At 41.4% G+C, this 66,309-nt stretch overlaps 1 long non-coding RNA gene across 1 annotated transcript; it reads left to right on the top strand.

Moving 5' to 3' along the window:
* Window positions 1–31,284: 31,284 nt before the first annotated feature.
* On the top strand, window positions 31,285–60,572 carry LOC117519712. Its single transcript, XR_004563393.1, has 3 exons — window positions 31,285–31,402; window positions 59,992–60,001; window positions 60,562–60,572. It is a non-coding gene; the product is annotated as an uncharacterized LOC117519712 (long non-coding RNA).
* Window positions 60,573–66,309: the final 5,737 nt, after the last annotated feature.

Raw genomic sequence — 66,309 nt, forward strand, 5'->3', positions numbered from 1 at the left:
AAACAGTTAAATGTGGTCTATTAAACATTAGGTCTCTCTCTTCTAAGTCCCTGTTGGTAAATGATATAATAATTGATCAACATATTGATTTATTCTGCCTTACAGAAACCTGGTTACAGCAGGATGAATATGTTAGTTTAAATGAGTCAACACCCCCGAGTCACACTAGCTGTCAGAATGCTCGTAGCACGGGCCGGGGCGGAGGATTAGCAGCAATCTTCCATTCCAGCTTATTAATTAATCAAAAACCCAGACAGAGCTTTAATTCATTTGAAAGCTTGACTCTTAGTCTTGTCCATCCAAATTGGAAGTCCCAAAAACCAGTTTTATTTGTTATTATCTATCGTCCACCTGGTCGTTACTGTGAGTTTCTCTGTGAATTTTCAGACCTTTTGTCTGACTTAGTGCTTAGCTCAGATAAGATAATTATAGTGGGCGATTTTAACATCCACACAGATGCTGAGAATGACAGCCTCAACACTGCATTTAATCTATTATTAGACTCTATTGGCTTTGCTCAAAAAGTAAATGAGTCCACCCACCACTTTAATCATATCTTAGATCTTGTTCTGACTTATGGTATGGAAATAGAAGACTTAACAGTATTCCCTGAAAACTCCCTTCTGTCTGATCATTTCTTAATAACATTTACATTTACTCTGATGGACTACCCAGCAGTGGGGAATAAGTTTCATTACACTAGAAGTCTTTCAGAAAGCGCTGTAACTAGGTTTAAGGATATGATTCCTTCTTTATGTTCTCTAATGCCATATACCAACACAGTGCAGAGTAGCTACCTAAACTCTGTAAGTGAGATAGAGTATCTCGTTTTACATCCTCATTGAAGACAACTTTGGATGCTGTAGCTCCTCTAAAAAAGAGAGCTTTAAATCAGAAGTGCCTGACTCCGTGGTATAACTCACAAACTCGTAGCTTAAAGCAGATAACCCGTAAGTTGGAGAGGAAATGGCGTCTCACTAATTTAGAAGATCTTCACTTAGCCTGGAAAAAGAGTCTGTTGCTCTATAAAAAAGCCCTCCGTAAAGCTAGGACATCTTTCTACTCATCACTAATTGAAGAAAATAAGAACAACCCCAGGTTTCTTTTCAGCACTGTAGCCAGGCTGACAAAGAGTCAGAGCTCTATTGAGCTGAGTATTCCATTAACTTTAACTAGTAATGACTTCATGACTTTCTTTGCTAACAAAATTTGAACTATTAGAGAAAAAATTACTCATAACCATCCCAAAGACGTATCGTTATCTTTGGCTGCTTTCAGTGATGCCGGTATTTGGTTAGACTCTTTCTCTCCGATTGTTCTGTCTGAGTTATTTTCATTAGTTACTTCATCCAAACCATCAACATGTTTATTAGACCCCATTCCTACCAGGCTGCTCAAGGAAGCCCTACCATTATTTAATGCTTCGATCTTAAATATGATCAATCTATCTTTGTTAGTTGGCTATGTACCACAGGCTTTTAAGGTGGCAGTAATTAAACCATTACTTAAAAAGCCATCACTTGACCCAGCTATCTTAGCTAATTATAGGCCAATCTCCAACCTTCCTTTTCTCTCAAAAATTCTTGAAAGGGTAGTTGTAAAACAGCTAACTGATCATCTGCAGAGGAATGGTCTATTTGAAGAGTTTCAGTCAGGTTTTAGAATTCATCATAGTACAGAAACAGCATTAGTGAAGGTTACAAATGATCTTCTTATGGCCTCGGACAGTGGACTCATCTCTGTGCTTGTTCTGTTAGACCTCAGTGCTGCTTTTGATACTGTTGACCATAAAATTTTATTACAGAGATTAGAGCATGCCATAGGTATTAAAGGCACTGCGCTGCGGTGGTTTGAATCATATTTGTCTAATAGATTACAATTTGTTCATGTAAATGGGGAATCTTCTTCACAGACTAAAGTTAATTATGGAGTTCCACAAGGTTCTGTGCTAGGACCAATTTTATTCACTTTATACATGCTTCCCTTAGGCAGTATTATTAGATGGTATTGCTTAAATTTTCATTGTTACGCAGATGATACCCAGCTTTATCTATCCATGAAGCCAGAGGACACACACCAATTAGTTAAACTGCAGGATTGTCTTACAGACATAAAGACATGGATGACCTCTAATTTCCTGCTTTTAAACTCAGATAAAACTGAAGTTATTGTACTTGGCCCCACAAATCTTAGAAACATGGTGTCTAACCAGATCCTTACTCTGGATGGCATTACCCTGACCTCTAGTAATACTGTGAGAAATCTTGGAGTCATTTTTGATCAGGATATGTCATTCAAAGCGCATATTAAACAAATATGTAGGACTGCTTTTTTGCATTTATGCAATATCTCTAAAATCAGAAAGGTCTTGTCTCAGAGTGATGCTGAAAAACTAATTCATGCATTTATTTCCTCTAGGCTGGACTATTGTAATTCATTATTATCAGGTTGTCCTAAAAGGTCCCTAAAAAGCCTTCAGTTAATTCAAAATGCTGCAGCTAGAGTACTGACGGGGACTAGAAGGAGAGAGCATATCTCACCCATATTGGCCTCTCTTCATTGGCTTCCTGTTAATTCTAGAATAGTATTTAAAATTCTTCTTCTTACTTATAAGGTTTTGAATAATCAGGTCCCATCTTATCTTAGGGACCTCATAGTACCATATAACCCCAATAGAGCGCTTCACTCTCAGACTGCAGGCTTACTTGTAGTTCCTAGGGTTTGTAAGAGTAGAATGGGAGGCAGAGCCTTCAGCTTTCAGGCTCCTCTCCTGTGGAACCAGCTCCCAATTCAGATCAGGGAGACAGACACCCTCTCTACTTTTAAGATTAGGCTTAAAACTTTCCTTTTTGCTAAAGCTTATAGTTAGGGCTGGATCAGGTGACCCTGAACCATCCCTTAGTTATGCTGCTATAGACGTAGACTGCTGGGGGGTTCCCATGATGCACTGTTTCTTTCTCTTTTTGCTCTGTATGCACCACTCTGCATTTAATCATTAGTGATCGATCTCTGCTCCCCTCCACAGCATGTCTTTTTCCTGGTTCTCTCCCTCAGCCCCACCAGTCCCAGCAGAAGACTGCCCCTCCCTGAGCCTGGTTCTGCTGGAGGTTTCTTCCTGTTAAAAGGGAGTTTTTCCTTCCCACTGTAGCCAAGTGCTTGCTCACAGGGGGTCGTTTTGACCGTTGGGGTTTTACATAATTATTGTATGGCCTTGCCTTACAATATAAAGCGCCTTGGGGCAACTGTTTGTTGTGATTTGGCGCTATATAAAAAAATTGATTGATTGATGTTCAATTGCAAGGAATTTAGGGATCCCATCATCTATAGTCCATAATATAATCAAAAGATTCAGAGAAGCTGGAGAACTTTCTACACGTAAGCAGCAAGGCTGAAAATCAACATTGAATGCCCGTGACCTTCGATCCCTCAGGTGGCACTGCATTAAAAACTGACATCATTGTGTAAAGGATCTTTCCGCATGGGCTCAGGAACACTTCAGAAAACCATTGTCAGTTAACACAGTTCGTCACTACATCTACAAGTGCAAGTTAAAACTCTACCATGCAAAGCGAAAGCCATACATCAACAACATCCAGAAACGCTGTCGCCTTCTCTGGGCCCAAGCTCATTTGAAATGGACAGACGCAAAGTGGAAAAGTGTGTTGTCTTCTGATAAGTCCACATTTCAAATTGTTTTTGGAAATCATGGACATCATGTCCTCTGGACAAAAGAGGAAAAAGACCATCCAGATTGTTACCAGTGCAAAATTCAAAAGCCTGTGATGTGTGTTAGTGCCCATGGCATGGACAACTTACACCTCTGTAATGCACCATCAATGCTGAAAGACACATCCAGGTTTTGGAGCAACGCATGTTGCCATCCAAACAACGTCTTTTTCAGGGACATTCCTGCTTATTTCACCAAGACAATGCCAAGCCACATTCTGCACGTGTTACAACAGCGTGGCTTCATAGTAAAAGAGTACGGATACTAGAGTGACCTGCCTGCAGTCCAGACCTGTCGCCCATTGAAAATGTGTGGTGCATTATGAAGCGCACAACATGACAATGGACTGTTGAACAACTGAAGTCGTACATTAAGCAAGAATGGCAAAGAATTCCACCTACAAAGCTTCAACAATTACTTTCCTCAGTTCCCAAATGCTTATTGAGTGTTGTTACAAGGAAAGGTGATGTAACACAGATTTGCAAATCGTTGTATTCTGTTTTTATTTACATTTTATACAAGGTCCCAACTTCACTGGAATTGGGGTTGTATTAAACATATTAATATTAAAGATTGCTCTTAACCCACCTGCAGCACTGCTTTTACTTAGCGCTTATCCACGAAAATTTCAAATAAAACAAATCAAACGAAACAGCCACACCAGTCAGGGTAAGATTATTCAATAATTAAAGGACCAACTTGAAAGAAATCTAACAACACTACACTGTTTACACGGAGTATATCACAGAGAAATTCATCTCATTCATGTATATTCTTATATTAGTAGAATATATGACTGTCATGTGAGCCACCAAATTGAGAGAAAAATCATTTTTATTCTATTACAGAATATCTCAGGATAGAAAACCTGATGTGACCCAAGGCTACTTAAAAAGGTATAAATTGAGACTTATGAAAGTGAGACTTCTAACTGAATCGCTAAACGAGTGGTGCGATATTTATCACGACAAAGCATTCAGGCAGTAAAACTGAAGTCACTATTTTACAGAATACAGATAAAAAATAAATCATTTTCTAATACCCCCGTCACACATAGCCAGAATGACACCGAATGGTGTCAGAATGATGAATTCGCCCACATCCAAAAACGTCGGGTTTCAGTTCCAAAACATTCTGACAGCAGTCTGCGAAAGTCCACACAGTTGGTTCCAGTCAGCCGGCTGTCCTGAGTGTGTTGCACATGTTCAAAACACTTCGGGCGCCATCGAGGTGGGACACCTATCCGATGGCGGTCTGAGTACCATCTGACCTCAATTGACATATTCTGAAGGCAGCATAAACAGGATTCAAAACGATTTGATCACGTATGAGGGAACCTCGAGATGGATTGGGCATGGCAAAGCCTGCTGGCATGACTTGCACATCCCACTTATGACCCTGTACTGTTCCACAAGTTAGCATATGTTCGCAGAAAGAATGGGACAAAACAACACCTCAGACACTTCACCTCTTGGGGTCCTCTATGCCAAAACATTTTTTCAGTTTTGTCAGAAGGAATGACACCATTACAAAGGTGTAAATGCTTTAGTATCCCAACTTTTATTACATCCGCCAAGGCATTTGTTTATTTGTTTGTCTGTCTGTCTGTCTGTCTTTTAGCAAGATAACGTCAAAACTACTGCATGAATTTTGATGACATTTTCACCGCAGATACATATTAGGCCAAGGAAGACTCCAATAAATTTTGGAGGTGATCTGGATCTGGATTCTGGATCAAGTTTTACTTTACATATAGACTTTGAAGGATTACTGTAAGCAGGAGTAAGTCAAAACTACTACATGTACTCTCACCAAATTTGCACCACAGATACATATTAGGCCATGAAAGACTCCATTAAAATTTTGGAGGTGATATGGATCCAGATTTTGGATCAAGTTTCAGTTTATATAGACTTTAAAGGATTGCGTCAAAACTACTTCATGAAATTTCACCAAATTTACATTACAGATACATATTAGGCCATGGAAGACTCCATTTAATTTTGGAGGTGAGCTGGATGTGGATTCTGAATCAAGTTTCTCTTTATAGGCTTTTAAGGATCATGTCAAAGCTACTTCCTCAAGCAGACCAGGCTCAAAGGGGTGACCCTCTGCTTGGGCCATGCTACAGACATAAATTACAGAACAATTCACAAAATGAACATACAAGAAATGTTGCCTATGCACAGGATGGTTTCCGGAACAGATTCCACACCCATCTCTGGATGGAGCTGCACCTCAAACAGAGAGAAAAAACAGAATCAAGCATCAGAAAGACAAGAAATACAGTATAATTTGTCAGCATTAAACAACAAGAAAAACAGGAAATACTAAGGTGATTGCCGGCCACTAGCCCTGAGCTTCACTAAAAGACCCAGAATTTAGGTAAAGTTGAGGGTGCAGCACGCTCTGTTTCCTAATAAAATGAATCAAAAGTTGTTGTGTGGGCCGCTGAAGAGGAGGTACTGCTGGCCCACCACCACAAGATGGCGCCCTGCTTGAAGTGCGGGCTTCAAGCATGAGAGGGCATCGGCTTTGCTGGAGGTGACAGCTGTCATCAATCAACACAAGCTGTCACCCATCACCACCACTACAAAGACCGGACTGCAACTCCACCTCCTCGCCGAGAAATCAACTACCATTCAGGTAATTTCTCTGCTGACTGACACTTTGTGTGTAATAACCTGAACTTCTGTTGCAGCCATTTTCCTGGAGTGTGTCCTTATCTGAGGGATTGGCGTTTGGTGTGACAGCGACGGCTTCGCCTCACACCCCAACCCAGATAAGTGGTTGACCAGGAGCTGCACGAGTGTGTGTGATTGGAGGTGGAGGTTTTCCCTCCTTTACTTAATACAGACTGTGGGATTACTGAGTGTGTGAGAACTGTCTCTGTTCTCTGCCAGCAGTACCGGGTCTGACTGCTGAAGACAGCGGCCACCTGGGGCGCAGGGCTTGGCGGCTCCGGTGTTCTTCAGCTCCGTTAGTGTTGGAAGCTGTGTGGGGATCCAGCTCTTCTCTCTCCAGGCGTCTTCTATCGTCGAGCCTGCCCACACGTCACCTGGTGTATGATTGACAGTCCACCATATTGTTATTGTCTGCACGTTGTTGTGTGATTCACAACATTAAATTGTTACTTTTTGGCTTATCCAGTGTCCGTTCATTAACGCCCCCTGTTGTGGGTCCGTGTCACGACACTTTCACAACAAAAGTGTTGCCACTGTGTCGAACAAGAACTTTGAGTTATGCTTGTTTTTGTTGATGTACCGGCCCGGGCTTTGCGTTCTCAAGGTGCAGGACTACTTTGTGTCCCTAGGGTGAATAAAAAGTCTGCGGGTCACAGAGCTTTCTCTTATCGTGTCCCTGTTCTGTGGAATGATCTCCCTGCATCAATAAAACAGTTAGATTAAGTTAAGTTTGTTAAGTCTGGACTTTCAAGTCCAGACTTAAGATGCACTTATTTTCCCTTTCGTATGGCTAGCATACTGACATGTTTCTATGCTTTTTGCTCTTTTAATTAATTTTATTAATAACAGAGCGGGCAGTGGCCTCAACTTTATCTAAATTCTGGGTCTTTAAGTGAAGCTTAGGGCTAGTGGCTGGCAATCACCTTCGTATTTCTTGCTTTTCTTGTTGCTTAATGCTGACAAATCACACTGTATTTGTTGTCTTTCTGATGCTTGATTGTTTTTCTTTTCTTTTCTCTCTGTTTGAGGTGCAGCTCCATCCAGAGATGGGTGTGGAATCTGTTCCGGAAACCATCCTGTGCATAGTCAACATTTCCTGTATGTTCATTTTGTGAATTGTTCTGTAATTTATGTTTTTATGTAGAGGGTCACCCCTTTGAGTCTGGTCTGCTTGAGGTTTCTTCCTCAGTGGGAGTTTTTCCTTACCACTGTTGCTCTGGGGGTTGGTAAGGTTAGACCTTGTGTGAAGCGCCTTGAGGCAACCTTGTTGTGATTTGGCGCTATATACACACACACACAAACACACACTCATCTTCAACCGCTTAGTCCAATTAAGGGTCACGGAGAGCTGGAGCCTATCCCAGCAGTCATAGAGCGCGAGGCGGGGTACACCTATGCACATCTACGGACAATTTAAAGATTCCAATCCACCTAACCCGCATGTCTTTGGATGTGGAAGGAAACCGGAGCACCCGGAGGAAACCCACGCAAACACGTTGAGAACATGCAAACCACACAGAAAGGCCATATGCGGAATCGAACCCATGACCTTCTCGCTGTGAGGCAACAGTGCTAGCCACTAAGCCATCATCCTGCCCTGGTGCTATATAAATGAAAATAAATTAAAATTGAATTCAAATGGCAAAATAAATAACATTTGCCATTTAAGAGATTAACCTCCATTTACCTCCACTTAAAGGACCGAGACTTTAAAAAAATACCTGACCTAGCTAACTAGAAGATTTTCAACTGAGCCAGTAGCTAACATCATGAAGCAACATGCAACTAGTCATCCCCATGGCATGTAGCCCTGCTGGTTGAGGCATCAGAATAAGAATTCAGCCCAGAAACAGGATTTATGTAAAAGCTCAGTCAGAGTGTGCACACATGTAAGTCCTTTCAATCTGCCCTGATAGTATTAACAAATGACCCACCTCTAATTAGAAAGCATTAGAGTAAAAATTCCAGTACGGCAAACAGCTAATTAGTATGTGTTGGCTGACTCTCCGCCAAAACAGTGACAATGGAGTGGAATTAGGACTGCCATGGGAATGAGTGAATATCTCGTGAGGATTAATGTAAACAAGTGAGAAATTGTTAATGATGAGGTTTCTGGCTGCAGCGGGATCATTCTCTGACAGCTAGTGCAATGAATTAAGCCGCGAGAAACTACATTGTTCCTTTGTAAATTGGGTCACTGAGAAGACATCCGGGAGCTGAGGTTTCTGTTGAATGTTGAAATGAATTCAGAGAGGGACAACCTGACAGGCAAAGCAAGGTCACCCTTTCTGAACCTTCCTGGTAATTATTCTTGATACAAGGATTAATATCTAATTCAACACGTCGTTCTGGACCACTCTTTTGTTATTAACTCTGTGACAGCGGGGAAACCTTTCAGCATTATTTCAATTCAGTGATTACTTTAGGCCTAGGAGATGATTGCGAACTGTGCTGGTAGGTTTACTCTCCGCATTGATTTCCTTGCCAATATTGAGGGAAGAGCTCCCAAGACATATCACTGCTATACTCTGTGAATCTTACTGGGGTGGAAGCTCTTTCCCCTCATGATAATGACAAGAACACAAGGATAAAAGAAGGGCGAGGTTTGCTTGAGGGTGATAGAATGTGCTCAGCAATGTATCTGTGCAATAAAGTGCAGCTACACTTATGCAGGCTGAGTCTAAATAAGCATTTTCATAAAATTTTAAACATTCATTCAAGTCTAAATCCTACCGCATATAGGATTTAAGGCTGATTTATGCTTCTTCAACTCAGTAACTCTGCGGCCACACAATAAACTTTTTGAAGTTCACCATCACGTTGGTGTCATAATGCACTTTACTATCAGAATAGTAGAACAAAGCAGGGACTTTCTTTCCATCTGCACCACTGTGGTTCCTGGTCTTTTTTTTTTTTTATGTTTCATTTTCTGGACCAATTTGTCCTTTAAGCAGCTCCGCTTCTTTATTTAATCATCAACCTCCAAACCAATGTTGCGTGCAATTTCCCTCCATGAATTGTGGGTCATTTGAGTATCTTTGTCGTTTTTCGACTCAGTGTTGTGAAACTGGTCATGTTAAAGGCCTTTTCTGAGAAACAATCCTGTTTGATCCGTGATTGAAATGCAATCCGCATGCGCACTGCAAAAACTTTTAATTATGGGACAGGAAGGAGTGAAACCGGAAAAGTGTCCAATCACAGCTCTTGTGGTCTCTGTCATTTTGACGTATAGTGACACAGAGGGCTCTGCTTCACTATGGAGCTGCGGAGATGGAGAAGCATAAATCAGGCTTTTGGGTGTTAAATTAGAAATGCAATACAGCATTCATAACCCTCATTAGTGTATAATTACATGTGACAACAAATCAATGCGTTTTCATAAGCTTTGAGTATGTCCTTTATACCTATGTGGGAGCGGGCTCCCTCATGCAGGCTGCCGTGTTGCAGCGCCATGTTGATATGGTCGCCCAAAAGGACATACTTACGCCACCTTTTACATTTTGCAGCACGACTGGAAAACTGAAGAAAAAGATCAGGAATCTGATTACACGCCTACACACTGTCTACTGGTTGCTACTGCAGGCTAACAAATTTGCAAATCCTCACTTTTGAGGAAAAAGGAGAATAATAAATGTTACCTATCACATGATAAGGCAAGGAAGCATGAAGCCGTCCAAATGTGTGATAGGAAACAAAAGTATGACCGGCGATGGAATAATGCAGTGTGCAACCTGACCGCTAGATGTCACTAAATCATGCACACTGTAGCTTTAAGTCAGTTGTATTTGTAACATGATGTTATGATTCGGGCGTGCGTGGAAGACAAACCCAGAAGCAGAGATCAGAATGTGAGCAGTAACAAAGGATTTATTGAACAGAATAAATGTGAATGGCTGCCTAGCCGAGTGGAGACCATCCCGCTGAGCGGTGGAACCACGGAGTCCGCAGTCCAGAATGGTTTCAGTCCCAGCAGATGGATCCAGAGCCAGGTGGCCGCTACAAGCTGTTGACGAGGCTGGAGAAAGAGAGAGAGACACAGATAGTGAGTGCTGAGCCAGACACTTCCAGAAGCGGTTCACACAGTCAGTGACAACTGATCACAGCTGGTCCAGATAAGCAGGCAGTTATAGGTAGAATGATTCTGTTCAGTTTCTTCAAATCGTTCTTAATCAGGAAAAGTTCTTAGTTCAGTCTCAGTGATAATTGATCACAGCTGGTCCTGGTAAGCAGGCAATTAGACAAAAATGATTCAGTGCTGTTTCTTCCAGTTGCTCCTCTTCACGAAAAGTTCACAGTTCAACTTGTATTACGTTTTTAAGCAGAGTTCAGTATGCAGCAGCTTGTAAATGCAAAAGGAGAGCAAACACTTAACTTGGCTGATGTGGAGCGTGGGAGCTCTGTCACAGGCTGCAGGAAAGTCTTGGTTTGCTTCAGCGACAAGCTGCGTCTTTTCAGGCTGGTATGTGGAAACACCGAGAGAAAAATATTAGACCAAAAAATGACTAGTCTTACCGTGGAAGGTTTTCAGAGTTTCTGGTGAGGACGCAGTGAAGAGCCAGGGTTCATATACTGCAGTGATGAGATGTGGAACAGGTGTGTCAATCAGCTTGCGGCATGCCACCTGTGCAGAAAAGAGAAAGAGCAGCAGCAGACAGAGCAGGCAGCCCACAACACATGAAGTTCTATAAAATTATTTATTTTCCAAGAATTTGTACCAGCAAAGACTAATTTCTTTCTTTTTGTTTGTGAATAGAAAACAAAATGTTCATTATAATGTGACCTGAATGCACCCTGAAATTAATTTTCCTTTTTTATATATGTTGTTGTCCATTCGGCTGCTCCCGTTCGTGTTCGGGGTCACCACAGTGGATACAACCAGATCTATAATGATATTTGGCATAAGTTTTACACCGGATGTCCTTCCTGACGCAACTCCAGTGTTACCTGGAGAAACACACACAGCTGTTGGTGTTCCAAAGAGGTCTCCCATCCAAGTACTAACCAGGTCCCGCACTGCTTAGCTTCTGAGATCTGACGGGATCAGGCTGACACAGAGCAGATCGGCTATATATATTTTTAAATACAGCACAGAACATTGAAAGAAAGGCTGTCTCAGATTTTTGTTTGTTTGTTTTTGTTTTATGGTTAGTGATAGGTACAGCTTAAAAATTCTTGCATTCTAATATTGTAAAGGGTTGGTTGTCATTTGGTTGTGTTATATATTTTATTCACCCACTTCTGAAGCCTGCTACTGTTCTCAAGGTTTTCAACATTTTCCCCTTTATTATCACATCAAAAAATTATACACAGCCAGCATGGTGACTTTGTACTTAGTACTGTTGCCTCACAGCAAGAAGGTCCTGGAATCGCTTCCCACCTGGTCCGTTTTGTGTGGAGTTTGCATGTTCTCCCTATGTGTTTATGTGGGTTCCCTCTGGGTGCTCCAGCTTCCTCCCACTTCTAACTGCATGCATGTTAGGTAAACTGGTGAGTCTCATTTGACTGTAGGTGTGTGTGCGAGTGTGAATGTGTTTGTCTATATGTGGCCCTGCAACAGACTGGCATCCTGTCCAGGATGTACCCTGCCTCATTCCCCATGACTGCTGGGATAGGCTTCAGCTCCCAGTGACCCTTGACTGGAGTATACAAAATAGGTATAGAAAATGAATGAATAAAAAATACGCAAATACCACTTTTTTAGGTCCACAATTCAATTAAAGTGTAGGTGACATGTAATGCCATGTGTTCATGAATATTTAAGACTAAAATTAAACAACAGTTTGAAATTTATCCTTTCCTGGTGCGCAGTTCTTGAAGAGATAAATATTCGTATTTTGAACTGCGCACCACTAAAAACCAGGAACTACCCAGCGAGTGCCAACATTGGACAAGAAGGAGGAGGAAGTGGTGTCAGCTCTGGAACCATTATCTTAATTGTCCCATTAATTTATGGATTTTTTTTACAGGCTACTTACAGCACCAGTTCCACCGAGTGGTTTGGGTCAGAGCTACAGCGTGTTTTTGGTGTCAGAACAGTTTTCACCGGCAGAATGGCAGGTGGAACACTTACATTGACGAGCATGCAGTTGCATTGTGTCTGTGGCTTCTCCACTCATCACGGAGACAAATCTGAGTATTTTCAGATTATTTTAATGTTTTCTGGATCATGGGATAATTTCGTTGCATGCAGACTGAGACGTTCCGAACAGATGAGGCACTGCGAGTCTTTTAACTTGCAGCACAAATCGGCTTGTTAACAACCAAGACTCGATCCATCAGCCACAATAACGGATTACAGCCGGCGCTGCTGGCACTAATCTCCCCTGTGACAAATGTACTTTTCTTCAGCCAAGACAGAAGGAATTAAATTATTTTCAGATGTCGTTTTGTAAACGTGGATAAGTTTAAAGATGATCTCACGGAAACGAGGTAAGACTATATTATTTACTTCTTGTGTAAATGATTTTAATATTTAATAATAACATATTATGCTAGTAACATACAGTACATTAACTGTATTCAAGAATGAAACAATATTTATTTTAAAAATAACTGATATTTTCAGTTCCTCATGACATTTTTCAGATTTGAAATTGTTTCTAAGGAAAAAACATAAAAAAATTCTACACTTCCTCCTGACTTTTTTCTGATGTCACAGACAGTAAAAATTTTTTTTTAATCAGTTGACTACGAACAAAGAGCTGGCAAAAAACAGTTTATTACCTCCATCCACATGTCGAAATCACCTGCATTATTTATTTATTTGTTTTTTATATTCACCATGCTGTGTTCTGAACTCTGTCAATATCATCACTGTTGTCAGACTGAAGGTTTTCCTCCAAAGTTTATTGTCATCTAAATAAGGCTCTAAACCATAAATGCTGTCCCCCACAGCTGCTTCAGAAAAACCTTCAGACTGACTTAAAAAAAGCTCCACACTACAAAAAAAAAAAAAAAAAATCATCCGAAAACAGCTCGACCTCATTTAATTTATACAGCGCCAAATACCTCAAGGCACTTCACACAAGTAAGGTCTAACCTTACCAACCATTAGAGCAAGCCCATAGGCAACAGTGGTAAGGAAAAACTCCCTCTGATGATTTGAGGAAGAAACCTCAAGAAGACCAGACTCAAAGGGCTGCTTGGGCCATGCTACTGACACAATTGGCAATATGAATATACAGGAAATATACACTTTTGTAGTTTTTGGCTAGACTGGAGAGACAGCTTATCCCTCTGGGATCCAAGGGCATTTTTTGGACAGTTCACTCATCTGGCATAAATGTTTTATTATTGCTGTTAACAGCTCTTCCTGCATCCCACAATCAAGTTTTATGTCTCTTTTTTAGGACAACCTGTGCTTTCAGAATATATATGTTTTTGTTGTGATTTATACGATCAGAAAAAAGAAAGAAAAAATAAAGCGAAAAATAATTTTCCACACACATTTATTCAAAACACACAGCAAACTATAATAAACAACTGTTTTGACACTTTATAAAGGTAATTTAAGGTCTTGTGTGAAAGACTGTACAACAAAAAGGTTCAAACAATAAACACAAATGCACATTTTAAACAATATATACAAAATGATCTATGCGTTTTGTTATTTTGATACGGTAAACAGTGCTTTATGCCGAGAAAGCAACAGAGTTATCCAGTAACATTCACATGCAAACTAGTGGAGCAATCCTAATAGTTACACACTCTTTGTTTGAGCATGTGAGATTGTCATCAGAGTCTCTCCGTCTGCTTTCAGTGATTGCTGTGCGTAATGGCACAGGGTGCATTTGAAGCCCAATAGTATGTACTCATTGGAGCACCCAGGGGGCTAGTCAAATTAACCAACTAGTAACATATCACTCCTGAAAATTATCTTTGGCTTTTCACGTGAGGTAAATCTGCCCTACGATTGGATTTTGGAAAACCATGTGACGGTGAACCAATTCGGATTGGACACTCACATTGCACGCGTCATCACACAGCTTCTATGAGGAGTACAAAGATGGCTGATGGCTGGCTCAAAAGTCTGCGGAGTTAACTTTTCAGCAAAAAAAAGTAAGTTTCTATCTCATATCATTAAAAAGTTATTTACAATTTAGTAAAGCTTGGTTTTAGCCATCGTATACGACAGTGTTGGCCCCAGAGTGTTAAGTTAGATTCAACACGGTGATGACCTACAAGACATTGCCATGTGAATGTCACAGCAGAAGTCAAGACTCATCAGACCAAACAATGTTTTTTTCAGTCTTCCATCGTCCAATTTTGGTGTACCTGTGCCCGCTATAGTCTCATGGTCCTTTTCTTATCTGACTGAAGTGGCATCCAGTGTGATAGTTCTGCTGCTGTAGTCCATGTGCTTCAGGTTTTGATGTGTTGTGTGTTCAGAGATAATCTTCTGCCTGCCTCAGTTTTAATGAGTGGTTGTCCGAGTTACTGTTGCCTTTCTCTGAGTTCTAACCATTCTGGACATCAACAAGGCATTTCCTTTGCCCAGATAACTCTCCCTTCTCTGCGTGTTTCTTTTTTTAGCTATTTATCTGTGGATCCTAGAGATTTGAAAAACTAGAGAGATCTACAAAATTTGCTTGGGGTGTTCATTCAGACAACAGATTTTTAAGGGGTATTTGTGAGGGCCTTATGCGCAAATATCCATAATCTATAAAGTGTCTGTGCAATGCCTCTAACTGATTTCTCTGTTTTCTCAGCCTCAAAATGGCTTTTCTTCCATGAACTCCGATTTGGTTTCATGTCAGTTTATTCCATTTAACAGTACCTAAAGTTTTCACAGTTGAAATCCAGCGCTAAAACCAAGAGTAGACTTTTGAACAGCTGGATCCAAGAAACACCTGTCAGTCCTGTGTTCCAGTATTTCTGCTCAACTGAAAAACTGGGTGATCTGATGGAAGGAGCTTTATTTAATGTATGCTGTTTATCGCGTCTATGTGTAAAATACAAGGAAATAAAAGATGACATTCAAAACTGTCTTCTCATGATAATTTTCTTATAATTTTATATTTTATTTTATTATATATGCAAATTTCTGCAGTGTCCAGCAAAAAAAAAAACAACAAACAATTAAATGAGTGTTTTTGTTGTAGAGACATTCCAGAATTAGAGGACATTTGCTGTCCCCCACCTGATATTTAAAATACTTTAGTTCAAAATAACAAAATATATCACATAACCTGCCAATTAAACTGTCATAAAGCAAAATATAATAATTTGCTGGAAAGAAATTGTGCCTTTACATAATTAAATATACTGAATAGGCGTAAAATACCCCTAAAAATGATGTTTTTCTCTTGTCCCCGACTCCTGGTGACAAGCTTTTACATCATTTTTAATATCTAAAATAAGTCTTGAATTAATTGTCTTCTGTTGTATGTTCATTACATGAATCTATTGTATTGTTTTTGAATACTATTTATTGTGCTATGAAGTTGTGTTCCTGAATGTGCACGCAACCCTGTTACCCATACCATTTTTTGCCTGGCTGATGAAGGGTTAAAATATTATGTCATATTACAAACAGGAAATGACATCATCCAAACATTTTCAAAGTCCATGGGTAGACCAAAGGTGAGTGCCCTCTTGCATCTTTGATATATTTTCAAACTTTTCTGGGTTAACTGAGTGCTAAACCACTCGACCCTGTTACTCTTAGTTTAAGAATAATGTTGACTAATTTCAATTTTTATTTTCTCTATTTGTAAAACTACACTGGTCCTTGACCTTGCTAAGATAGCTAAATTAAGCAGCTAGCTTTTGTTAATTAGGTAGATGCTGTATTAGCATTGATTTGCAACCCTGTTACTAAAATTATAGAACATGGTTATTATCATAGTTAACAGGGTGTTTATGGTTAAAGATGTTTAGTTAAATGATAAAAATTAATTTATTTGTGTACTTTAATGTATTTACATATGAATATCTGTTATATTATTCAAATATTTACATATTTTACATATTTAAAATAAATAACTCAGCCACATGGGGTGTGCAGCCAGTACATTCTGAGTGCCGGTCCCAAGCCCGGATAAATGAGGAGGGTTGCGTCAGGAAGGGCATCCGGCGTAAAACAAGCCAACCCAACTATGCAGACTCAGAATCGGTCCGCCACCGGTGCTATTGCCCAACAGGGTGCCGGTGGAAATTGGGCTACTGCTGGGCGAAGACGACGAAGAAGAGGAGGAAAACATTGCCACGAACAGCGGGAGAAGAAGAAAACTAGAAGGGTGGAAATGAGAGTGGGGACTTTGAATGTTGAGAGAGCTGGCTGATATGATGGAGAGGAGAAAGGTAGACATATTGTGTGTGCAAGAGACCAAGTGGAAGGGAAGTAAGAGCAGGAGCATTGGCGGTGGGTACAAGTTGTTGTACCATGGTGAGGACAGGAAGAGAAATGGTGTTGGGGTCATTTTAAAGGAAGAGTGGGTTAAAAGTGTGTTGGAGGTTAAGCGAGTGTCTGACAGGGTGATGAGTGTGAAGTTGGAAATTGAAGGGGTGATGATGAATAGTATCAGTGCATATGCCCCACAGGTGGTGAGATGAAGGTGAAAGAAGATTTCTGGAGTGTGTTAGATGAGGTGGTGGAGAGTGTGCCCAAGCATGAAAGAGTGGTGATAGGAGCAGACTTTAATGGGCATGTTGGTGAAGGGAACAGAGGTGATGAGGAAGTAATGGGTAGATATGGTATCAAGGATAAGAATGGGGAAGGACAGATGGTAGTTGATTTTGCAAAAAGGATGGAAATGGCTGTGGTGAATACCTACTTTAAGAAAAGGGAGGAGCACAGGGTAACATATAAGAGTGGAGGAAGGTGCACACAGGTGGACTACATTCTTTATAGGAGATGCAAGCTAAAAGAAATCACAGACTGTAAGGTGGTAGCAGGAGAGCGTGTCACTAGACAGCATAGGATGGTTGTTTGTAGGATGACTTTAGAGGTAAAGAAGAAGAAGAAGAGAGTGAGAGCTCAACAAAGGATCAGATGGTGGAAGCTGAAGGAGGAAGATTGTTGTGTGAAATTTAGCGAGCAGGTGAGAGAAGCACTAGTTGGAGGGGAAGCAATTTTGGACAACTGGAAAAGTACTGCAGATGTGGTGAGGGAGACAGCTAGGGCAGTACTGGGTATGACATCTGGACAGTGGAAGGAAGACAAGGAGACTTGGTGGTGGAATGAAGAGGTCCAGGAAAGCATAAGGAGAAAGAGGTTGGCAAAAAAGTTTTGGGATAGTTGGAGAGACAAAGAAAGTAGACTGGAGTACAAGCAGATGCGGCGTAAGGCGAGAAGATAAGTGGCAAAAACAAAGGAAAAGGCATATTGCGAGCTGTAAAAGAAGTTGAATAGTAAGGAAGGAGAAAAGGACTTGTACCGATTGGCCAGACAATGGGACAGAGCTGGAAAGGATGTGCAGGCAGGTTAGGGTGGTAAAAGATGCACATGGTAATGTGCTGACAAGTGAGGAGTGTGTGCTGAGAAGGTGGAGGGAATATTTTGAAGAGTTGATGAATAAAGAAAATGAGCGAGAGAAAAGGCTGGATGATGTGGTGAGAGTAAATCAGGAAGTAAAAGAGATTAGCAAGGAAGAAGTGAGGGCTGCTATGAAGAGGATGAAGAGTGGAAAGGCAGTTGGTCCAGATGACATTCTAATGGAGGCATGGAAATGTCTAGGAGAGATGGCAGTAGAGTTTCTAACCAGATTGTTTAATAAAATCTTGGAAAGTAAGAGGATGCCTGAGGAGTGGAGACGAAGTGTGCTGGTTCCTATTTTCAAGAACAAGGGTGATGTGCAGAGCTGCAGTAACTACAGAGGCATAAAGCTGATCAGCCACAGCATGAAGTTATGGGAAAGAGTAGTAGAAGCTAGGCTTAGAAAACAGGTGAAGATCTGTGAGCAGCAACATGGTTTCATGCCGAGAAAGAGCACTACAGATGCAATGTTTGCTCTGAGAATACTGTTGGAAAAGTACAGAGGACAGAAAGAGTTACATTGTGTGTTTGTGGACTTAGAAAAAGCTTATGATAGGGTGCCAAGAGAAGAGTTGTGGCATTGTATGAGGAAGTCTGGAGTGGCAGAGAAGTATGTTAGGGTAGTGCAGGACATGTACAAGAATAGTGTGACAGCGGTGAGATGCGCAGTTGGAATGACACACTCATTCAAGGTGGAGGTGGGATTACACCAAGGATCAGCTCTGAGTCCTTTCTTGTTTGCAGTGGTGATGGACAGGTTGACAGATGAGATCAGACAGGAGTCCCCGTGGACTATGATGTTTGCAGATGACATTGTGATCTGTAGTGAGAGTAGAGAGCAAGTTGAGTCTAGTCTGGAGAAGTGGAGATATGCTTTGGAGAGAAGGGGAATGAAAGTCAGTAGAAGCAAGACTGAGTACATGTGTGTGAATGAGAGGGAGCCCAGTGGAATAGTGCAGTTACAAGGAGTAGAAGTGGCGAAAGTAGATGAGTTTAAATATTTGGGGTCAACTGTTCAAAGTAATGGAGAGTGTGGTAGAGAGGTGAAGAAGAGAGTGCAGGCAGGGTGGAGTGGGTGGAGAAAGGTGGCAGGAGTGATTTGTGACCGAAGAATATCAGCAAGACTGAAGGGGAAAGTTTACAAAACAGTAGTGAGACCAGCTATGTTGTATGGTTTAGAGACAGTGGCACTAACAAAAAGACAGGAGGCAGAGCTGGAGGTGGCAGAGCTGAAGATGTTGAGATTCTCTTTGGGAGTGACAAGAATGGACAAGATCAGGAATGAACATATCAGAGGGACAGCTCAGGTGGGACGGTTTGGAGACAAAGTCAGAGAGGCGAGATTGAGATGGTTTGGACATGTGCAGAGGAGGGACCCAGGGTATATAGGGAGAAGGATGCTGAAGATGGAGCCACCAGGCAGGAGGAGAAGAGGGAGACCAAAGAGGAGGTTCATGGATGTGCTGAGAGAGGACATGCAGGTGGTTGGTGTGACAGAGGAAGATACAGAGGACAGGGTGAGATGGAAACGATTGATCTGCTGTGGCGACTCCTAACGGGAACAGCCGAAAGACAAAGAAGAAGAAGACATATTTAAAATAAATAGCCAGAATTTACACGTTTCTTCAGTTAGAACAGCATCATTACTGCAATAGTGTGCCACAATACATGTTGAGATCCAATAATTTTGGTTATAAATTTGGTATTTAGGGTTGTGCGGATACATACACATAGCAAGTGAAACATACGAGGTCTGTCCATAAAGATTCGTACCTTTTTATTTTTTTCAAAAACTATATGGATTTCATTCATATGTTTTTACGTCAGACATGCTTGAACCCTCGTGTGCATGCATGAGTTTTTCCACGCCTGTCGGTGACGTCATTCTCCTGTGAGCACGCCTTGTGGAAGGAGTGGTCCCGCCCCCTTGTCAGATTTTCATTGTCTGGAAATGGCGGAATGAAAAGGACTTTTTTACAATCAGAATTTTTTCAGAAGCTGTTAGAGACTGGCACCTAGAAACCATTCGAAAAAATGTATCTGGCTTTCAGTGAAAATTTTACGGGCTTCACAGAGAATAAGGACTTTAACTACAGCTTTAAGGACCCCTTAAAGGACGGTCGGTGCGCCACGCTGCGAGCTGCGACGATGCGGCACAAACCACTGGATCATTTCTAAGCTGATGGCTCTGTGGATACGAGACCGTCGTGTGCTCTTTCTCTGGTTATCACAAGACCTGGACATCAGCCATTTTCCGGCAGATTTCACTTTTAACAAGAGATTTTGTCATGGAAAGCCGTGCGGAGGCTTCGCGCGTCACGGCCGATTCGCTGATGAAGCGAGACAAAGGAACACCTCCGTTTCGGAGTGTTAGAGGACAAGTTGGGACATGTCCAGCTCTCCACAAGTTCTTTTATACTCACTCGACTGGTAAGCACTGAAAGCCGAGATAGACGCGCAGCTCGCAGCGCGGCGCACCGACTGTCCTTAAAGGGGTCCTTAAAGCTGTAGTTAAAGTCCTTATTCTCTGTGAAGCCCGTAAAATTTTCACTGAAAGCCAGATAAATTTTTCGAATGGTTTCTAGGTGCCAGTCTCTAACAGCTTCTGAAAAAATTCTGATGGGAAAAAAGTCCTTTTCATTCCGCCATTTCCAGACAATGAAAATCCGACGAGTGGGCGGGACCACTCCTTCCACAAGGTGTGCTCACAGGTGAATGACGTCACCGACAGGCGTGGAAAAACTCACGCATGCGCACGAGGGTTCAAGCATGTCTGACGTAAAAACATATGAATGAAATCCATATAGTTTTTGAAAAAAATAAAAAGGTACAATGCTTTATGGACAGACCTTGTATGCGGTGGAAAAAGTACTGTTGATGGCTGCGCTTGACAAATGTAGTAACGTAGTTTATGATCTATAGTTCTTAAATATACAACATAAGATGCTAAAACTGAAGATTTATGTTTAAAAAGTGTATATGCCAAAATGTCCTCTAATTATGGAATGTCCCTCTAATGCTTTACGAGGGGTCTCTATGAGACAACAGTATATGCTGATATGTATGTTATTTCTGCCCCCTTGTGGCAAGAAGGAATTAGTTAAAGCAGCTCAAAGCATTGGCAACTCTCACCAATTGTAGTTGGTATAATTATTAACATTTTTTTTATTTTAGTCCCTACCTTGTAACAACAATTGGCAAAACAAGCTGAGGACAGAGAACAAAATATGGAACACACACACGCTCACACAGCATTTGCTGAGTCAGCTCCCTGCAGGATGGTAGCTAATGATACCACTTCCTGGTAGATGGATAGTCAGGTGGCGTCTCACTTCAAAGGCGAAGGCCAGCTCGGCTAAATTAAAAGCACAACGGTGTCGCCATCATGCTGTTTGGCATGCTGCTCAGCCTGCGTGCGTTAGTCACACAGAGCCACTGGGGGAATACTTTCTACCTCTACTGATCACTGGCCTGCACCTCCTGACCCTGAGAAATCAACAGCCAGGATTTATAGATTTACCTTAGATTGGCTGTCCAGCATTTGTACCCCCATAAATACTTTTACAGCATTGCTAATGCCACTCTTGGGGATAAACAAGGTTATGGCGGACAAGATGGGGCTGAGATTTAGTTGGGAGCTTGGACAGCACCGGATAGAGCAATGAGAAAAGTGGAATAACGGCAGAACAGCGAGGACGTAAGTCACGTTGATGACGAGGGCTTTTTAGGAATGCCGAATACCTTTACATACGGTTGCAGCCTGTAAAGTGAGTGACAAATGTCTCAGGCTGTAGATTTAGTCTGACGTGCTCCAGATGATTTTGTACGTCACAATTACTCGATAAGGTTTAGCATGTTAAATATGCAATTAAGATAAATAAATAAACCTCCTTTACCTCGGTAAAAATGATGACCTTGGTCTTATTTCTCATCAAAGACATTATAGATTAATTATTCAAGCACATTACTTCACTTTTAAATGCTACGCATTCAGACAACTTCATGAAAGTTGCAAGAATTAAGAGCATGAATTATGCATGGACAAGCCATCAGTCGCTTCATAATGAAAAACCTACCTCAGAATTGACACGTTTGCACTCAGACCAGCAACCGTAAAGTCTCATGTTGACTAAGCAGTGCTTGTCCTCCAGCAATCTGCTCCTTCAAAGTCAGCATAAGTTTATTAAGGGCAAGAAAATACTGTGAGATACTGGTTGAAGTTCAAAAACAGGCCAACCAGAAGTGGAAATGATTGCTCTCTGAAAGACCTCATGTACAGTTGTGGATGTAAGTTTACATAAATTTTAGACTTTCAAATTCAGTTTTTCCCAAATGCAGATATTATGTCAAACAGTGTGTGTGTGTGTGTGTGTGTGTGTGTGTGTGTGTGTGTGTGTGTGTGTGTGTGTGTGTGTGTGTGTGTGTGTGTGTGTGTGTGTAAATGGTAAATGGACTGCATTTATATAGCACTTTTCCATCTGCATCAGACACTCAAAGCGCTTTACAATAATGCCTCATATTCACCCCGATGTCAGGGTGCTGCCATACAAGGTGCTGACTACACAACGGGAGCAACTACGGGATTAAGGACCTTGCCCAAGGGCCCTTAGTGATTTTCTGGTCAGGCAGGGATTTGAACTGAGGATCCTCTGGTCTCAAGCCCAATGCTTAACCACTAGACCATCAACTTCCCTGTATGTGTGTGTGTGTGGTGTGTGTGTGTGTGTGTGTGTGTGTGTGTGTGGTGTGTGTGTGTGTGTGTGTGTGTGTGTGTGTGTGTGTGTGTGTGTGTGAGAGAGAGAGAGAGAGAGAGAGAGAAATCAGAATGTGTATTTTATTTCTACATAAAATTAATAGTGGCAATTAGGTTATCAGGTTATTTTTATCACTATGTGCAGGTAGTTCCTTGGGATAAGGAGTTAAACTACCACCACTTTATCTGCAGTGTACAGATGAAGTGGTGGCAGTCCACCAAGCTATATAGCTAGTTTTCCTCCCACTGTGACAACTGTACAGTGAGTGATATTTCTTCTAATTTCTTAGTTTAAGACATTTTAAGCCATAACATTATGTATAACAAGAGCAATCAGAGATTTCTGACATTCGCCAATAGTGCAGCAAATAACTGAAACAATACTTCACATGGTGATACAAGCACCAAATCCAGCAAAATTCTCCTTAGACATTGTTCTTTTGAAAAAACCGACGGGCCACTTGAATTTCCAATAGGCGGCCACGTAGGGGTCAGTTGAAGAATTACACAGGGGTTAAAATATAAAAATGCTCCAATCATATTGAAAACTATATTTGTCTGATCATAAAGATTCCAAAAACGTATAGTTTGGACTATCTATGACTAAATGTTATGGAGTTATGGGGTAAAACCTTAAGAATGGTGACAAAGGTCAATTTCAGTTTGTACAGGGGTCAAAAGTTAAGCTGCTCCAATTTTAAATAAAAAAAAAGGTGCAATTGTTGATTGAGCCACTTGGATTAATAAATGGAATAGTTTTGACTGTGTTGAATGCTTGGTCTCTAAAGTAAAGGTCAAATAATGTTGACATCCATTGACTTCTATGACATGTGACATATGTTACCCCGTAACGTGATAATTAAGCATGATACATGGTGCAAAATATTCCTTTTTGAAACCCTATTAACTCAACCAATAATTTGCATCACCTTTGAACAATATCGGAGCAACTCTAACTTTTGACCCCTGTACAAACTGAAACTGACCTTTGTCACCATTCTTGTTGTTTGTTTGTTTGGTTTTTTTTTTTTTTTTTTTGGAATCTTTGCAATCAGACAAATAATGTCGGATAATTTTCAATGTGACTGGAGCATTTTTATATGACCCTTATGTAATTCTTCAATTGACCCCTACGTGGCCTCCTATTGAAAATTCAAGTGGCCCATCATTTTTTTTGTTTGTTTGTTTTTTTTTTCAAAAGAGTAATATCTAAGGTGTACTTTTGCCAAATTTGCTCTTGTATCACCATTTGAAGGATTCCTCTGTAAATATTCTGTTATCTGCTGCACTACAAGGGTTGATGAGGACTCTAAATAAAGCTATGGGTTGGTTGTGACATGAACAGAGTAAGTGCTGTCAACACGGCAACACCCAGCGCAGCAATTTCTCAGCTTCAAAAAGGCTCTTCCATGTCTCTATAGAAAACCTATAAGAAGAAGGAAGAAGTGTCTTTGTCATTGTACATACACCAGATTTTGACCTCTACATTTAACCCATCTGAATTACAGTTAGACAGTCCAACCACTAGAAGCAGTGGGCAGCCACAGTTTGGTGCCTGGGGACCAGCTCCAGATGTAGAAACGCTGACTTGGTCAGGGGCAGAGAAGGAGCAGACCCTAAATAAGCATGTTTTTGATTGTGGGAGGAAACCAGAGTGCCCAGAGGAAACCCACACACACACAGGGAGAACATGCAAACATCACACAGAAAGGACAAGGCAGGAAGTGACTGACCCCACAGTCCTTCTTGCATCAGTGCTAACCATTCATCCACCATGGCACCCTAAAAGAAAATGTCACACAGGTTTGTCCAGTATATATACAGTCACTGGTCATGGTGTTGCCTGGGAAGTAACTTGCATCAGTCTAATGTCCCATCAAGGGGGAGTCACAGACTCCCATGTGCTTCACGCTGCAGTATCCCGTGATAAGCAGTGGCACCAATAGGCCCCAGAGCCTATATAGTAGTTATTCTTCTTCACTATGTCAGATTTGCAGTGGGTCAACAGTGAGTAGTTGAACAGTGCAACACTTTTTGTAATTTTGGCTCTGTACATCATCACAATGGAGTTCAGTAGTCAAAATGGGCTTGTAATGTGGACGTTCAGCTTGAACTCAAGGGATTTAACAGAAATATGGCATTAACCATTTGGGAATCACAGGCATTTCTCCACATAGTCCACTCATTTTCAGAGTCCTTTAACAACTGGACAAACTACAGCAATGATGTCCAATCACCTATGGACCTGTATGTACATCAAGGCTGTGAAATGAAAATTGTGAAATCTGAGGAAAATTTGCAGGGGGTCTGGGGGGGTACAGCTCCCCAGGAGCCGGGGTCTAGGGCCCTGTAGGGCCCCAGAATTAAATTTTTATCTAATAATACTTTTTCAGCATGTCCTGAAAGAATAAGTCTCAAAATTAGTGGATATTTAAATGATCCTATATTCAACCTTTTACTTGACTTGTTAATGATGATGTTGAAATAACAGAATATGACATGGAAGTAGGACCTGGAATGATTTTCCTTTTAATTGTAAACCAAATTATGCATTAACTCAGAACAATTAAACTACATGAAATTTATGAAGACTGAAAAGACTGTTACAGCATTTCAAAAACCACAGCTAAAGCTTGTAGAATATTTGGAAAATCATGGTAAAATATCAATAACATACCTTATAGCAAAACGTCACTTATATTCTTGTGTAAATTCATGCAGCCTAAATCCATTCAAAGCCACAATGTCTTTTTTACAATCAGTCTAGATTAGTGAAAAAAAAAAGTGACATAATTTTGTCTAAAATCCTGTTGAACAGCAGAATGTTTATTTCCAGGGAGAGAAAAATTCTTACCGTGTTTTCCTGAGAGGGCACAGTTCACTTTTCCCGTTTCTTTTATCTTTCAGGTGTGTTGATGAAGCCAGCGACGATTCCACGGATTCTTGTCCTTTTCAAGACTTTTCAAACAGTCTTTCTCACCAGTCTTTCTGACACAGACATGCTGCACAAATCTTCTTTTAAAACTCGAAAGCTCTAAACGTTTGGGATATGCACATGCTAAGTTTAGCTTAAGTGTCGCACAGGAGCAACACAGCGTCGCCGCAGCAACCAACCAGTCCTGCTTTATGACAACTGTCATAACAGCTATGCTTTGAGTGCCATTTTTCCTCCGCAAAACTCAGCGGATCCAAGGAAAATGATTTGTATCTGTAACACACAGATCAGTGTCCGCAGACTTATAAAGCTTACACGATGTCATAAAAAAGATAACGCTTTGCGATAAGCATTTTAAAAACTCAGTGATGTTCGCGATTAAAGAGTACATCACTAACACCCCACCCCACTACCCATGATGAAATCCGCGAATCCCGCGGATCTGCGGAGTTTTCACAGCCCTGGTACATACACCAAGCATTAAATGCCATAGGAGTGTCCAGAAGATTCCAGAAAAATGGAATTACTTGTAAAATCTTCCGAATGACTAAATGGCATTATTGGGGTTAAGTGTAGAACCTTTGGCTGATTTAAAGGCCAACAAGTAGAGTGCCATCTCCAATTAAGATGCGGGGAAAAAATTTAAACCAAGGTCTCTGACAGTTTGATCTCCACAAGCCCTCCTAAGGTGACATCTCAAACACACTGATAAGCTCACTCTTATGGTAGACAAAGCACAAACCAGAAATGGCACAAAACAATCTGGAAATGACACAAAAAAATAACACTCTGGAAATGGCACAAAAAATTGCCCATAGGGGGAAAAGTCATAACATTGTAAAAAGCCACAAACAACGATTGTAGACAAGCCACAAAACCAGAAATGGCACAAAAATCTCTGCCCATAGGAGGAAAAGTCACAACATTGTCGTAAAAAGCCATAAAAAGCCCACAAACCGATGGTAGACCAAGCCACAAACCAAAATGGCACAAAACTCTTGCCCATGCTAGACAAAGCCACAAACCGGACAACTGTATCCTAACCTGATGATGAGTGCAAAATGAGTGTGGTATGCTCATGCTCCACCGAAGCATATTACTTTAAAAAGTCTGAAGGTCTTAAATACATGGTGAGATGCTGAAGAGCTTCCCTTGTCATGTCCGGACTATACATATTAGTTGCCCAAGCACTGTACAAAATATTGTGAAAATATACGAAGCTTGAGGCTACACAGATTTGAATCACTGCCCAAACTAACAGGAATTAATGGAAATCCATCAAGATTCCGTTTATTATCACACAAAACAGGTGACTCATTGGATGAACTCAATTAAAGTTATGGACAGGATTTCCATATAATAAATATAATAGTCCACAACTAAATTAAATTAATTATCTTGCATGGATGTGCTTTATTTGAGTTGGAGCTACATATATTTATTAGATGGAAATCCTGCACTAATTGAATTGCGTTCATCAATGCATCAGTTTTTAAAGCAGTTGCTGGACAGAGGTGTTTGGTGATGCTGATACCTACGCAGAACAGAGCTTCAGTTCTTTTGTGTACTGGATGATATGAGCCTTGGACTCATATGTCTTTTCAAAGGATCCCACTGCTGGAATGGTTTTGTGTCAAATGAAGACTTACTTAAGGAGGCTTGGATGAGGAGCATTTTGAAAAAAGTCAGCTACGATTTTTTTCGATGTGGCTACTTTCTTGGTATCATCCAGCATGCCTGGCATCTGGAGGAGGCCAAGGGGCTGCCCATGCTTCACCTGGCTATGGAAGATAAATAGCTACTTTGGAGAGGTGGAGACGGTTCGGCATGCTGCCTTGGTGGTTGCACGGCAGACCCCAAGGTGGTTCTGCAGTGTGCTGATGAAATGTTTTCAACTTTTCTCTGAATAGGTAAATCAATAATTTGCTGTTGCTTGATTTAGGAAATTCATACGCATATGGTGTTAGTGTTGGTACTGACTTCATTGTGAACACCATTTAATCAGTGGCATTCAAATATCATTAGGACAACAAATTGTAACTTTTACTTGGTGTGTACCACAGCTGTCTCAGTGCAACACACAACAACGTCATAAACATGCAAATATGGTCAACAAAGCATAATTCCAGTTTGTCTGTCTATCACAGACAGGTCAAATTATTACATTCTTCCAAATATTGCAAGGGTGAATGTCCCGTTTGAATGGCTTTCTACTGCTGACCTTGTAAAACCTTGATTTTTTGTGTGAGGTGAGGTGTTGTACGGTGTTCGATATCACACCTGCAGCCACAAATATGCTCAGTTACAAATCGGTATTGTTGGCAGGATGTGACAATTGACCAAATAATGGCGGTGGAAGGTTCTTAATGTGCCTGTGACCTTAGGACTAGGTCCAAATTGTCGGGAAGATATGTAGTAAGGTGAAATCCAGGTTGAAATATGTTCCTACTGGCTTGGCGGGCAGGGGCTTCCCCTTTGGTTGACCTGGTAGAGCATCTGCCTCGTGACAGAGGAAGGACGCTGGTGTTCCCACCTGGAGCCACAAAGGTAAGTCACTCAGTTACACAATGCTGCAACCAGTGCTGACTCTCATTACAATCACATTCTTCATGCTCAATACGAAGAGAAATAAAAGCAAATTTTAAAAGGCTTATTGCTTGTGACAGAATTAAACACGTTAATGGAAACGGTTAAATGATAAGTGTTAATTGCACAAGTTCTGAATGTCAGGATATAAATGCCCGTGAAAGTTGCTGGAAGCCCATCTGGATGTGCTGGAGGACATTAAATCTAAACTCACACTTCTAAGACCTAACGGCACTCAGTAAATAAATGTGAGTGACTTAATTCACAGTGCCTGGTTAAAGACTGGCTCTGTTGGGTGCACAAATCTCATGTGGGCCAAAGCTGGATTTGCATACATTTGTCAATGAATAGAGGGGAGTTGTGACTTTCTTCAGTTTACTTTGAGAATAAAATAGCTTTTTTTCACAGTGTTGTGTAAAGGAAGGTCACCGTTGATCATAGAAAACAACACATACTATGACCAGTGCAGGACTTGTTACCAAAGCCAGCAAGCGGGACTTTGAAAGTACTCTGCACCATGCAACTTTTGTGTGTTCTATCACTAGTTACAGCTTCATGGTGGAGTGGAACAGAGAAAGATTTTCATCAAAAGATGTGAAACGTTGGCTACAGTGTGCCATAAGTCATATGGGAGAGCAGATCCTCAATTTGATCAGTTTTAAACAGTGATGAGCACAGTTCTATATGTAAGCAACTTAAAAGTCAGTATTTTTATTTATTTTTCTTGCATTTGTTTCGTGTTTGTGAATGGGTGAACCGTAGCTCTGTTAATGGTTTATAAATATATAATATAGAGATAAACTGTGATTTCTAATACTGCAGTTTACTGCATTTGATAAAAATGATGACAGTGTTTGGGGTTTTATTTTTTATTTATTTTTCTTGCATTCATTTTGTGTTTGTGATCGCCTTTGAATTTACCCAGCAGCCTCTGCGGTACTTAAACTCGAAACCAGCTTATCAGTAGCCAAAAGTGTAATCCGATGTGCCCGCAACCAAATCAGTACTAAAAGTTAGCGGTAACTTCCACTAAATTTTTAGTGGTTTATCGGTTTAGTGTTATAAAAGTTAATTTTTTCAGTTAGCGGTTTAATGGTTATCAAACCTAACCTTTCAGTTAGCTGGGCCCACCACTGGTTTTAAATGTCCCAGTCTTACACACTCCACAAAGGAGCACAAAGTGCAAGATGCAGTTGTACATTTCATGCCCAATCCCAGTTAACTGAAAAATGAACTTTTATAATGCTAAATGATAAACCCCTAAAAAATTAGCAGAAGTTACAGCTTACCGCTAACCTTTACTATTGACTCAGCGCACTGTCGGTGACAGATATATCAGTTTCAAGCTTAAGTACCACAGACATCTGAGCAAATTCAATGCAATGCGATCACAAACCTAAAACAACAATAAACCAGCGCTTTTGCCATTAAGCATCCTGTCAGCTGCTGCAAAGATGTCACACTTACTTTACATACACAATACTACAGACGGTGGCAGTGTAGATGAAACACAAGGCACTTTCACTCATGGTTTATCTGTATTTGTACTCATGGTTATATTTGTAGATCACCCTCTGTGCATTGGCAGGTATTAATGAGACAAATTTAATTCCACACATAAGTGTCTTTTCACTTAAAAAATAATGGTTTGCATGTACATGCTGTCTTTAAAGCAGACACACTGTCTAGCATAATGCATTGTAGCAATGCATTATGGGAGTTCAGGGTTTGTCTGTTTTTTATTATTGTTATTGCAGTACATGTTAATTTAGCAGTGTTGTTAGTGTTATAGATTTGTTGTGTTTTTATAGTTCAAGGAATCTAGTTAGTTTGGTGAAGAGTTATATTGTGGCCATGAGTGAAAAGGACGTTGCAATTTACCTTTTCTGCCACTGTCTGGGCTGATGTATGCTAAAACTAAATGGGGTTTGTTGTTTGTTTGTTTTTGTTCCTAGCAACAGTCGTAGTCGGCAGCTGGGGGGGCTGAGTTCTTGCAGCAGCATGGCTATTGCAAAAGATGCAACAAGAAAGGAATTAATGTTTGACTTCAGGGTTTACAAACATTTTTGACCGTTCAGCCTTAACTATGCCAGCACAGAAATGTTAGTGAACTGAAAACTAGCGGAACTAAATTTAGCAGAAGCTAATTAATCCGTGGAAGGTTTTCAAAGTCAGCTGAAAAGCTAATATGCTAACAAAAACGTTAGTTTCTCCAATTAGGGATTAGTGGAACTGTGCTCACCACTGCCCAGTCCCCATGTTTTTTAATAGCAAATGTCCTTATGCTCATGCGTGTTCTAATTGGTTTGATAGACTTAAAATGAGGTCTGCTGTGGCTCGGTGTTAGAACATTCCTATTATGTGACACAAGAAAACAACACTTCATTTCAGTGTTTTCATTTCACTGAATTTCATTTTGGATGAAAGTAAAGCCAGACACCAGTCATATGAAAGCCTAAGGAAGGTCATAAACTTTTCATAATCATGTGACCTGTGGCTAAGTTTTAATCTGAACATCAAACATTCCCTCAGAAATGCAACGCTGGGTCTCAGACAAACTGGCATTGCTTTTCTTTTGTATCCCAACTCATTTTTTTTTGGACATGGAGAAGTTCAACTTACAGGTTCAAAGCAAAGATCAGGGTGGAACACTGAAAGCACACATCAAATTTTGAATAGAAATATAGAATAGAAAGGTTTCACTGGCTGAATCCAAAATAAGAAGCTTACTACGATACAGAGTTACTGATTGATAATGTCAGATATCAAGCTCAGATATCACATAATTTGAAGCAAAGATAACAAGACGCTATGATTAACAGCCAACTAACTTCATCAAACTTCAACAGCAACTGGTGAGTTTTAAAGCATTTCAATGGTTCAAAGACATTAGACATGCTCCTATAGACAAACAGAGTAACAATACTGTGTGTTGGGCCACCTGAACAGTTTATAGCTATTTTACACCATTATTGTAAATACAGCAATTGCAGCCGGTCTGCTCTATGTCAGCCTGATCCCGGGAGATCACAGAAGCTACACAGTGCAGCATCTGGTTTGTACTTGGATGGGAGACCTCTTTGGAACACCAGCAGCTGTGTGTGTTTCTGCAGGTTACACTGGAGTTGCTTCAGGAAGGGCATCCGGCATAAAACTTGTGCCAAATACCAATGCTGATCTGGCTGTATCCGCTGTGGTGCCCCTGAACATTATCGGGAACAGCTGAACTGACAACAACATTGTTAAATACAGTCATTACAACCACAATTCCAATGAAGTTGAGACGTTGTGTAAAATGTAATGAGGACACTCATGATTGGGTATAAAAGGAGTATCCCCAAAAGTCTCAGCCATTCACAAGCAAAGATGGGGCGAGGATCACCACTTTGTGAACAACTGCATTAAAAAAGTCCAACAGCTTAAGAACAATGTTTCTCAATGTTCAATTGCAAGGAATTTAGGGATTCCATCATCTACAGTCCACAATGTAATCAGAAAATTCAGAGAATATGAAGAACTTTCTACATGTAAGCGGCAAGGCCAAAACCCAACATTGAATGCCTGTGACCTTTGATCCCTCAGGCGGCACTGCATAAAAAAAAATGCAGGTACCAGACTGGCCTGCCTGCCGTCCAGACCTGTCGCCCATTGAAAATGTGTGGTACATTATAAAGCGCAAAGTATGACAACGGAGACCCCGGACTGTTGAACAACTGAAGTCGTACATCAAGCAAGAATGGGAAAGAATTCCATCTACAAAGTTTCAACAATTAGTGTCCTTAGTTCCCAAACGCTTTCTCCAGGTTACACTGGAGTTGCATCAGGAAGGGCATCTGGTGTAAAACGTGTGCCAAATACCAGTGCGGATCTGGCTGGATCTGCTGTGGTGCCCCCGAACATTATTGGGAGCAGCTGAACTGACAACAACAACACTGTTAAATGCAGTCATGCCAACCACAATTCCAGTGAAGTTGGGACATTGTGTAAAATGTCAATAAAAACAGAATACAATGATTTGCAAATCCTGCTCAACCTACAGTATACAGTGGTCCCTCGTTTATTGCGGGAGTTACGTTCTAAAAATAACCTGCGATAAGCAAAATCTGCGAAGTAGTCAGCACTATTATTTGTAATTATTATAGATGTTTTAAGTCTGTAAAACCCCTCACTACACACTTTATACACTTTTCTCAAACAGGCATTAACATTTTCTCACTTTTCTCTCCTGTGTAAACACTCTCTTTTTTCTTCTGGGCGAGAAGATTATAAACAGACACACGCAGAACACAATGCGTGTGCTCTGCCTTCGCTCACTGCCTCTGGAGGTACGGATGCGGGACCTGCAAAGAATCCAAGGCCTCTCTCAGTGGCCACGGAGCTCTGCGGCTGCGGTCAACATCTGCATCAAAACAGCGAGCGTAGTCTCTGGACCTGTTGCCAGATTTGGTGCAGCTCCGCACAGCAGACGGGGGGGGGGGGGCAGTGTGAGTGGCTTGCTGCTGTGTTTACCGAGCCCGCAGACTCAGTAAGCGCATCGGAGGCAGTGAGAACAATCGCGGTGATACCAACCAGTGCCGTGACTGGCCCGCCCGATAAGGACGCAGAACACAATGCGCTGTTAAAAAAAAAAAAAAAGCATGCAAAATTGCACAAAAAAAAAATCTGTGAAACTGCGAGGCCGCGAAAGGTGAACCGTGTTATAGCAAGGACCACTGTATTCAGGTGAATACACCACAAAGACAAGATATTTAATGTTCAAACTGATAAACTTTATTGTTTTTGTGCAAATATTTGCTCATTTTGAAATGGATGCCTGCAACACATTTCAAAAAGGTTGGGACGGGGAAACAAAAGACTGGGAATTTTAATGAATGCTCAAAGAACACCTGTATGGAAACAGGTGAGTGTCATGATTGGGTATAAAAGGAGCATCCCACTGTGTTACATCACCTTTCCTTCTAACAACACTCAATAAGCGTTTGGAAACTGAGGACACTAATTGTTAAAGATTTGTAGGTGGAATTCCTTCCCATTCTTGCTTGATGTACGACTTCAGTTGTTCAACAGTCTGGGGTCTCCGTTGTCGTATTTTGCGCTTCATAAATGCACCACACATTTTCAATGGGTGACAGGTCTGGACTGCAGGTAGGCTAGTCTAGTACCTGTACTCTTTTACTATGAAGCCATGCTGTTGTAACATGTGCAGAATGTGGCTTGGCATTGTCTTGCTGAAATAAGCAGGGACGTCCCTGAAAAAGACATTGCTTGGATGGCAGCATGTGTTGCTCCAAAACCTGGATGTACCTTTCAGCACTGATGGTGCCATCACAGATGTGTAAGTTGCCCATGTCATGGGCAATAACAAATATCTTGTCTTTGTGGTGTATTCAGTTGAATATAGGTTGAAGAGGATTTTCAGTTCATTGTATTCTGTTTTTATTTACATTTTACACAACGTCCTAACTTCATTGGAATTGGGGTTGTGTAACGTGTTCAGTAAACTAAGAAGAGTTGCATGTAGCTGTGCACCTGGTAATGCAACAGACAAAAATTGGTATTCACATGTTATTGAAGGGAGTTTTCCTCACCACTGTTATCTGTGTGCTTGCTCAAGGGGTTGGTAAGGTTAGACCTGACTTGTGTGAAGCACCTTGAGGCAGCTTTGTTGTGATTTGGCCCTATATAAATGAAATAAATTAAGTAAATTGATATCTTTTGCAGATAACACAGCCGCTTAAAAAGCTTTTTTGTCTCTATCACCTAAAAGATTTATGATCTCAAAACAACTTATTCTATCTCCCTGAAACTTTACTTGTGATTTTGTCTTATATTAATTCTAATCTGATATTTTGACGAGAAATAAGACAAATGTCCTTGGTAAGATTTTGCATTTTTCACTGGAGTTTGGTATTTTTTCATTTGTGCTTCCTGCAAGCAGAATTTGTGCACATTGTGAACCTGACTATGTGAAATACATCACAGCAAACAGTATAAATACTTGAAATACACTGCATATTACTTCAGACCAGGTTTTTGTTGGTTTACGGTGCAATCAGCTTAGAAAAGAAAAAAAACAACCTAGCAATTGTGGCTGACCACATCTCATTTTCAGAACATACCCATGGGCCCATGTATGTTGGGGACAACAATAACAACAGCGCCAACTGGAAACGAGGAATGACACGGCACTGCATATCCCTTTGTGCTCCATTGAAAATTGGGCCCTCCATCATCTGAAAAGGATGGAATGACATTGTACATCATTCGTTTAAATTTAACTTTTCACAGTCAAAGGAAAAAAGTGATAAGCCTTCCTGTCTTGGTAGTGGTGCTGATGATACTCTTTGACTTTGGAAAAGACATGTGTCCTCTAAAATGCAGTAAGTGAATAGATAAATGAGTCTGTTCTCTCCCTTTTTTAACACAAAAAAACAATAAATGCTACCATCTTGTAACTCACCAAATTATAAGATCATATAATGAGGGTGCTGGAAAGGAGGGTTCGGCCGATAGTCGAACCTCTGACTGAAGAGGAACAATGCGGGTTCTGTCCTCATCGTGGAACAACCGACCAGCTCTTTACTCTCACAAGGATCCTGGAGGCTGCCTGGGAGTATGCCCACCCAGTCTACATGTGTTTTGTGGACTTGGAGAAGGAGTATGATCGGGTACCCCGGGAGATACTGTGGGAGGTGCTGCGGGAGTATGGAGTGAGGGGGTCCCTTCTCAGGGCCATCCAATCTCTGTACTTGCAAAGCGAGAGTTGTGTTCGGGTGCTCGGCAGTAAGTTGGACTTGTTTCTGGTGGAAGTTGGCCTCTGCCAGGGCTGCGCCTTGTCACCAATCCTGTTTGTGATATTCATGGACAGGATATCGAGGTGTAGTCGGGGGGAGGAGGGTTTCCAGTTTGGTGGGCTCAGTGTCTCATCACTGCCTCCTGGGCACCTCCCAAGGGAGGTTTTCCAGGCATGTCCATCTGGGAGGAGACTCCGGGGAAGACCCAGGACTAGGCGTAGAGATTATATCTCCACACTGGCCTGGGAACACCTTGGGATCCCCCAGTCAGAGGTGGTCAATGTGGCCTGGGAAAGGGAACTCTGGGGTCCCCTGCTGGAGCTGTTGCCCCCGCGACCCAAACCCGGAAAAGCGGTTGAAGATGAGTGAGTGAGTGATAATGAGGGTGTCCTATCATAGACTGGCATCCTGTCCAGGGTGCATCATACCTCACATCATATTGCCACATTTAGACTGGGTTTGGCAACCAACTTGAACTGGATTCAGTCCAGATTGTTTTATAGCTGATAGTGTTCAGACCTGTTTTTCAAATCCAGCTTATTCTACACAGGCATCCAAACTCAATCTTGCTCGAGCTGAATTCAAACTGTGTGTGTATATGTGTAGCAAATATGGCCAAAGACATCTTTACATAATAAAGTTGGCGTCACTGTTCACTTTTAACAAAGAACTGGACTGCCCAGACATTACTAAGGCTGGAATGTCTTAAGCTGAATGACTGTGTTATCACTTGGCTTGGTATCAGGCACCAAAATGCTCCTAAATTCCCCTCTTGCAAAGTGTTTGAAGATAGCCATTTATTTCCTGACACCTCAGGAAAACATCAACAGACAATTCCTATGGATCAAAAGACTCTTGTTCCACACTGCACCAGTTCCAAACAGAATTTATTAGACAGTTTAATGAAGCCTGTCTAATTCAGAGAACATCCAGACACCAACAGGATACTTTCTGCTGATAACATCTCAATGAACATAGTACCTCCTTTCGTCTATGAGTGGCCTACCCAAAAATGTATGACAGCGATCCTAGGGTGGTAGTCAGGTTGGGGTCAATGAAGGGTTACTCAGAGGTCAAAATTTAAAAATGCTCCAATCATGCTGAAAAATATATCACATTATTTGCCTGATCATTACGATTCCCACAAATATAGTTTGAACTAACAATGACTAAAATAATGTTAAATTACTCTGTTTTGCCTCTGTGTGGAGAATATACACCGCGCAACAGCATACACAGTTGATGATGTGCTCATTAACATTTAAGTGTTCCACCTGCCAAACAGGCCCGGCGCCAGAAAAAAAATATTAAGGGGGCAATGAGTTTATCACAGGGGGGCGGGGTCCCCCCCCAAAAAAAAAAGTGCTCACCGGAGGGTACCTGCCTCTGAGCGTGCGTAATGAATTGGGTGCGCTCCTAGAAAGCTCGTGTATTTAGGCTACACCGTTGTAAGAGACTGACTAAGAGTAAAGAGTGATGACAGTATTTTTTAAATTATTATTTGAACGTATAGACCCTCGGTCAAGTGATCTCCTGCATACCACAAAACCAAACCAACAACTGATCTGACAAACAACATGAGACAGTAGATTAACCCCACATACAGCTCTCCATCACAAGCGCAAACACAGCGCAATTGGGCATGACAGTCACACTGTTGTGTGTTGGGGGGTGTGGCTGGATATTTTGGTGTTCTTTTCTTTTCTTTGCTCTCCAGGTGGCATGCGAACTGATTTGTCTGTGGAGAAGGTGCTGGCTGAAGAATCCTTCACCCTCATCAACATCATGTGCAGCACCTGTGAATGGTGCTCACATGCAACCTTAAAGACTTTCAGCTGAAGCAGATAATTGGATGGCGTTCTGCATTTAAGTCATGTGTGATTCAAGCAGAACTGCCGGGAACTCGACCTTGTGATGTTGAGACTGAGGACCGCGCCTGGGTTTGACACATTGAGCCCGTGAAGCAAGGAAGGGTGAGGGACACATGCTGTCAGCACACATCAAAGGTGATTAAGTGTTTGACTAATTGTTGATAGTAACTTGGTATTTTGTTACGCAGTATACTTGAATTGTGATGAGGATTGTGCAGCTTGCTTCTCACTGCTGTGGCATGCGGACAAGTGGTCCTCCACCTGTTGTGAGAAGCTGCTCATTTGCATAAAGCTTAAAATTCAGACCTGCATGTGTTGCTGATAGTGTGTGTCTTTTGAAGGATATTAGTTGTAACTGCTGACTTACCTCACCTCTTCTATGCTTCGCAGGGGGTCGGTTTGTCGTGTCCACCTGGGGGGTGTTTGGCGGTGGTAGTGGGTCCAGGAGGGCCGGGCTTCGATCCTTTTGGGCGCTGGAGAGCGTGCCAGCCTTCACTCCACCAGAGGGACGCTTTTTCAGTTCTTGCACTTTATTATGCACCAGTGGGTGTAATAAAATATTGTTTTTGGAACCGCTTTTCTGGTTATTTTTTAGCGCTGGGTTCTGTCTGACGCAGGTCCGCTCCTCAACCCGCGTCGACACATAACAGTAGTTCCCGGCCATTCCATAATGGACCCAGCGGTAGAGGCGGTTCCTTTTGCCGAAAAAGTTCAAGAACACTTGGAGAAAATATGGGAGCAATTACAGCATCTCGTAAACCAAATTAAACAAACAGACGCCCGTGTTACGGAGCTTGCAGCGCAAGCCGTTTCGCTTCCTGCTGCTCCAGCTGCGGCACCATCGATACTAGTGCAGATAACTCCGTCACCCAGAGATTCGGCGTCCGAACCGATTGTTTGTCGTCCGGAGCCTTGTGCGGTGATGCAATGTTCTCTGGTTTCTGCTCAGTCAGGTTGGAGCGCCGCAGCTTTACGAGGAATGTTTGTAGATGGGTTAAATGAGTCATTAAAATGAGCCGGCAGTCCATGACGAGCCAAACGATTTAGATGAGCTAATATCATTGGTGATTCGTCTAGTTGATCGGATGAAGGAGCGTGGACGCGAGAGAGGGCGGCCATCAGAGCGGGTTTTTTCGTCTCGGGGCTTTCCCCGACACAGATCTGGGCCGCCTCTTCTTCGCTCCACTGAGGCTCCTCCGACGGGACCTCTGGCTCCTCCTGTTGACGAGCCCATGCAGCTCGGACGAGCAGAGATTACAGTATTGCCCCGACATATAACCGTCAAGAAAAATAATGGTGACGTATCTCCAGGTGTTCTGGGACAGGCAAAATAACACATATATAAAAAAAATTATAATCTAGTACGGGTTAATGTTTTGTTTTCTTCAAATAGGGGTTATAATTTGTTTGGGGAGTTAGAGGCGTGTCTGGTGGAGTGAATTGTTAGGCGGACAGAAGCCCGTCTGGGCTCACTTAATCGTTAATTTTTTATGTGTTTTTAGGTATTTTCTGTTTGGGTTGTTGGGTCGTTTTATTTTGTTGTTTTTTTTTCCCTACATCCCTAACCCCAACCTCACTTGCCCCAAGACCGTTTGTCTTGTGGGTTGTGGGGCGGTGCAGGTTGGTCACGCTGAGTGTTCTCAGAAGACCTCTGCACCTGGGGGGGGGGGGGGGGTTTGGGGCCTTTTTCTTGGTTTGGTTAGGGCCCGGTTCCACTCCAGCCTCGGTGAGCCTTTGTACCATTCGTCATTGGTGTTGCCGGGGTGTGGTGCAGCGGAGACATACCTCAGTCGGAGGGTGGGCCGATCTGTTGCCGTTCGCCATTTCGGTAGTTCCACCCCTCCCAGAGGCTGGGGTATGGTCGAGTTGGGGCACCGGACGTATTTCCGGTTCGTGTGTGTGTTTGTGTGTGTGTGTGTGGTGTGTGTGTGTGTGTGTGTGTGTGTGTGTGTGTGTGTGTTTGTGTGTGTTGTGGTGTGGTGTGTGTGTGTGTGTGTGGCCTTAACTCACTTCAGCCTGTTGCATCAACCCCTGTCAATCCTCCAAACAATGGGTCTCCATCCATGCCCTGGACCGCTTTCACCTTCAGGGATGACAGTTGTGTTATTCAGCTTGAACAGTAATGCCACGGGGACATCAAATCTCTCCCTAATTGAATGCTGACAGTTTAAGATTCCTAACGCTAAGAAATGTGTGGAAACTGATTATTTGACTGAATAGGACTAATACGGGGGAAAGATTCCATCAAAAAGTCGTTTTGGAAGGCTGAGAGTTCAGAGCTGACACTACTTCTATCTGACAAGGAGGCAACTTTGACGTAGCTAACAGCCATAAAGGCATTGACTTCACAGCAAGAGGTACTTCTTCAATTTGTCTGGACTTTAGGAGCTGCGTTACGCAGTTTCACTTTTGTTTTTCTTTTTTTTTGAGTCCCATGTGGGAGAGACGATACGAGGTGTGTTTTGGGGAACTTGAAAAGGTGTGATCAACTAGGAACTATGTAATGTCACATAAGTAACTGTACACTGCTGGACCATAGAGCCTAAGGCCTCATTCATGGATACAAGAGAAAAGATGATACATTAATAATTTTGGCTATTTGTCTTTTCTAGTTGTTGTTCTGCTCTATTTTTATACCATTTGTATACATTTGAATCATATATATACAGACTCCAATCCAGTCCCACATGGCACACTTTTGAGGCCTTCAATGTACCTACAGTACATCTTTTGTTAAAAACAAATAATTTAATTTTCCCTAACTCCACACATTTCATGTCATTAAACAGTTAACATGCTAAATTAAACAGGATCTCAAGACATAAGAGTTCATTCATTCAATTTCTAAACCTGCTTGTTCCAATTAAAGGTCACGGGGGGCTGGAACATATCTCAGCAATCACTGGTCCAGAGGCGGGCTACACCCTGGACAGGCCACTAGTCTCATGAAGCAGCAGGACCTTCGTGGCTGGGACGACGGTGGGGGATCGAACCCACGCGGCTCGCACCAGAAGACCGTTCCTCTACCAGGTCAGCCAAAGGGGAACTCCCCGTTAGCCAAGCTAGCGGGAACGTCTTTCAATTGGGACCCGGGACTTTCATCCCGCTACACATCTCCCCACCATTTTTGACTTTGTCCCGAAGTCACAGGTGCATGTTAGCATACTCTGTGACCCACATCCTGTTCATGACACCAGATTGAAGCAGCAGGACCTTCATGGCCGGGACGACGGTGGGGGATCGAACTCATGCGGTTCGCACCAAAAGACCGTTCCTCTACCAGGTCAGCCAAAGGGGAAATCCCCATTAGCCAAGCTAGCGGGAATGTCTTTTCAATTGGGACCCGGGACTTTCATCCCGCTACACTCATATAGACAGACAAACTCAGTCATTCCTTCACTCATTCAATTTAAAGTTTCCCTGTTCACCAAACCTGCATGTCTTTGGCAGTGGGAGGAAGCCGGAACACCCAGAGGGAACCCACACAAACACGAGGAGAACATGCAAACTCCACAGAGAAAGGACCAGTAGTAGAGGACCTAGCTGAGACGTGTGCATATCATTAGGAACTGTTCTAGACTAATATGACCCCAATGAACAACTTGGGATATGTGACAAAATCTCATCCAAGATGAACCGGCCAAAAATGACCACACCCGTTTTCTTCCCAAGTGTGACTACAAATACAGCTGTATTTTCTAAACTGCAGCAGCTATAGAATTTCCAAGGTATTTAAAATGTTCAGAATGACCCATACGTGTTGGGGGGGAGTCATATAAAAGTGGAAAATTTCTATTTCGATACAAATAGTTGAGCATAAATTAAAATTCTGTAAACATTTATTGGCAAATAAATACAACTGTTTGTACTTAATCTGTATTTTAAAATATAATTACAGAAACTGCAGTATGTTGAAAACTGTCAGTCTTTCCTGTTAGGATATTTTTTAATGTTTGTTGTATTTATAGTGTCCACCACATCAAAATTATTCATCCATCCAGAGGGACAAAGTGAAATGATAAGTTTATAATATAGAAACATCTGTATAGTTTGTTCATATTAAAGGTGTTTCGTGCAATAGCATGAAGTTAGACTCCATCTGTGTGTTTGACTGATCCACACCAAGTAAACTCTGGCTTTTGGACTTTGTGATTGTGTGCAGTTTATGCAGAAGCTGACAAAATATTTTATATTTGTAGCGAAAGTTTATTCAACATTGAGAAAATATATGTGAATAAACGCATTTAGACCAGTTTTCCACGGGGTTGACACTGCCAGCTTTGAAATGATAAATATGGATGTGTATTGCTAGTTAGGCTCCAAAATTAGGATTTGCTACAATTTACTCATTGTACAGGTTCAAAAATTCCATGACAGAAAATACCAGTTGAAAAAGGTCTAAACCTGAATGTTTATTCAACATCTACAAACAGATGGTGAAAAAAAAAACTTTCCCTTGGCACCATTTTTGATTGCCTTTTCAACAATGGACATAGTTGTTTTTTAAAACTTCTTTTCAATGGAAAGGTACTCACTGGGAACTCATCAAGTAAGCCCAAAGTGACTGATCAAAAACACACGTCAGTTGTTACTCTCAAAGATGTAAGATAGAAATGCACTTTTGAACCAGTGTAACATTAAATTTTCATTGTTACTCCAATCTAATATAACTAAACTAGCGATATGTAGTTTCGTGCCTGATCTGATTTTGATTTAATTTTGGCAATAAAAGTCCACATACATAAAATACTTAAAACAGAGAGAGAGAAAAATCTAGAGCCCGTGGATCCCCACAGGTAATGTGCTAGTAATTATTTAACTGCAGAACCTTTTACAACAACAAAACATCTTCAAGGCAAGTGGGGGTTGGAGTCAAATCCTCTTAGATTTCATCTAGTTAGATCATATCTGTGGATGTTTCCCATTTTCAGAAACCTGCATTTTTGACAGATCATTATTGTGCATCAGACTGAGGCCTACCGCAGTGATCCTCGCACAGTGAGCCCTGTTATTCCCAGCTCTGCACACCAGCATCCATGTTCAAACACATATTAGACATGCCTAATGTGGTTAAGAACAGTTTGTTAATCTGATGGACATGATAGACCACCCAGTGCCAGCCTTCCATGATCATTACTTCTGCTGCACTCACACTCACAAGGTAAAGGTTATATTTTATTGCCCCCTGTTGGTTAATCTGTTCTGAACTCTGTGTTGCTGCAGAATACACACAAACAAGGAAATCCAGTAGCACTTCCACATCCATGAACCAACATATTATTGAACTGTGTACAGAAACCAGAGTACCCAGAAGAAGTCTGCACTGACTTGGGAAGAACTCAAATTCCATATAGAAAGGCCATAGAATGGAACCTACATATAGGGCCTTCTGTCGCCCACAAGGACCCCAGTGTTTGACACATGGGTTCAAAGCCTGCATTTACCTCAGTCCTTGCAAAATGCCTCTGTCTTACAAACACAAATATTGTCTGCGCCAGATCATCAAGTGTTTCCTTCTCCTGATGTTTCTTGAGAGGAATTCACTAGCTTTTTGGTTCTTTAGGTCAGCACTTTGGTACACACACACATACACTATGATGCATTCACTGTAAGTCAAATTTCTCTCATCTTTTTTCTGCCACCAATTGCTCACACACTGCAACAAGCATGTGCGCAGGAGGGAAGAAAAACATAGTATGTGCACAATAAAGAAGAGGGTGCATTCTGCACTGTATGATAAATGTTCTGCCAGTACCACATTATAATACAATCAGTTTGGCAAAGAAACTGTGTATGTGAAGGAAAAAGTGTGTGTGTGTGTGTGTGTGTGTGGGGGGGGGGGGGGGGGGGGGGGTGATGCACAGGTCAGGTTAAGTTTGGGTTGTAGGAGGCTTCAGGCAGACAGAAACAATGTCAGATGTGTTTTTTGGTTGTTCTGTGTGAATGTGATTTTCATATATTTTTATTAATATTGAGAGTCTGTCCACAGATTACCACAGCTACGGGTGTGACGGGCTATCAAATACTCTTTCACCAGATGTCAGTAACCCCAAGTAATCCACATAAAGGAATCAAACACTAGATGCGTATAAATTATGCATAGTCATGTGAAATGACACAGGAAAAAAAGTATTGAACACCTGAAAAAAGAGGTGCAAAAAGACATGGAAAGCCAAGACACCAGCTGAAATCCATCAGTAATTAGAAAGCAGTCCTGCCCCTTAACAGCGCAAATCCATTTCAGCTGGTTCAGTCCCAACTGATGGCCAATAAAAAGGTGTCTCATTACAAAGGTGTCAACCAAAAACATCTCATAATGGGTCAAAGGCAAAGAGCTCTCTCAAGCTCTTCACAACCTTATTGTTTCAAAACATATTGATGACATTGGTTACGGAAAGATTTCTAAATTTCTGAATGTCCAAGTGAGCATTGTGAGGCTGTAATCCAGAAGTGGGAAGAATCTTTTTACCATAAACCAGCCACAACCAGTGCACCTTGCAAGATTGCTGAGAGATGAGTGAAAAGAATTATCAGAAGAGTTGTCCAAGAGCCCAGGACCACTTGTGGAGAGCTTCAGACATACTTGGAATTAGCAGGTACAATTGTTTCAAAGAAAATAATGGGAGGAGAAATTAAACAAACAAATGTGCTCCACGCTCCTAGTCATGACTGGACAGTGAAAGCAACTGATCATATAACTTGAACTGCATTAAGACAAGTAATCGTGAGGATAACTTAATGTTATGATGATGAAACTCAGCAAAATTAAATGAATTGTTACACAGCTTGAAAATGTTTGAATAAACGTCATTCACATGTTGAGTATCTATATATTAAAACCATGCCTGCATGCATGAGTTTATTTAGTTTCACTGTAAGTACATAATACGTGTAATTTTAAATATGTTAAAAATACATGCATGACACAATAAAGTGAAAACACTTATTTCCATTGTGGTCCGAGTCAAATGACAAAATAGATGTAATAATAAAATAACAGTAATACACTCAACAAAAATATTCCATAATCCATCCCACCTTACAGGTGTGCCATATCAAGATGCTGATTAGACACCATGATTAGTGCACAGGTGTGCCTTAGACTGCACACAATAAAAGGCCACTCTGAAAGTTGCAGGTTTGTTTTATTGGGGGGATACCAGTCAGTATCTGGTGTGACCACCATTTGCCATGCAGTGCAACACATCTCCTTCACATAGAGTTGATCAGGTTGTCAATTGTGGCCTGTGGAATGTTGGTCCACTCCTCTTCAATGGCTGTGCAAAGTTGCTGGATATTGGCAGAACTGGTACACGCTGTCGTATACGCTGGTCCAGAGCATCCCAAACATGCTCAATGGGTGACATGTCTGGTGAGTATGCCGGCCATGCAAGAACTGGGACATTTTCAGCTTCCAAGAATTGTGTACAGATCCGCAACATGGGGCCGTGCATTATCCTGCTGCAACATGAGGTGATGTTCTTGGATGTATGGCACAACAATGGGCCTCAGGATCTTGTCACAGTATCTCTGTGCATTCAAAATGCCATCAATAAAATGCACCTGTGTTCTTCGTCCATAACAGACGCCTGCCCATACCATAACCCCACCGCCACCATGGGCCAATCGATCCACAACATTGACATCAGAAAACCGCTCACCCCACGACGCCACACACGCTGTCTGCCATCTGCCCTGAACATTGTGAAGCGGGATTCATCCGTGAAGAGAACACCTCTCCAAAGTGCCAAACGCCAGCGAATGTGAGCATTTGCCCACTCAAGTCGGTTACGACGACGAACTGGAGTCAGGTCAAGACCCCGATGAGGACGACGAGCATGCAGATGAGCTTCCCTGAGACGGTTTCTGACAGTTTGTGCAGAAATTCTTTGGTTATGCAAACCGATTGTTTCAGCAGCTGTCCGAGTGGCTGGTCTCAGACGATCTTGGAGGTGAACATGCTGGATGTGGAGGTCCTGGGCTGGTGTGGTTACACATGGTCTGCGGTTGTGAGGCTGGTTGGATGTACTGCCAAATTCTCTGAAATGCCTTTGGAGACGGCTTATGGTAGAGAAATGAACATTCAATACACGAGCAACAGCTCTGGTTGACATTCCTGCTGTCAGCATGCCAATTGCACGCTCCCTCAAATCTTGCGACATCTGTGGCATTGTGCTGTGTGATAAAACTGCACCTTTCAGAGTGGCCTTTTATTGTGGGCAGTCTAAGGCACACCTGTGCACTAATCATGGTGTCTAATCAGCATCTTGATATGGCACACCTGTGAGGTGGGATGGATTATCTCAGCAAAGGAGAAGTGCTCACTATCACAGATTTAGACTGGTTTGTGAACAATATTTGAGGGAAATGGTGATATTGTGTATGTGGAAAAAGTTTTAGATCTTTGAGTTCATCTCATACAAAATGGGAGCAAAACCAAAAGTGTTGCGTTTATATTTTTGTTGAGTGTAATAAGACTGATAATAATAAAAAAAAAAGATAATATTAATAGTGTGTATATGACAAAAAAACCTAGACAATTTATAAATACATTAAGACAATAAATTAAAATAAAATTTCATAGATCAAGCCGGTAGCGTGTTACTGACTCACTGTCATCCTGCATACAAAGAATATCTCCTGCTTAAGACACTTTTCAGCTTCTTAAAAGTCCTCCTCCCCCCTTGTACCAGTTTGGCACCGAAGGAGCTCTCGTCGGGCCTAAGGTGCTTTGCGGACCACTTTCATCTTGCCAAGGTAAAATTCTAAAGGCCCCTTCAGACATAGTGCGAATATGTACAACTCCAAGGGCAACACCCATCGGAGCAGCTGATATGTGCGCACCACAAAACATTGCACTGACGGGCAGGCGTGCACGATGCTGGTGCGACTGTTCATGCACGTGGGAACACAGTGCCACCAACGGCATGGTGTGGTTACACACTTGGTGTGAAGAAAAAAATAAATAACAAATAAAAAAAATACATGCTGCGATGCTTCCGTGCATGCGGAAACATAACAGCTTTTCCCCAGCAGCTGCACAATACATATCGCACAGCTGAAGAAACATAAAAAAATACGTCACCCACAGGATTTGAACCCGCGCATTCCAAAAGCTCTGATTACCAGTCAGAAACTTTACCAAGTAAACTACCATCACTGTCACGGTCCGTTCCAACCTGGGGGCAGCCTGTCCATGTGCGCACTATACACGCGCACTTGCTGCAGCCCGTTTCCACAGTGATATATGTTTGTATTTATGTCCACTTGATGACAGCAAATGGACACACGCCTAGTCATAGTGATCAGTTGTTAGACCATGTCCGTCCAAACACAGTACTGTCCAGCTGGGATGTCCAGAATGATAGATCTCCACTGCCGCTTCTGTCATAGCTACACCCTCCGTCAGGTCAGCACACGCACCAAAGCCACACTCATGGGGCACTTAGACAAAATTCACTGTGAGTACAACATTGATTGTCCAAGACTGCGAATGGCCACACATTTTCTAAGTGACATGCAAGCGGTGTTAAATGTTCATGTGTGTCAGCTGGAATTTGGCCTACACCTGCTGCAACAGGGATCGATGGCTCGCACAGTGCACACTCTGTCACAGTGTATTTTGTGCACACCACTGGTGTGCACAAATAGTTGTAGGAACAGGTGTACGAGGCATTGGAAGCAGCTACAAAATTACACGGTTTACATACGATTCCTGCTTCATGTGCACTTAATGCGCAATTCAACCAAATTCACAAATGTGTGAAGGGGCCCTAAGAAATGTCTAAGAATTTGAGGAATTCTAAAAATTTTCTTAGAATAACATCACTAGGAGCTATTTTTAGCCTTAGGCTGCTTTGTGGTTACAGGCCCAGAGTTCCAAAGAAGAGGTCCACAGAGCCTTCAAGATTTGAAGACTGCTTATGTGGAAGAATGAGTGAAAATCATACATCAGCAATGCAAGTGACTAGTTTCTCCATACAGGAGGTGTCTTGAAGCTGTCATTACAAACAAAGGGTTTTGTACAAAGTATTAAATAAATTTCAGTAAGCGTCTTAAATACATTTTCCCTGTATCATTCTATTTTATTACACATAACTTAATTTCTGTACTTATTTGTTTCAGGTTCTTTGCATGTGTGTATTACTTGGGTAAATTTCATGTCAATAGCACCTTTAGAAATATTTATTGAGAAAAACTGTCACATGTTCAGTACTAATTTTACCTGCTATATAGTTTACTAAATTTGTTAAATTTAATTCATTTTAGCTGTCCCTGCTGTCCTGAGGCAGGAGCAGCACCGCGGAATACACCGTTGAGTTGCGCTTTATCGCCATGGAGGCCGACTGAAATTCCACAGCGCTGCATAGTGCGTTTATTAACAGGCTTTCAGAGGCATTAAAGGATGAACTGGTGGTCTGAGATGAACCAGAGTTCCTCAACAAACTCATCACATTAGCCATCAGCATAGACAACCGGTTGAGGGAACTCGGTGGGAGAAAAGCCGGAGGGCTGACCGCAATAACACTGTTGGAGAACCGGTTGTGTGTTAAAGCCGAAAAATGTGAGTTCCACCAGCTCACCATTTCTTTTCTCTGGTTTATCATGTCCCCAGCTCAATCAAACTCGATCCTGTTAAGATGTCAGCTGTTACACAATGGCCAGTTCCCACTTCCCGCAAACAATTACAACAGTTCTTAGGTTTTGCAAACTTCTGCCACAGATTCATCTGTAATTTCAGTCAGGTTGCTTCACCCCTCACTGTTCTCACTTCCCATCAGGTTCCCTTTCAGTGGTCTGCTGTAGCTGACAAGGCCTTTCAGTGCCTCAAACACCGGTTCTACAACACCCCAATCCTTGTCCAACCCGATCCAAACCGCCAGTTTGTAGTGGAAGTGGATGCCTCTGATTCTGGCATTGGAGCTGTCCTGTCCATTGATTTTTTTGAATCACTAGGTGGAGGACCGTGGCGATCCGCTCATTTGCTGGCTGTTGCTAGAGCACCGCCATCTTGTTTAGCATCTGAAACCACGCATAAATAGAAATCTATGGGCATAATCAATGTTTTCATGAGAGTTTCACCATAAATCTGCATTTTCCACACTATTATGGTGCTGTTACATTTATTCAAACTCAGTCCTACATTTGTACAGCCAATATTTGTTAAAACAAGCACAGAAGAGAATCAAACTATTTATGTAATAGTCTTGAATGAATGTGTTAGTCCCAGTCCAGATGCTGTGATGCAAGATAGAAAATAATACCATCAGTTTGTCAAACACACCATGTCTGCCATGACACGAAACACTAGTCTGATCCTGAATTAATTTAATTATGAAGTTAAGTTAAATATGGGAAATAATCAGGGGTGAAAGTAAGAGCTTCACATGCTTGCATCATACAACCCCAATTCCAATGAAGTTGGGATGTTGTGTAAAATGTAAATAAAAACAGAATAAATATTTGCAATCCTGCTCAACCTATATTCAATTGAATACACCACAAAGACAAGATATTTAATGTTCAAACTGATAGACTTTTTTGTTATTGTGCAAATATTTGCTCATTTTGAAATGGATGCCTGGAACACATTTCAAAAAAATTTGGGACGGGGCAACAAAAGCCTAGGAAAGTTGATGAATGCTCATAGAACACCTGTTTGGAACATTCAACATGTGAACAGGTTAATTGGAAACATGACTGGGTATTAAAGGAGCATCCCCAAAAGGCTCAGCCATTCACAAGCAAAGATGGGGTGAAGACCACCACTTTGTTTAAACTGTATGAAAAAAATAACCCAACAGTTTAATAACAATGTTTCTTAAGTCTGGTGGTTGGCTCTCACTGCGGTATTGTATCACTTCCTGTTCCAGAGCACAGCGGTGTTTTTCTGTATCTGTTAGCTGTTTAATCTGCGCAGTTAGATTGATCTAGTTATCTAGATTATGATTTGTTTCCCAGTGTAATCTTTACGTGCCTTAACTAAAGCACTCCTTCTGCTGAATCACCTCTAAATTATTTACACATTATTCACTTTGCGTGTTTTTAGGAATCCGCTAGCTTAGCGTAGCTATTAGCTCTTAGCCGATTTAGCATGGCGGCTTCTCCTGTCTCTCCCGCACTTTTCTGCTCTGGGTGTGAAATGTTTAGTTATTCCTCGGCCTCCTTTAGCAGTAATGGTACTTGTAATAAGTGTAGCTTATTCGTAGCTTTGGAGGCCAGGCTGGGCGAATTGGAGACTCGGCTCCGCACCGTGGAAAATTCTACAGCTAGCCAGGCCCCTGTAGTCGGTGCGGACCAAGGTAGCTTAGCCGCCGTTAGTTACTCCCTGGCATATCCCGAGCAGCCGGGAAAGCAGGCTGACTGGGTGACTGTGAGGAGGAAGCGTAGCCCTAAACAGAAGCCCCGTGTACACCGCCAACCCGTTCACATCTCTAACCGTTTTTCCCCCACGACACACCCCGAGGATCAAACTCTGGTTATTGGCGACTCTGTTTGCGAAATGTGAAGTTAGCGACACCAGCAACTATAGTCAATTGTCTTCCGGGGGCCAGAGCAGGCGACATTGAAGGAAATTTGAAACTGCTGGCTAAGGCTAAGCGTAAATTTGGTAAGATTGTAATTCACGTCGGCAGTAATGACACCCGGTTACGCCAATCGGAGGTCACTAAAATTAACATTAAATCGGTGTGTAACTTTGCAAAAACAATGTCGGACTCTGTAGTTTTCTCTGGGCCCCTCTCCAATCAGACCGGGAGTGACATGTTTAGCCGCATGTTCTCCTTGAATTGCTGGCTGTCTGAGTGGTGTCCAAAAAATGAGGTGGGCTTCATAGATAATTGGCAAAGCTTCTGGGGAAAACCTGGTCTTGTTAGGAGAGACGGCATCCATCCCACTTTGGATGGAGCAGCTCTCATTTCTAGAAATCTGGCCAATTTTCTTAAATCCTCCAAACTGTGACTATCCAGGGTTGGGACCAGGAAGCAGAGTTGTAGTCTTACACACCTCTCTGCAGCTTCTCTCCCCCTGCCATCCCCTCATTACCCCATCCCCGTAGAGACGGTGCCTGCTCCCAGACTACCAATAACCAGCAAAAATCTATTTAAGCATAAAAATTCAAAAAGAAAAAATAATATAGCACCTTCAACTGCACCACAGACTAAAACAGTTAAATGTGGTCTATTAAACATTAGGTCCTCTCTTCTAAGTCCCTGTTGGTAAATGATATAATAATTGATCAACATATTGATTTATTCTGCCTTACAGAAACCTGGTTACAGCAGGATGAATATGTTAGTTTAAATGAGTCAACACCCCGAGTCACACTAGCTGTCAGAATGCTCGTAGCACGGGCCGGGGCGGAGGATTAGCAGCAATCTTCCATTCCAGCTTATTAATTAATCAAAAACCCAGACAGAGCTTTAATTCATTTGAAAGCTTGACTCTTAGTCTTGTCCATCCAAATTGGAAGTCCCAAAAACCAGTTTTATTTGTTATTATCTATCGTCCACCTGGTCGTTACTGTGAGTTTCTCTGTGAATTTTCAGACCTTTTGTCTGACTTAGTGCTTAGCTCAGATAAGATAATTATAGTGGGCGATTTTAACATCCACACAGATGCTGAGAATGACAGCCTCAACACTGCATTTAATCTATTATTAGACTCTATTGGCTTTGCTCAAAAAGTAAATGAGTCCACCCACCACTTTAATCATATCTTAGATCTTGTTCTGACTTATGGTATGGAAATAGAAGACTTAACAGTATTCCCTGAAAACTCCCTTCTGTCTGATCATTTCTTAATAACATTTACATTTACTCTGATGGACTACCCAGCAGTGGGGAATAAGTTTCATTACACTAGAAGTCTTTCAGAAAGCGCTGTAACTAGGTTTAAGGATATGATTCCTTCTTTATGTTCTCTAATGCCATATACCAACACAGTGCAGAGTAGCTACCTAAACTCTGTAAGTGAGATAGAGTATCTCGTTTTACATCCTCATTGAAGACAACTTTGGATGCTGTCCTCCTCTAAAAAAGAGAGCTTTAAATCAGAAGTGCCTGACTCCGTGGTATAACTCACAAACTCGTAGCTTAAAGCAGATAACCCGTAAGTTGGAGAGGAAATGGCGTCTCACTAATTTAGAAGATCTTCACTTAGCCTGGAAAAAGAGTCTGTTGCTCTATAAAAAGCCCTCCGTAAAGCTAGGACATCTTTCTACTCATCACTAATTGAAGAAAATAAGAACAACCCCAGGTTTCTTTTCAGCACTGTAGCCAGGCTGACAAAGAGTCAGAGCTCTATTGAGCTGAGTATTCCATTAACTTTAACTAGTAATGACTTCATGACTTTCTTTGCTAACAAAATTTGAACTATTAGAGAAAAAATTACTCATAACCATCCCAAAGACGTATCGTTATCTTTGGCTGCTTTCAGTGATGCCGGTATTTGGTTAGACTCTTTCTCTCCGATTGTTTGTCTGAGTTATTTTCATTAGTTACTTCATCCAAACCATCAACATGTTTATTAGACCCCATTCCTACCAGGCTGCTCAAGGAAGCCCTACCATTATTTAATGCTTCGATCTTAAATATGATCAATCTATCTTTGTTAGTTGGCTATGTACCACAGGCTTTTAAGGTGGCAGTAATTAAACCATTACTTAAAAAGCCATCACTTGACCCAGCTATCTTAGCTAATTATAGGCCAATCTCCAACCTTCCTTTTCTCTCAAAAATTCTTGAAAGGGTAGTTGTAAAACAGCTAACTGATCATCTGCAGAGGAATGGTCTATTTGAAGAGTTTCAGTCAGGTTTTAGAATTCATCATAGTACAGAAACAGCATTAGTGAAGGTTACAAATGATCTTCTTATGGCCTCGGACAGTGGACTCATCTCTGTGCTTGTTCTGTTAGACCTCAGTGCTGCTTTTGATACTGTTGACCATAAAATTTTATTACAGAGATTAGAGCATGCCATAGGTATTAAAGGCACTGCGCTGCGGTGGTTTGAATCATATTTGTCTAATAGATTACAATTTGTTCATGTAAATGGGGAATCTTCTTCACAGACTAAAGTTAATTATGGAGTTCCACAAGGTTCTGTGCTAGGACCAATTTTATTCACTTTATACATGCTTCCCTTAGGCAGTATTATTAGATGGTATTGCTTAAATTTTCATTGTTACGCAGATGATACCCAGCTTTATCTATCCATGAAGCCAGAGGACACACACCAATTAGTTAAACTGCAGGATTGTCTTACAGACATAAAGACATGGATGACCTCTAATTTCCTGCTTTTAAACTCAGATAAAACTGAAGTTATTGTACTTGGCCCCACAAATCTTAGAAACATGGTGTCTAACCAGATCCTTACTCTGGATGGCATTACCCTGACCTCTAGTAATACTGTGAGAAATCTTGGAGTCATTTTTGATCAGGATATGTCATTCAAAGCGCATATTAAACAAATATGTAGGACTGCTTTTTTGCATTTATGCAATATCTCTAAAATCAGAAAGGTCTTGTCTCAGAGTGATGCTGAAAAACTAATTCATGCATTTATTTCCTCTAGGCTGGACTATTGTAATTCATTATTATCAGGTTGTCCTAAAAGGTCCCTAAAAAGCCTTCAGTTAATTCAAATGCTGCAGCTAGAGTACTGACGGGGACTAGAAGGAGAGAGCATATCTCACCCATATTGGCCTCTCTTCATTGGCTTCCTGTTAATTCTAGAATAGTATTTAAAATTCTTCTTCTTACTTATAAGGTTTTGAATAATCAGGTCCCATCTTATCTTAGGGACCTCATAGTACCATATAACCCCAATAGAGCGCTTCGCTCTCAGACTGCAGGCTTACTTGTAGTTCCTAGGGTTTGTAAGAGTAGAATGGGAGGCAGAGCCTTCAGCTTTCAGGCTCCTCTCCTGTGGAACCAGCTCCCAATTCAGATCAGGGAGACAGACACCCTCTCTACTTTTAAGATTAGGCTTAAAACTTTCCTTTTTGCTAAAGCTTATAGTTAGGGCTGGATCAGGTGACCCTGAACCATCCCTTAGTTATGCTGCTATAGACGTAGACTGCTGGGGGGTTCCCATGATGCACTGTTTCTTTCTCTTTTTGCTCTGTATGCACCACTCTGCATTTAATCATTAGTGATCGATCTCTGCTCCCCTCCACAGCATGTCTTTTTCCTGGTTCTCTCCCTCAGCCCCAACCAGTCCCAGCAGAAGACTGCCCCTCCCTGAGCCTGGTTCTGCTGGAGGTTTCTTCCTGTTAAAAGGGAGTTTTTCCTTCCCACTGTAGCCAAGTGCTTGCTCACAGGGGGTCGTTTTGACCGTTGGGGTTTTACATAATTATTGTATGGCCTTGCCTTACAATATAAGCGCCTTGGGGCAACTGTTTGTTGTGATTTGGCGCTATATAAAAAAATTGATTGATTGATGTTCAATTGCAAGGAATTTAGGGATCCCATCATCTATAGTCCATAATATAATCAAAAGATTCAGAGAAGCTGGAGAACTTTCTACACGTAAGCAGCAAGGCTGAAAATCAACATTGAATGCCCGTGACCTTCGATCCCTCAGGTGGCACTGCATTAAAAACTGACATCATTGTGTAAAGGATCTTTCCGCATGGGCTCAGGAACACTTCAGAAAACCATTGTCAGTTAACACAGTTCGTCACTACATCTACAAGTGCAAGTTAAAACTCTACCATGCAAAGCGAAAGCCATACATCAACAACATCCAGAAACGCTGTTGCCTTCTCTGGGCCCAAGCTCATTTGAAATGGACAGACGCAAAGTGGAAAAGTGTGTTGTCTTCTGATAAGTCCACATTTCAAATTGTTTTTGGAAATCATGGACATCATGTCCTCTGGACAAAAGAGGAAAAAGACCATCCAGATTGTTACCAGTGCAAAATTCAAAAGCCTGTGATGTGTGTTAGTGCCCATGGCATGGACAACTTACACCTCTGTAATGCACCATCAATGCTGAAAGACACATCCAGGTTTTGGAGCAACGCATGTTGCCATCCAAACAACGTCTTTTTCAGGGACATTCCTGCTTATTTCACCAAGACAATGCCAAGCCACATTCTGCACGTGTTACAACAGCGTGGCTTCATAGTAAAAGAGTACGGATACTAGAGTGACCTGCCTGCAGTCCAGACCTGTCGCCCATTGAAAATGTGTGGTGCATTATGAAGCGCACAACATGACAATGGACTGTTGAACAACTGAAGTCGTACATTAAGCAAGAATGGCAAAGAATTCCACCTACAAAGCTTCAACAATTACTTTCCTCAGTTCCCAAATGCTTATTGAGTGTTGTTACAAGGAAAGGTGATGTAACACAGATTTGCAAATCGTTGTATTCTGTTTTTTTACATTTTATACAAGGTCCCAACTTCACTGGAATTGGGGTTGTATTAAACATATTAATATTAAAGATTGCTCTTAACCCACCTGCAGCACTGCTTTTACTTAGCGCTTATCCACGAAAATTTCAAATAAAACAAATCAAACGAAACAGCCACACCAGTCAGGGTAAGATTATTCAATAATTAAAGGACCAACTTGAAAGAAATCTAACAACACTACACTGTTTACACGGAGTATATCACAGAGAAATTCATCTCATTCATGTATATTCTTATATTAGTAGAATATATGACTGTCATGTGAGCCACCAAATTGAGAGAAAAATCATTTTTATTCTATTACAGAATATCTCAGGATAGAAAACCTGATGTGACCCAAGGCTACTTAAAAAGGTAAAATTGAGACTTATGAAAGTGAGACTTCTAACTGAATCGCTAAACGAGTGGTGCGATATTTATCACGACAAAGCATTCAGGCAGTAAAACTGAAGTCACTATTTTACAGAATACAGATAAAAAAAATCATTTTCTAATACCCCCGTCACACATAGCCAGAATGACACCGAATGGTGTCAGAATGATGAATTCGCCCACATCCAAAAACGTCGGGTTTCAGTTCCAAAACATTCTGACAGCAGTCTGCGAAAGTCCACACAGTTGGTTCCAGTCAGCCGGCTGTCCTGAGTGTGTTGCACATGTTCAAAACACTTCGGGCGCCATCGAGGTGGGACACCTATCCGATGGCGGTCTGAGTACCATCTGACCTCAATTGACATATTCTGAAGGCAGCATAAACAGGATTCAAAACGATTTGATCACGTATGAGGGAACCTCGAGATGGATTGGGCATGGCAAAGCCTGCTGGCATGACTTGCACATCCCACTTATGACCCTGTACTGTTCCACAAGTTAGCATATGTTCGCAGAAAGAATGGGACAAAACAACACCTCAGACACTTCACCTCTTGGGGTCCTCTATGCCAAAACATTTTTTCAGTTTTGTCAGAAGGAATGACACCATTACAAAGGTGTAAATGCTTTAGTATCCCAACTTTTATTACATCCGCCAAGGCATTTGTTTATTTGTTTGTCTGTCTGTCTGTCTGTCTTTTAGCAAGATAACGTCAAAACTACTGCATGAATTTTGATGACATTTTCACCGCAGATACATATTAGGCCAAGGAAGACTCCAATAAATTTTGGAGGTGATCTGGATCTGGATTCTGGATCAAGTTTTACTTTACATATAGACTTTGAAGGATTACTGTAAGCAGGAGTAAGTCAAAACTACTACATGTACTCTCACCAAATTTGCACCACAGATACATATTAGGCCATGAAAGACTCCATTAAAATTTTGGAGGTGATATGGATCCAGATTTTGGATCAAGTTTCAGTTTATATAGACTTTAAAGGATTGCGTCAAAACTACTTCATGAAATTTCACCAAATTTACATTACAGATACATATTAGGCCATGGAAGACTCCATTTAATTTTGGAGGTGAGCTGGATGTGGATTCTGAATCAAGTTTCTCTTTATAGGCTTTTAAGGATCATGTCAAAGCTACTTCCTCAAGCAGACCAGGCTCAAAGGGGTGACCCTCTGCTTGGGCCATGCTACAGACATAAATTACAGAACAATTCACAAAATGAACATACAAGAAATGTTGCCTATGCACAGGATGGTTTCCGGAACAGATTCCACACCCATCTCTGGATGGAGCTGCACCTCAAACAGAGAGAAAAAACAGAATCAAGCATCAGAAAGACAAGAAATACAGTATAATTTGTCAGCATTAAACAACAAGAAAAACAGGAAATACTAAGGTGATTGCCGGCCACTAGCCCTGAGCTTCACTAAAAGACCCAGAATTTAGGTAAAGTTGAGGGTGCAGCACGCTCTGTTTCCTAATAAAATGAATCAAAAGTTGTTGTGTGGGCCGCTGAAGAGGAGGTACTGCTGGCCCACCACCACAAGATGGCGCCCTGCTTGAAGTGCGGGCTTCAAGCATGAGAGGGCATCGGCTTTGCTGGAGGTGACAGCTGTCATCAATCAACACAAGCTGTCACCCATCACCACCACTACAAAGACCGGACTGCAACTCCACCTCCTCGCCGAGAAATCAACTACCATTCAGGTAATTTCTCTGCTGACTGACACTTTGTGTGTAATAACCTGAACTTCTGTTGCAGCCATTTTCCTGGAGTGTGTCCTTATCTGAGGGATTGGCGTTTGGTGTGACAGCGACGGCTTCGCCTCACACCCCAACCCAGATAAGTGGTTGACCAGGAGCTGCACGAGTGTGTGTGATTGGAGGTGGAGGTTTTCCCTCCTTTACTTAATACAGACTGTGGGATTACTGAGTGTGTGAGAACTGTCTCTGTTCTCTGCCAGCAGTACCGGGTCTGACTGCTGAAGACAGCGGCCACCTGGGGCGCAGGGCTTGGCGGCTCCGGTGTTCTTCAGCTCCGTTAGTGTTGGAAGCTGTGTGGGGATCCAGCTCTTCTCTCTCCAGGCGTCTTCTATCGTCGAGCCTGCCCACACGTCACCTGGTGTATGATTGACAGTCCACCATATTGTTATTGTCTGCACGTTGTTGTGTGATTCACAACATTAAATTGTTACTTTTTGGCTTATCCAGTGTCCGTTCATTAACGCCCCCTGTTGTGGGTCCGTGTCACGACACTTTCACAACAAAAGTGTTGCCACTGTGTCGAACAAGAACTTTGAGTTATGCTTGTTTTTGTTGATGTACCGGCCCGGGCTTTGCGTTCTCAAGGTGCAGGACTACTTTGTGTCCCTAGGGTGAATAAAAAGTCTGCGGGTCACAGAGCTTTCTCTTATCGTGTCCCTGTTCTGTGGAATGATCTCCCTGCATCAATAAAACAGTTAGATTAAGTTAAGTTTGTTAAGTCTGGACTTTCAAGTCCAGACTTAAGATGCACTTATTTTCCCTTTCGTATGGCTAGCATACTGACATGTTTCTATGCTTTTTGCTCTTTTAATTAATTTATTAATAACAGAGCGGGCAGTGGCCTCAACTTTATCTAAATTCTGGGTCTTTAAGTGAAGCTTAGGGCTAGTGGCTGGCAATCACCTTCGTATTTCTTGCTTTTCTTGTTGCTTAATGCTGACAAATCACACTGTATTGTTGTCTTTCTGATGCTTGATTGTTTTTCTTTTCTTTTCTCTCTGTTTGAGGTGCAGCTCCATCCAGAGATGGGTGTGGAATCTGTTCCGGAAACCATCCTGTGCATAGTCAACATTTCCTGTATGTTCATTTGTGAATTGTTCTGTAATTTATGTTTTTATGTAGAGGGTCACCCCTTTGAGTCTGGTCTGCTTGAGGTTTCTTCCTCAGTGGGAGTTTTTCCTTACCACTGTTGCTCTGGGGGTTGGTAAGGTTAGACCTTGTGTGAAGCGCCTTGAGGCAACCTTGTTGTGATTTGGCGCTATATACACACACACAAACACACACTCATCTTCAACCGCTTAGTCCAATTAAGGGTCACGGAGAGCTGGAGCCTATCCCAGCAGTCATAGAGCGCGAGGCGGGGTACACCTATGCACATCTACGGACAATTTAAAGATTCCAATCCACCTAACCCGCATGTCTTTGGATGTGGAAGGAAACCGGAGCACCCGGAGGAAACCCACGCAAACACGTTGAGAACATGCAAACCACACAGAAAGGCCATATGCGGAATCGAACCCATGACCTTCTCGCTGTGAGGCAACAGTGCTAGCCACTAAGCCATCATCCTGCCCTGGTGCTATATAAATGAAAATAAATTAAAATTGAATTCAAATGGCAAAATAAATAACATTTGCCATTTAAGAGATTAACCTCCATTTACCTCCACTTAAAGGACCGAGACTTTAAAAAAATACCTGACCTAGCTAACTAGAAGATTTTCAACTGAGCCAGTAGCTAACATCATGAAGCAACATGCAACTAGTCATCCCCATGGCATGTAGCCCTGCTGGTTGAGGCATCAGAATAAGAATTCAGCCCAGAAACAGGATTTATGTAAAAGCTCAGTCAGAGTGTGCACACATGTAAGTCCTTTCAATCTGCCCTGATAGTATTAACAAATGACCCACCTCTAATTAGAAAGCATTAGAGTAAAAATTCCAGTACGGCAAACAGCTAATTAGTATGTGTTGGCTGACTCTCCGCCAAAACAGTGACAATGGAGTGGAATTAGGACTGCCATGGGAATGAGTGAATATCTCGTGAGGATTAATGTAAACAAGTGAGAAATTGTTAATGATGAGGTTTCTGGCTGCAGCGGGATCATTCTCTGACAGCTAGTGCAATGAATTAAGCCGCGAGAAACTACATTGTTCCTTTGTAAATTGGGTCACTGAGAAGACACGGGAGCTGAGGTTTCTGTTGAATGTTGAAATGAATTCAGAGAGGGACAACCTGACAGGCAAAGCAAGGTCACCCTTTCTGAACCTTCCTGGTAATTATTCTTGATACAAGGATTAATATCTAATTCAACACGTCGTTCTGGACCACTCTTTTGTTATTAACTCTGTGACAGCGGGGAAACCTTTCAGCATTATTTCAATTCAGTGATTACTTTAGGCCTAGGAGATGATTGCGAACTGTGCTGGTAGGTTTACTCTCCGCATTGATTTCCTTGCCAATATTGAGGGAAGAGCTCCCAAGACATATCACTGCTACTCTGTGAATCTTACTGGGGTGGAAGCTCTTTCCCCTCATGATAATGACAAGAACACAAGGATAAAAGAAGGGCGAGGTTTGCTTGAGGGTGATAGAATGTGCTCAGCAATGTATCTGTGCAATAAAGTGCAGCTACACTTATGCAGGCTGAGTCTAAATAAGCATTTTCATAAAATTTTAAACATTCATTCAAGTCTAAATCCTACCGCATATAGGATTTAAGGCTGATTTATGCTTCTTCAACTCAGTAACTCTGCGGCCACACAATAAACTTTTGAAGTTCACCATCACGTTGGTGTCATAATGCACTTTACTATCAGAATAGTAGAACAAAGCAGGGACTTTCTTTCCATCTGCACCACTGTGGTTCCTGGTTTTTTTTTTTTGTTTCATTTTCTGGACCAATTTGTCCTTTAAGCAGCTCCGCTTCTTATTTAATCATCAACCTCCAAACCATGTTGCGTGCATTTCCCTCCATGAATTGTGGGTCATTTGAGTATCTTTGTCGTTTTCGACTCAGTGTTGTGAAACTGGTCATGTTAAAGGCCTTTTCTGAGAAACAATCCTGTTTGATCCGTGATTGAAATGCAATCCGCATGCGCACTGCAAAAACTTTTAATTATGGGACAGGAAGGAGTGAAACCGGAAAAGTGTCCAATCACAGCTCTTGTGGTCTCTGTCATTTTGACGTATAGTGACACAGAGGGCTCTGCTTCACTATGGAGCTGCGGAGATGGAGAAGCATAAATCAGGCTTTTGGGTGTTAAATTAGAAATGCAATACAGCATTCATAACCCTCATTAGTGTATAATTACATGTGACAACAAATCAATGCGTTTTCATAAGCTTTGAGTATGTCCTTTATACCTATGTGGGAGCGGGCTCCCTCATGCAGGCTGCCGTGTTGCAGCGCCATGTTGATATGGTCGCCCAAAAGGACATACTTACGCCACCTTTTACATTTTGCAGCACGACTGGAAAACTGAAGAAAAAGATCAGGAATCTGATTACACGCCTACACACTGTCTACTGGTTGCTACTGCAGGCTAACAAATTTGCAAATCCTCACTTTTGAGAAAAAGGAGAATAATAAATGTTACCTATCACATGATAAGGCAAGGAAGCATGAAGCCGTCCAAATGTGTGATAGGAAACAAAAGTATGACCGGCGATGGAATAATGCAGTGTGCAACCTGACCGCTAGATGTCACTAAATCATGCACACTGTAGCTTTAAGTCAGTTGTATTTGTAACATGATGTTATGATTCGGGCGTGCGTGGAAGACAAACCCAGAAGCAGAGATCAGAATGTGAGCAGTAACAAAGGATTTATTGAACAGAATAAATGTGAATGGCTGCCTAGCCGAGTGGAGACCATCCCGCTGAGCGGTGGAACCACGGAGTCCGCAGTCCAGAATGGTTTCAGTCCCAGCAGATGGATCCAGAGCCAGGTGGCCGCTACAAGCTGTTGACGAGGCTGGAGAAAGAAGAGAGACACAGATAGTGAGTGCTGAGCCAGACACTTCCAGAAGCGGTTCACACCAGTGACAACTGATCACAGCTGGTCCAGATAAGCAGGCAGTTATAGGTAGAATGATTCTGTTCAGTTTCTTCAAATCGTTCTTAATCAGGAAAAGTTCTTAGTTCAGTCTCAGTGATAATTGATCACAGCTGGTCCTGGTAAGCAGGCAATTAGACAAAAATGATTCAGTGCTGTTTCTTCCAGTTGCTCCTCTTCACGAAAAGTTCACAGTTCAACTTGTATTACGTTTTTAAGCAGAGTTCAGTATGCAGCAGCTTGTAAATGCAAAAGGAGAGCAAACACTTAACTTGGCTGATGTGGAGCGTGGGAGCTCTGTCACAGGCTGCAGGAAAGTCTTGGTTTGCTTCAGCGACAAGCTGCGTCTTTTCTGGTTGTGGGAAACACCGAGAGAAAAATATTAGACCAAAAAATGACTAGTCTTACCGTGGAAGGTTTTCAGAGTTTCTGGTGAGGACGCAGTGAAGAGCCAGGGTTCATATACTGCAGTGATGAGATGTGGAACAGGTGTGTCAATCAGCTTGCGGCATGCCACCTGTGCAGAAAAGAGAAAGAGCAGCAGCAGACAGAGCAGGCAGCCCACAACACATGAAGTTCTATAAAATTATTTATTTTCCAAGAATTTGTACCAGCAAAGACTAATTTCTTTCTTTTGTTTGTGAATAGAAAACAAAATGTTCATTATAATGTGACCTGAATGCACCCTGAAATTAATTTTCCTTTTTTATATATGTTGTTGTCCATTCGGCTGCTCCCGTTCGTGTTCGGGGTCACCACAGTGGATACAACCAGATCTATAATGATATTTGGCATAAGTTTTACGCTGGATGTCCTTCCTGACCCAACTCCAATTTTACCTGGAGAAACACACACAGCTGTTGGTGTTCCAAAGAGGTCTCCCATCCAAGTACTAACCAGGTCCCGCATTGCTCAGTTTCTGAGATCTGACGGGATCAAACTGACACAGAGCAGACCGGCTATATATATTTTTAAATACAGCACAGAACATGAAAGAAAGGCTGTCTCAGATTTTTGTTTGTTTTTTTTGTTTTATGGTTAGTGATAGGTACAGCTTAAAAATTCTTGCATTCTAATATTGTAAAGGGTTGGTTGTCATTTGGTTGTGTTATATTTTATTCACCCACTTCTGAAGCCTGCTACTGTTCTCAAGGTTTTCAACATTTTCCCCTTTATTATCACATCAAAAATTATACACAGCCAGCATGGTGACTTTGTACTTAGTACTGTTGCCTCACAGCAAGAAGGTCCTGGAATCGCTTCCCACCTGGTCCGTTTTGTGTGGAGTTTGCATGTTCTCCCTATGTGTTTATGTGGGTTCCCTCTGGGTGCTCCAGCTTCCTCCCACTTCTAACTGCATGCATGTTAGGTAAACTGGTGAGTCTCATTTGACTGTAGGTGTGTGTGCGAGTGTGAATGTGTTTGTCTATATGTGGCCCTGCAACAGACTGGCATCCTGTCCAGGATGTACCCTGCCTCATTCCCCATGACTGCTGGGATAGGCTTCAGCTCCCAGTGACCCTTGACTGGAGTATACAAAATAGGTATAGAAAATGAATGAATAAAAATACGCAAATACCACTTTTTTAGGTCCACAATTCAATTAAAGTGTAGGTGACATGTAATGCCATGTGTTCATGAATATTTAAGACTAAAATTAAACAACAGTTTGAAATTTATCCTTTCCTGGTGCGCAGTTCTTGAAGAGATAATATTCGTATTTTGAACTGCGCACCACTAAAAACCAGGAACTACCCAGCGAGTGCCAACATTGGACAAGAAGGAGGAAGTGGTGTCAGCTCTGGAACCATTATCTTAATTGTCCCATTAATTTATGGATTTTTTTACAGGCTACTTACAGCACCAGTTCCACCGAGTGGTTTGGGTCAGAGCTACAGCGTGTTTTTGGTGTCAGAACAGTTTTCACCGGCAGAATGGCAGGTGGAACACTTACATTGACGAGCATGCAGTTGCATTGTGTCTGTGGCTTCTCCACTCATCACGGAGACAAATCTGAGTATTTTCAGATTATTTTAATGTTTTCTGGATCATGGGATAATTTCGTTGCATGCAGACTGAGACGTTCCGAACAGATGAGGCACTGCGAGTCTTTTAACTTGCAGCACAAATCGGCTTGTTAACAACCAAGACTCGATCCATCAGCCACAATAACGGATTACAGCCGGCGCTGCTGGCACTAATCTCCCCTGTGACAAATGTACTTTTCTTCAGCCAAGACAGAAGGAATTAAATTATTTTCAGATGTCGTTTTGTAAACGTGGATAAGTTTAAAGATGATCTCACGGAAACGAGGTAACTATATATTTACTTCTTGTGTAAATGATTTTAATATTTAATAATAACATATTATGCTAGTAACATACAGTACATTAACTGTATTCAAGAATGAAACAATATTTATTTTAAAAATAACTGATATTTTCAGTTCCTCATGACATTTTTCAGATTTGAAATTGTTTCTAAGGAAAAAACATAAAAAAATTCTACACTTCCTCCTGACTTTTTTCTGATGTCACAGACAGTAAAAATTTTTTTTTAATCAGTTGACTACGAACAAAGAGCTGGCAAAAAACAGTTTATTACCTCCATCCACATGTCGAAATCACCTGCATTATTTATTTATTTGTTTTTTATATTCACCATGCTGTGTTCTGAACTCTGTCAATATCATCACTGTTGTCAGACTGAAGGTTTTCCTCCAAAGTTTATTGTCATCTAAATAAGGCTCTAAACCATAAATGCTGTCCCCCACAGCTGCTTCAGAAAAACCTTCAGACTGACTTAAAAAAAGCTCCACACTACAAAAAAAAAAAAAAAAATCATCCGAAAACAGCTCGACCTCATTTAATTTAACGCCCAAATACCTCAAGGCACTTCACACAAGTAAGGTCTAACCTTACCAACCATTAGAGCAAGCCCATAGGCAACAGTGGTAAGGAAAAACTCCCTCTGATGATTTGAGGAAGAAACCTCAAGAAGACCAGACTCAAAGGGCTGCTTGGGCCATGCTACTGACACAATTGGCAATATGAATATACAGGAAATATACACTTTTGTAGTTTTTGGCTAGACTGGAGAGACAGCTTATCCCTCTGGGATCCAAGGGCATTTTTTGGACAGTTCACTCATCTGGCATAAATGTTTTATTATTGCTGTTAACAGCTCTTCCTGCATCCCACAATCAAGTTTTATGTCTCTTTTTTAGGACAACCTGTGCTTTCAGAATATATATGTTTTTGTTGTGATTTATACGATCAGAAAAAAGAAAGAAAAAATAAAGCGAAAAATAATTTTCCACACACATTTATTCAAAACCACAGCAAACTATAATAAACAACTGTTTTGACACTTTATAAAGGTAATTTAAGGTCTTGTGTGAAAGACTGTACAACAAAAAGGTTCAAACAATAAACACAAATGCACATTTTAAACAATATATACAAAATGATCTATGCGTTTTGTTATTTTGATACGGTAAACAGTGCTTTATGCCGAGAAAGCAACAGAGTTATCCAGTAACATTCACATGCAAACTAGTGGAGCAATCCTAATAGTTACACACTCTTTGTTTGAGCATGTGAGATTGTCATCAGAGTCTCTCCGTCTGCTTTCAGTGATTGCTGTGCGTAATGGCACAGGGTGCATTTGAAGCCCAATAGTATGTACTCATTGGAGCACCCAGGGGGCTAGTCAAATTAACCAACTAGTAACATATCACTCCTGAAAATTATCTTTGGCTTTTCACGTGAGGTAAATCTGCCCTACGATTGGATTTTGGAAAACCATGTGACGGTGAACCAATTCGGATTGGACTCACATTGCACGCGTCATCACACAGCTTCTATGAGGAGTACAAATGGCTGATGGCTGGCTCAAAAGTCTGCGGAGTTAACTTTTCAGCAAAAAAAAGTAAGTTTCTATCTCATATCATTAAAAAGTTATTTACAATTTAGTAAAGCTTGGTTTTAGCCATCGTATACGACAGTGTTGGCCCCAGAGTGTTAAGTTAGATTCAACACGGGATGACTACAAGACATTGCCATGTGAATGTCACAGCAGAAGTCAAGACTCATCAGACCAAACAATGTTTTTTTCAGGTCTTCCCATCGTCCAATTTTGGTGTACCTGTGCCCGCTATAGTCTCATGTTCCTTTTCTTATCTGACTGAAGTGGCATCCAGTGTGATAGTTCTAGCTGCTGTAGTCCATGTGCTTCAGGTTTTGATGTGTTGTGGTTCAGAGATAATCTTCTGCCTGCCTCAGTTTTAATGAGTGGTGCCGAGTTACTGTTGCCTTTCTCTGAGTTCTAACCATTCTGGACATCAACAAGGCATTTCCTTTGCCCAGATAACTCTCCCTTCTCTGCGTGTTTCTTTTTTTTAGCTATTTATCTGTGGATCCTAGAGATTTGAAAAACTAGAGAGATCTACAAAATTTGCTTGGGGTGTTCATTCAGACAACAGATTTTTAAGGGGTATTTGTGAGGGCCTTATGCGCAAATATCCATAATCTATAAAGTGTCCTGTGCAATGCCTCTAACTGATTTCTCTGTTTTCTCAGCCTCAAAATGGCTGTTCTTCCATGAACACTCCGATTGGTTTCATGTCAGTTATTCCATTTAACAGTACCTAAAGTTTTCACAGTTGAAATCCAGCGCTAAAACCAAGAGTAGACTTTTGAACAGCTGGATCCAAGAAACACCGTCAGTCCTGTGTTCCAGTATTTCTGCTCAACTGAAAACTGGGTGATCTGATGGAAGGAGCTTTATTTAATGTATGCTGTTTATCGCGTCTATGTGTAAAATACAAGGAATAAAGAAGATGACATTCAAACTGTCTTCTCATGATAATTTTCTTATAATTTTATATTTTATTTTATTATATATGCAATTTCTCTGCAGTGTCCAGCAAAAAAAAAAAACAACAAACAATTAAATGAGTGTTTTTGTTGTAGAGACATTCCAGAATTAGAGGACATTTGCTGTCCCCCACCGGATATTTAAAATACTTTAGTTCAAATAACAAAATATATCACATAACCTGCCAATTAAACTGTCATAAAGCAAAATATAATAATTGCTGGAAAAGAATTGTGCCTTTACATATATATAATACTGAATAGGCGTAAAATACCCCTAAAATGAGTGTTTTTCTCTTGTCCCCGACTCCTGGTGACAAGCTTTTACATCATTTTTAATATCTAAAATAAGTCTTGAATTAATTGTCTTCTGTGTATGTTCATTACATGAATCTATTGTATTGTTTTTGAATACTATTTATGTGCTATAAGTTGTGTTCCTGAATGTGCACGCAACCCTGTTACCCATACCATTTTTGCCTGGCTATATGAAGGGTTAAAATATATGTCATATTACAAACAGGAAATGACATCATCCAAACAGTTTCAAAGTCCATGGGTAGACCAAAGGTGAGGCCCTCTTGCATCTTTGATATTTTTCAAACTTTTCTGGGTTAACTGAGTGCTAAACCACTCGACCCTGTTACCTCTAGTCTTAAGAATAATGTTGACTAATTGTCATTTTATTTTCTCTATTGTAAAACTACACTGGTCCTGACCTTGCTAGATAGCTAAATTAAGCAGCTAGCTTTTTGTTAATTAGGTAGATGCTGTATTAGCATTGATTTGCAACCCTGTTACTAAATTATAGAACATGGTTATTATCATAGTTAACCAGGGTGTTTATGGTTAAAGATGTTTAGTTAAATGATAAAAATTAATTTATTTGTGTACTTTAATGTATTTACATATGAATATCTGTTATATTATTCAAATAGTTTACATATTTTACATATTTTAAAATAAAT

The sequence above is a fragment of the Thalassophryne amazonica genome, chromosome 1 (assembly GCF_902500255.1).
Source record: "Thalassophryne amazonica chromosome 1, fThaAma1.1, whole genome shotgun sequence".
NCBI lineage: Eukaryota > Metazoa > Chordata > Actinopteri > Batrachoidiformes > Batrachoididae > Thalassophryne > Thalassophryne amazonica.